Below are 72089 nucleotides of genomic sequence, written 5' to 3' on the forward strand. Positions count from 1 at the left end.
CCCTTTTGCCCGCAGGCGCTGGCCCTGGGAAACGGTTGCCCTTGGCGGTGGCGGTGTCTCCCCTTCACGGTTGGACGGTTGCCTTCTGTCGGGACTTGACTCTTTGGAAACCCGGAGGTCCCCTTCACTAACGGATTCGGCAACTGCACGGCGACTCCTAGCCTTGCCGGGGTCCGAAAAGCCCCTGCCAATGGTGCTGGCTTCTCCTTGTGTACCGGTCCGGTACTGCCGGGCCACCGCCCGTCCACGGTCCTTACGGCAAACTCCGATAGGCCACTCCTGCAGACGGTCACCACCGTCTGCCAACCTTGCTGCTCCGTCTGGGCCACACACCCGGACTCACTTCAGTCTGCTTTCTTGCCACTTCACTACTGCTCACTTTCCCTCCTTCCACTTTAACTGTCAAAACTGAACTGCTCCTTTTCCCTCCTCCAGAATTGTGAACTCCTTGGTGGGTCGAGGCCAACCGCCTGGCTCCACCCCCTGGTGTGGACATCAGCCCCTGGAGGAAGGCAACAAGGGTTTTGTGTCTGACCTTGATGTGCCTGCAGGGAGTGTGGGGTGTGTAGGTGTTGTGCTCTGTGGCCCCTGGCTTGTCCAGGGCGACACACTTATACATGTAATATAGGGGTGCATTATGCATGGAGGTGTATGGGGCTGCTTAATACAATATGAAGTTTTATGGGGTTGCGTTATAATACATATAGGACTATTGGGGTGCATTATAATATATGGAAGACCATGGAGCCTACCTTATACATGGACTATGGGGGTGCATTATAAAACATTGGGGACTATGTGGTGCAGTATAATATATGGAGAACTATGGGGTGAATTATAATATATGAAGAACTATGGGGTGAATTATAATATATGGAGAACTATGGGGTGAATTATAATATATGGAGAACTATGGGGTGAATTATAATACATGGAGAACTATGAGAAATTCATGATAATAATTGAAGGGCTACTTTATACATGGAGGATTATGGGGGTGCATTATAATATATGGAGGACTATGTGGTGCAGTATTATATATTGAGTACTATGGGGTGAATTATAATGCATGGAGAACTGTGGGAAATGCATTATAATACATGGAGGGCTATGCAGCTGCATTCTAATATATGAATGGTTATGTGGGACCCTTTATACTATATGGAAGGCAATGTTGGGGCCATTATTGTATTTGGAGAACTATATACAAGGGGGGACAAAGATACAAGCAGGGGATGGAACGTTTTGTGCTGAGGTAAAAAGGCTCTTTCCCTCAGCACCCAGCTTTCCCATGCTCTGCTATACATCTCTCAGCACCCAGCTTTCACATGCTCTGATATGGGAAAGCTGGGTGCTGAGGGAAAGATGTATAGCAGAGCATGGGGAAGCTGGGTGCCGAGGACAAGATGGATATCAGAACATAGGAAAGCTGGGTTCTGATAGAGGGATTTCAGATCATGGGAAATCTGGGTGCTGTGGGTAAGAGCCAAGTGTCAGCATCATTATCCTGTACCCCGAGTGTCAGTGTCATTATCCCGTACCACAAGTGTTGGTGTATGTGGAGGGGGGGGCCCATCAAACTCTAGTTACGCCACTGAGAACAGGAGAAGGCCTTGGGTATTCTGATTACAAATAAGGTGAGCAGCAGCACTCAACTCAATGTCAAGCGGCAGCTGCAAAAGCAAACACGATTTTAGGGTGTATAAAAAGAGAGATTAGATCCTGTGATCACAACGTATTGTTACCCCTCTATAAATCACCTGTAAGGCTAAATCTAGCATATGGGATACAGTTTTGGGCTCCAGATTTTGGACATTCAGAAGTTAGAGTCAGTTCAAAGGCGGTTATCTAGACTACTGCAAGGAATGGAAGGCCTCTTATATGATGAGAGGTTGAAAAAGTTAGATTTGTTTAGCTAAGAAAAAAGACGTCTCAGAGGAGATCTCCTCCTTTATATGTATAAATACATGTATGGTTAATATAAAGCACTGGCACATATCTTATTCCTTCGAAAGACAATACTAAGGACCAGGGGGGCATTCACTGCGAGTGGAAGAAAAGCGATTATGGCAGCTAAATAGGAAAGGGTTCTTTACAGCTAGACCAGTCAGACTGTGGAATGCCCTCCCGCAAGAGGTAGTAATGGCAGATACTATAAAAGTTTTTGAAAGAGGGCTGGATGATTTTCTCAGTACACAAAACATTATTCGTTATATATGACTAAAGGCCACTTTACACGCAATGACATCGCTAACGAGATGTCGTTGGGGTCACGGAATTCGTGACGCACATCCGGCCTCGTTAGCAACGTTGTTGCGTGTGAAACGCACGAACGACCGCTAACTATCAAAATTACTCACCATATCGTTTATCGTTGACACGTCGTTCTAATCTCAAATATCGTTGCTGTTGCAGGACGCAGGTTGTTCGTCGTTCCTGTGGAAGCACACATCCCTATGTGTGACACCGCAGGAACGAGGAACAACATCGTACCTGCAGCCGCCGGCAATGAGGAAGAAAGGAGGTGGGCGGGATGTTCCAGCCGCTCATCTCCGCCCCTCCGCTTCTATTGGGCGGCCGCTTAGTGACGCCGCTGTGACGCCGAACTAACCTCCCCCTTAGAAAGGAGGCGGTTCGCTGGACAGAGCAACGTCGCTAGGCAGGTAAGTATGTGTGACGAGGACTAATGATGTTGTGCACCACCTCCAGCGATTTGCCCGTGACGCACAACCGACGGGGGCGGGTGCTTTCAGCAGCGACATCACTAGCGATGTCGCTGTGTGTAAAGTGGCCTTTAGTGACAAAATGTATAATTGGTGGAAGAAGGTTGAACTAGATGGACCTAGGTCTTTTTTCAACCTATGTAACTATATAACTATGTAACTATTATCAAAATCTGGGAGATGGACAAGCCTACACCTGAGCTAATCATTACTATTCATGGCCAGCGGAAAATGAAGCCACACACACACACACCATGACTACTACACAGCCCAACAGAAATATACACACACCGGCACACAAAAACCACCAAGCACACACCGCCGCGCGCACACGCGCACACACACACACACACACACACAACCCCGCTCATGTCAAACGCGCCCCCTACACAAACACAACCACCCACACATGGGCGCGCACACACACACACAGCCACACACAAACGCCTCTGCACACACACATCGCCCCACAGTCACATGCCCCCCCACACACACTGTGGCACACATACAAATACACACACCGCACAAAACACACACACCCACAACACACACACATCACCCCACCCATCATCCCACATACCAGGATGGGGGCCATACAAGGGGCCATACAAGGATGGAAACTATACGCGGATGGGACACAGACCAGGATGCTGCATACACAAAGATCCTACCTATACCACGATGGGGGCACATGTCAGGATGGTGGCTACAACACGATGATGGCACATACCAGCATGGGGCCACAATACAGCACCAGCCCACATACCAGGCCAACCCACACCTCCCAATGCCACAGCCTGCAACTCATCGCCAGCCACAGTGGAAAAGCGTAGCGGACGCTGCAAAGGAGCGAGCAGCCAGCGGACAGGTACAAGGGACACCTTAGGAAACATTCTGGATGGTGCCTATACCGGGAGGCTGCCTACACCAGATTGCGAGCACAGACCAGGATGGGGGCACATGTCAGGATGCTGGCTGCACCACAATCGGGGCACATACCAGCATGGGGCCACATCAAAGCATCATCCCACATACCAGGATGAGGGTCATACAAGGATGGAGACTATACCAGGATGGGACATAGACCAGTAAGCTGCATACACAAGGATCTTGCCTATTCCACGATGGGGGGACAGTTGTACAAAAGTGATGATTTAGTGGATGTAGACAATGAGGACGAACAAGAGCACTATCCAGTTGAATTTTTAAATAGTCTAACGCCATCAGGAATGCCATCACACAGACTTCAATTGAAAGTTGGAACAATCATCATGTTGCTGCGCAATCTCAATACAAAAAAGGGTCTCTGTAAGGGAACTCGCGTTATTGTTACTGGAATGCATTCCCACGTAATTCAAGCCAGAGTGATCTTTGGATCTGCACAAGGAGACGAAGTCTTCATTCCAAGCATTGATTTATGTCCTTCCGACACCCGTCTTCCATTTCGGCTTCGCTGACTACAGTTTCCCCTCAAACCAGCATTTGCCATGACAATCAACAAGCCACAAGGTCAAACTCTTCACCGTATTGGCATTTACAGTAATATGAAAAAGTTTGGGCACCCCTATTAATGTTAACCTTTTTTCTTTCTAACAATTTGGGTTTTTGCAACAGCTATTTCAGTTTCATATATCTAATAACTGATGGACTCAGTAATATTTCTGGATTTAAATGAGGTTTATTGTACTAACAGAAAATGTGCAATCCGCATTTAAACAAAATTTTACCGGTGCAAAAGTATGGGCACCCTTATCAATTTCTTGATTTGAACACTCCTAACTACTTTTTACTGACTTACTAAAGCACTAAATTGATTTTGTAACCTCATTGAGCTTTGAACTTCATAAGCAGGTGTATCCAATCATGAGAAAAGGTATTTAAGGTGGCCACTTGCAAGTTGTTCTCCTATTTGAATCTCCTATGAAGAGTGGCATCATGGGCTCCTCAAAACAACTCTCAAATGATCTGAAAACAAAGAGTATTCAACATAGTTATTCAGGGGAAGGATACAAAAAGTTGTCTCAGAGATTTAAACTGTCAGTTTCCACCGTGAGGAACATAGTAAGGAAATGGAAGAACACAGGTACAGTTCTTGTTAAGCCCAGAAGTGGCAGGCCAAGAAAAATATCAGAAAGGCAGAGAAGAAGAATGGTGAGAACAGTCAAGGACAATCCAGACCACCTCCAAAGACCTGCAGCATCATCTTGCAGCAGATGGTGTCAATGTGCATCGGTCAACAATACAGTGCACTTTGCACAAGGAGAAGCTGTATGGCAGAGTGATGCGAAAGAAGCCGTTTCTGCAAGCACGCCATAAACAGAGTCGCCTGAGGTATGCAAAAGCACATTTGGACAAGCCAGTTACATTTTAGAAGAAGGTCCTGTGGACTGATGAAACAAAGATTGAGTTGTTTGGTCATACAAAAAGGTGTTATGCATGGAGGCAAAAAAACACGGCATTCCAAGAAAAGCACTTGCTACCCACAGTAAAATTTGATGGAGGTTCCATCATGCTTTGGGGCTGTGTGGCCAATGTCGGCACCGGGAATCTTGTTAAAGTTGAGGGTCGCATGGATTCAACTCAGTATCAGCAGATTCTTGACAATAATGTGCAAGAATCAGTGACGAAGTTGAAATTACGCAGGGGATGGATATTTCAGCAAGACGATGATCCAAAACACCGCTCCAAATCTACTCAGGCATTCATGCAGAGGAACAATTACAATGTTCTGGAATGGCCATCCCAGTCCCTAGACCTGAATATCATTGAATATCTGCGGGATGATTTGAAGCGTGCTGTCCATGCTCGGCGACCATCAAACTTAACTGAACTGGAATTGTTTTGTAAACAGGAATGGTCAAATATACCTTCATCCAGGATCCAGGAACTCATTAAAAGCTACAGGAAGCGACTAGAGGCTGTTATGTTTGCAAAAGGAGGATCTACAAAATATTAATGTCACTTTTACGTTGAGGTGCCCATACTTTTGCACCGGTCAAATTTTGTTTAACCCCTTAGTGACGGAGCTAATTTTCACCTTAATGACCAGACCAAATTTTGCACTTCTGACCAGTGTCACTTCATGAGGTTATAACTCTAAAACGCTTCAACGGATCCTGGTGATTTTGAGATTGTTTTTTCGTTACATATTGGACTTCATGTTAATACCAAATTTAGGACAATATTTTTTGCGTTTATTTATGAAAAAAATTGAATTTTGGCAAAAATTTTGAAAATTTAGCAATTTTTAACTTTTGAATTTTTATACCGTTAAACCAGAGATTTCTGTGACACAAAATAGTTAATGAATAACATTTACCACATGTCTACTTTACATCAGCACAATTTTGGAAACAACATTTTTTTTTGTTAGGAAGTTAGAAGAGTTCAAAGTTTATCAGCGATTTCTCATTTTTACATCAAAATTTACAAAACCATTTTTTAGGGACCACATCACATTTGAAGTGACTTCAATAGGCCTAGATGACAGAAAATACCCAAAAGTGACACCATTCTAAAAACTGCACCCCCCAAAGTACTCAAAACCACATTCAAGAAGTTTATTAACCCTTCAGGTGCTTCACATGAACAAAAGCAATGTGGAATGAAAAAAAGCAAAAATTAAATTTTACCTAAAAATGTTGCTCTAACCCAAATTTATTCACTTTTAGAAGAAATAACTCAACAAAATGGACCACAAAACGTGTTCCCCACTTTCTTATGAGCGCGCCGATACCCCACATGTGGTCAGAAACCTCTGTTTGGACAAATGGGAGGGCTCGGAACAGAAGGAGCAATATTTGAATTTTGGAAAGCAAATTTGGCTGAAATAGATTGCGGGCACCATGTTGCATTTACAGGTCCGCTAAGGTACCTAAACAGAAGAAAACCCTCACAAGTGACGCCATTTTGGAAACTAGACCCCTCAAGGCTTCTATCTAGGGGTATAGTGAGCATTTTAGATCCACAGGTACTTCACAGATTTTGTTAACGTTACGTTGTCATATTGAAAATTTTAATAATTTTCTCAAAAATGTTGCTTTAGCATCAATTTTCTCACTTTTTCAAGAGGTAATTCCAAAAATTTGACCTCAAGGTTTGTTAACCACTTTTTTATGAGCGCGGTGGTACCCCACATGTGGTCTGAAACCTTTGTTTGGACAAATGGGAGGGCTTGGAACGAAAGGAGCAATATTTGAATTTTGGAAAGGAAATTTGGCTGAAAAAGATTGCAGGCACCATGTCGCATTTGGAGGTCCCCTAAGGTACCTAAACAGCAGAAACCCCGCACAAGTGACCCCATTTTGGAAACTAGGCCCCTCAAGGAATTTATCTAGATGTTTGGTGAGTACCCTGAACCCCCAAGTGCGTCACAGAATTTTATAACGTTGAGCCATGAAAATAAAAAAATAAAATTTTACCACAAAATTGTTATTTCAACCAGGTAGCTTTTTTTTTCACAAGGGTAACAGGAAAAAAATCACCATGAAATTTATTGTGCAATTTCTCCTGAGTTTGGCGATACCTTATATGTGGTGGAAATCAACTGTTTGGGCGCATGACAGGGCTCGGAAGGGAAGGAGTGCCATTTGACTGCAAAATTGTCTGGAATCAATAGCGGAAGCTATGTTGCATTAGGAGAGCCCCTGAGGTGTCTATACAGTAAAGCTCTTAAACATGTGGCCACATTTTGGAAAATAGACCCCTGAAGGAATTTATCTAGATGTTTGGTGAGTACCCTGAACCCTCAGGTGCTTCACAGAAGTTTATAATGTTGAGCTGTGAAAATAAAAAAATACATTTTTACCACAAAATTGTTACTTCAACCAGGTAGCTTTTTTTTTTTTACAAGTGTAAAAGGAAAAAATTCAGCATAAAATTTATTGTGAAATTTCTCCTGAGTATGCTGATACCTTATATGTGATGAAAATCAACTGTTTGGGCGCATGACAGGGCTCGGAAGGGAAGGAGCGCCATTTGACTGCACAATTGGCTGGAATCATTAGCGGACGCTATGTTGCATTTGGAAAGCCCCTAAGGTGCCTAAACAGTGGAGGTTTCCCACAAGTGACCCCATTCTGGAAAGAAGACACCTCAAGGCTTTTATCTAGGTGTATAGTGAGCAGTTTGAATCCAAGAGTACTTCACAGAATTTGATAAGCTTAGGTTGCCATATTGAAAATTTTATTTTTTTTCACAAAAATGTTGCTTTAGCATCATATTTCTTACTTTTTCAAGAGGGAACAACAAACCGTGGACCCCACAGGTTGTTATCCAATGTCTTATGAGCACAGGGATACCCCACATGTGGCCAAAAACCTCTGTTTGGATAAATGGGAGGGCTTGGAATGGAAGGAGCACCATTTGAATTCTGGAAAAGTTGAAATAAATTGCGGGCACCATGTCACATTAGCAGGGCCCCTTGGGTACCTATACAGCAGAAACCCCCCACAAGTGACCCCATTTTGGAAACTGGATTTTATTCAGGAGTATAGTAAGCATTTTGAATCCACAGGTACTTCACAAAAATGTTGCTGTAGCAACAAATTTCTCACTTTTAGGCTATGTGTCCATGATCCAGCGACACGGCGTCTAGTACACAGTGTCCTCAATATGTAAATTTGCAAGAAGGTGAAAAATCATTTATTTTAAACAGGTGATCAAGCAACATCCAACGACGTTTCGACCCACCAGGGTCTTAGTCAAGTTGCTAGGTAAAGAGATACAAAACATATGATCAAAATACAGCAAAAATTATATACAATAACTAATATATACATTTTAAAGAGATATATACAGGATATATACAAACTATGTACAGATCAAGACAATTGGTCATAAGGTACTGTCATGTTTAATTTGTTGTATAGGCTATAGTAGCTAGGTGGCATTTTAAATATAGTGTATGCAAAAAAGGTTTTTTTGCAAGAAAACAATGTAAACAAAAAAATAGCAACCTCAGTATTAATAAAACAGACAAAATTCCTGTTGGTAAAAAGGGGGGGTTATTACATGCTGGTATAGAACAATTGAGGAAAAAATAAAAAATAAAAAGAAACGTATACAATTGTATAGTACACCGGCTAAGATACGGTACCTGTATAATAGGTGACTGAAGGGTGAGGGATGATGGGCACTGAAGCATAGAAGTATATGGAAAAGGTGCCTGGTGGGAATAGAACATAGTAACTAACGGACATAGTACACAGAATGCAATACATGTAACCATGGAAATAATAGAAATAATAAAAAAGGAAGTTACCTTGGGGATATATATGTTTGTTATGCAAGCGCAGCAGCGCTGTTGCTATTAGAATCTTGTGCCCCAAGGCATAATGGAGGAGGGGGAGTATATATCTAAGATAGATAAGGATGTCAGCCAATCAGAGATCAGGAATGTGGGGGCTTGGTATAGAACATGTGATATCACGTCATAGATGAGGACGTGGCAGTGAGAGCCTGGAGTGAATGGCTCATGCGCAGTAAAGCAGCGTTAGACATTCTGTCAGTGTGTAGGAGATACATAAGCAGTATCTGCGCAAGCGTAGTAAATGTACGTAGACCGGGCCGAAAAGTTGCGTAAATATACGTAAATTGCGTAGCGTGTATCACGCACGCGCAGTGAGAGAAAAAAAACGCTCGGCTGGTGTAACAGTGTAAAGCGCTGACATGTAGAGAGGCTGGGTGAAGCCAAGAAGCGTGGGTAGTCTTACGTAATAGACGTAAGTGTCTAGAGCATGCGTAGTGAAGGGAAAAGAGAACTGGGAACAAAAGGAGAAATGTATAAGCGTAAATAGGAGCGTGGAGCTGATGTATATGAGCTGGGCATCATGAAGTGCAGGGAACTACATATAGGTGAAGGGGCTATGAGTATAGTAGGATAATGTATATAATATAAATAGGATGAATATAAAAAAGGGATAATTATGAGTGAAAGAAAAGGTAATAAAGGCAACGACCAGTAAGAGAATTGGGAGATAGGAAATAAAGAATAAAAAACTGAAAGAAAGTGAATAGAAATAAAATGAGAACAAAAATAAAATAAAAATTATTTTTATATAAAAATAAAAATAAAGAATGAAAAATGAATAGGGAAAGAAAAGGAAAGAGATGAAAAAAGAAGACAGAAGAATAAAAAATGAGATTGAAAAAATAAAATAAAAAATAAAAAATAAAAATTAAAAAATAAAAATAAAAATAAATAAAAATAATAACAAAAAATAAAAAATAATGAAAATAAAATAGAAAATAAGTGGAGAAAGAAAATAGAATACAATAGGAATTATAAATAAGAAAAAATAAAATAAATAATAAAGGTTAAGAAACGAAAAGGTATGTCCAAGGAGAGTTAGGAATAATGGGAAAAGAAGGAAAAGTGTCTATGAATAATGGTTATGTTGGCAAAAAGAAAGAGAATATGTAAACAATAACCAGAAAATATCATTTATAGTAAAACAGGGGAAGAAGGAGAAGAGAAAACATGAGTACTAAAAACGGTGGTGGGGAGAGGGGGGTGAGGGGGGGAAAGAAGGAAGGGGTAAAGAGTAGAAAAGGAGGGGGTGAGAATAGCCGGTGTACTTACCAGAGGATACCAAGTCAGCGGTTCTGGGGAAGAGAAAACAAGGTCATAATATAATCAGAGACAACAAGAAAATGCTACCATGGGTTCAAAATGTTAAATCAAGTTCACGGTTCATGCCTTTAGGGTGTAGTGTTTGTAAAGTGAAGATCCAAAAGGACTCGCGGTCTTTGAGAATCCTAATATGATTACCACCTCTACGCGGTCTGGGAACCTGTTCGATCACTTGGAATCGTAACTGAGAAACCGTATGAGGGGCTGAACAAAAATGGTGTGGGATGGGAAGCCAGGTTTTCTTACACCTGATGGTGGATTTGTGTGAGGCTATCCTGTCTCTCACATGTTGGGAAGTCTCACCAACATAAAGAAGACCACAGGGGCATTTGATCAAGTAAACTACGAAATTGGAATCGCAAGTGAAAAAACCTTTTATAGGGAAACTCTTGCCAGACTGAGGATGTAAGACCACCGGGGATTTAATGACGTTAGAACAGGCTGCACAGCCAAGGCAGGGAAAAGTCCCTGTTTTTTGTGTATTCAAGAATTGTTGAATAGGCTGTCTGGTTAAACTGCCAATATCGGCTCGAACGAGATTATCCCTAATATTACGTGATCTCTTAGTGCAAATAAGAGCTGGTGCTTTAAATGCGTCAATCTGGGGGTAAGCAATAGAAAGTAGTGACCAGTGTCTACGAATACAGGCGTAGATTTTAGGCATGATGGGATGATATGTATGCACGAATGGTATGCGTTCAGTATTGGTATTATTGTAGTTACGTGTAGGTGTGGTTCTCTGTCTCTCTTGTCTTAACAAGGAGGGAGGGTAATCCCGATCTTGGAATTTTTTTGACATATCATCGAGTCTAGTAGAAAGTGTGGCGGTATCTGAGACTATCCTAGCCACTCTTTGAAACTGAGAGCGAGGTAAACTATCCTTAGTGGCTCGTGGGTGGCAACTGGAATATAAAAGTAATGAGTTGGTATCAGTAGGTTTGGTATATAAGTCTGTAATGAGAAGTCCTGTGTCATCCTTTATTATTTGAGTATCCAGAAATGAAATTTGCTGGGTACTGGATTGAACCGTGAATTGAAGTTCAGCCCTAACTGAGTTAAGTTGAGTAACGAATAGATCAAGGCATTCAGGAGAGCCGTGCCAGATGAAAAAAATATCGTCTATATATCTTAGCCAATTAGTGGCGAATTGGTCGAAAAGAATGTTAGAGTAGACGTGGTCATGTTCGAAACGATCCATGTAACAGTTGGCATACGCTGGCGCCATATTAGAGCCCATGGCTGTGCCCCGTATTTGGAGGTAATATTGATCACCAAACAAAAAGAAGTTTTCATGGAGAACTAGTCGCAGGATATCCAAGCACAGTGAAACTGAGTTACTAGATAAATCAGAATCCACAAGCAGAGTCTTTACCGCCTCTATACCTTTGGAATGTTCTATTGATGTGTAGAGGCTTTGCACATCAAGAGTCACTAGTAGACTGTGGGGAGGAATTGATTTCAAATTATGAATAATTCTGAGGAAATGACTTGTGTCAAGTATAAAAGAACGTAATTTTCTTGTTAGTGGTGTCAAAATTTTTTCTAGAAAAATGGACAGGGGGGATAGGATCGAGTTAGTAGACGCTACAATAGGGCGACCAGGGGGAGAAGATAGAGATTTGTGTATTTTTGGTAAAGCATAGATGACAGGAGTGATAGGATGTGTATTGGTCAAGAAGTCCACGGTTTTTTGGTCTATGGTATTCAATTGTAAATAGTGACTTAAGCAAAGTTGTATTTTGTTCCGTATAGAGGATGTAGGATCATTGGGAATAGATCGGTATGTGTCACTATCACTTAGCTGTCTGCGAATCTCAGCTAAATAGGCATGTCGATCTAAAATAACTGTAGCTCCACCCTTATCGGCGGGCTTGATAATTATATTTTTATTGTTTTTTAGTGAATCAATAGCCAGCTTCTCATTGTTAGAGAGATTATGTCTAATAGGCAAATGTCCTGAATGTTGTGCCCGGATAATGTCCCTGATGTCTCTGTCTAACAAATCAATGTAAGTTTCGGTAGCATGGTAAGTAGAAGGTGGTTTATACGTACTAGGTTTTCTCAGGCCGTAGTGTGATATGGATAAATCAGGTGACGTACTGCATACGGCAGGTAGTTGAGAAATAGACATAACATTAGAAATACCAAAATGCGTTTTGAGTCGTAGATTACGGTAAAAACGTTGCAAATCTTTTTCCAGTTGGAATGTATCCCAACGAGGAGTTGGGCAAAATGATAAGCCTTTTTGTAGGACATTGAGTTCAGTTGGTGATAAGTTATATGAGGAAATATTGACTACCAGGTTTGATTTCTTACCTGGGTCTGGGAGCGCGTGTTCATACGTGGACCGGGACCGGTAGGCGGACCGCCTTGTGGGTAGCCTCGTCCTCTCTTTTGAGATAAAAAACGAGGTGGTAGCCGGGGTCCAGAAGAATTGTCGCTGTCGGAGCCGGAGGTTCCGTAGGATCTTGGTCCAGGGGGTCTGCGCCATGTGGTGGATCCGGAGGGCTCGCTCCATCTGTATACTCTGTTAGTTAAATAATCTTCAGTATCCCTCTGAAATTTTTGTTTTTTGCGGTCCTGGAGTACCTGGCGGTGTTCCTCAAGGATAGATTCCGTTCTGGATTTAAGGCTGTCCCAATCAGATGGAGACAATGTTGATGTTAATTGTGTCTCGATGGCAGTGATTTTTTCTTGTGACTCTATAATAGCCCCTTGGAGGTATTCAATGTTCAACAGAATAAGATCAAGGGAGCACTTGTTAAGGATCTGCTGGAATCGATCACAGAACTCCTTTTTGTCTGAAAAAATGGTAGGTCTTAAATGGCTTCTAAGGCCCCGAGGAATTTTGTTCTGCCTATAATACTCAGCCAACGTTGCACAGTGGAGATCATAGGACAGTAGGCGTTTTCTTTCCTTCTCGTAGTCACGACTCCGTATTTCACTGGTGGGTGTGGAAAGAAACTCACCAGACGAAGTTACACGTGAAATGATCTGTGTGGCTTCTGTAGCATTATAAGCAAAGGTTGAAGTCATCATTTAGGAGTGGTGCAGGTAGACCAAACAAAGACTATGATGATATAACAATGGTCTGCACTCAATTTCAAGAAGATGGCGGTGCACGTGAAAAGAGGGCGATGCCCTAAAGTCATATAATAATAGATTCACTGCACTCAATATGTAAATTTGCAAGAAGGTGAAAAATCATTTATTTTAAACAGGTGATCAAGCAACATCCAACGACGTTTCGACCCACCAGGGTCTTAGTCAAGTTGCTAGGTAAAGAGATACAAAACATATGATCAAAATACAGCAAAAATTATATACAATAACTAATATATACATTTTAAAGAGATATATACAGGATATATACAAACTATGTACAGATCAAGACAATTGGTCATAAGGTACTGTCATGTTTAATTTGTTGTATAGGCTATAGTAGCTAGGTGGCATTTTAAATATAGTGTATGCAAAAAAGGTTTTTTTGCAAGAAAACAATGTAAACAAAAAAATAGCAACCTCAGTATTAATAAAACAGACAAAATAGACAGACTAGCACAGGGGGAAGAGGGCCCTGCCCTTGCGGGCTTACATCCTAAAGGATTTTGGGGAGGAGACAGTAGGTGGGGTGTAGGTGGGGCGGCAGCTCCGCACGGTGGTGGGGCGGCAGCTCCGCACGGTGGTGGGGCGGCAGCTCCGCACGGTGGTGGGGCGGCAGCTCCGCACGGTGGTGGGGCGGCAGCTCCGCACGGTGGTGGGGCGGCAGCTCCGCACGGTGGTGGGGCGGCAGCTCCGCACGGTGGTGGGGCGGCAGCTCCGCACGGTGGTGGGGCGGCAGCTCCGCACGGTGGTGAAGCAGTGAGGTCATTGAAGGTTATAGGCATTTCTGAACAGATGAGTCTTTAGGTTCCGTTTGAAGCTTGCGAGTGTAGTAGATAGTCTGACGTGGTGAGGCAGTGAGTTCCAGGAGACTGGGGATGCTCGGGAGAAGTCTTGGAGTCGGTTGCATGAGGAGCGAATGAGAGAGGAGGATAGAAGGAGATCTTGGGAGGACCGGAGGTTACGTTTTGGAGTGTAGCGAGAGATTAGTTCAGAGATATATGGAGGAGACAGATTATGGATAGCTTTGTAGGTCAGTGTTAGTAATTTGAATTGGATACGGTGGAAGATTGGGAGCCAGTGGAGGGACTTGCAGAGAGGAGACGCGGGGTGGTATTGAGGAGAGAGGTGGATCAGTCGGGCAGCAGAGTTAAGGATGGACTGGAGAGGGGCAAGTGTGTTAGCAGGGAGACCACAGAGGAGGATGTTGCAGTAGTCGATGCGGGAGATTATGAGGGCGTGCACTAGAATTTTTGTAGATTGGGGATTGAGAAAAGGGCGGATTCTGGAGATATTTTTGAGTTGAAAACGGCAGGAGGTGGTGAGGGATTGGATGTGCGGTATGAAGGACAGGGCAGAGTCAAAGGTCACTCCGAGGCACCGAACTTTGGGTGCTGGGGAGAGCGTGATGTTATTAATTGTAATGGATAGATCAGGTGGAGAGTGCAGGGGAGATGGAGGAAAGATGATCAGTTCAGTTTTGGCCATATTGAGCTTTAGGAAGCGAGAGGAAAAGAAGGAAGATATAGCAGATAGGCACTCTGGGATTCTGGACAGCAGAGATGTGACATCTGGACCAGAGAGGTAGATCTGAGTGTCATCAGCATATAGGTGGTACTGGAAGCCATGGGACTTTATGAGTTGTCCCAGGCCAAATGTATAGATAGAAAAAAGTAAGGGTCCCAGGACAGAGCCTTGAGGGACACCAACAGAGAGAGAACGGGATGAAGAGGTTGTGTGGGAATGGGAGACACTAAAAGTGCGGTTGGAGAGGTATGAAGAGATCCAAGAGAGAGCGAGGTCTCTGACACCAAGGGAAGAGAGGATCTGTAGTAGCAGGGAGTGGTCAACAGTGTCAAAGGCTGAGGATAGGTCTAGAAGTAGGAGTACAGAGAAGTGGTTGTTAGCTTTGGCGGTAAGTAAGTCATTTGTGATTTTAGTCAGGGCAGTTTCAGTGGAATGATGTGGACGGAAGCCGGACTGTAGGTTGTCAAAGAGAGAGTTAGAGGAGAGGTGGGAGGAAAGTTCAGCATGGACATGCTGTTCCAGGAGTTTTGAGGCAAGTGGGAGTAGCGATATGGGTCGGTAGCTGGTAGTAGAGGTTGGGTCGAGGGAAGGTTTCTTTAGGATAGGTGTGACTGTTGCATGCTTAAAGGCAGAAGGGAAGGTACCAGTTGTTAGAGATAGGTTGAAGAGATGGGATAAGGCGGGAATAAGGATAGTGGTGAGGTTGGGGAGGAGGTGGGATGGGATGGGGTCAAGTGCGCATGTAGTGAGGTGCGCTTTTGAGAGAAGATGTGCAAGCTCTCCTTCGGTGATAGTGGGGAGGAAGTTTATGGGGGAGGGGCAGTGGTCTGTTATATAAAGGGGTTGTGGTGGTTCAGCAGAAAAGACTTGTCTGGTTTGGTCGATCTTTTCTTTGAAATATGTGGCAAATTCTTCTGCGGAGATGAGGGAGGTTGGAGGGGGCAGCGGTGGGCGAAGGAGGGAGGTAAAAGTGTTAAATAGCTGTTTGGGGTTATGTGTTAAAGAGGATATGAGGTTTTTGAAGTAATTCTGTTTAGCCGAGGTAAGGGCCAAGCGAAATGTGTGAATTGCATTTTTGAATGTGGTGAAGTCTTCCTGGGAGTGCGTTTTCTTCCAGCGCCGCTCTGCGGCTCTAGACACTTGCCGTAGTTTTTTAGTGAGGCTGTTGTGCCAGGGTTGTCTATTGATTCGTCTTGCTCTGCCGTTCACAAGAGGAGCGACTGAATCAATAGCTGATATATATATATATGTTTGTTATGCAAGCGCAGCAGCGCTGTTGCTATTAGAATCTTGTGCCCCAAGGCATAATGGAGGAGGGGGAGTATATATCTAAGATAGATAAGGATGTCAGCCAATCAGAGATCAGGAATGTGGGGGCTTGGTATAGAACATGTGATATCACGTCATAGATGAGGACGTGGCAGTGAGAGCCTGGAGTGAATGGCTCATGCGCAGTAAAGCAGCGTTAGACATTCTGTCAGTGTGTAGGAGATACATAAGCAGTATCTGCGCAAGCGTAGTAAATGTACGTAGACCGGGCCGAAAAGTTGCGTAAATATACGTAAATTGCGTAGCGTGTATCACGCACGCGCAGTGAGAGAAAAAAACCGCTCGGCTGGTGTAACAGTGTAAAGCGCTGACATGTAGAGAGGCTGGGTGAAGCCAAGAAGCGTGGGTAGTCTTACGTAATAGACGTAAGTGTCTAGAGCATGCGTAGTGAAGGGAAAAGAGAACTGGGAACAAAAGGAGAAATGTATAAGCGTAAATAGGAGCGTGGAGCTGATGTATATGAGCTGGGCATCATGAAGTGCAGGGAACTACATATAGGTGAAGGGGCTATGAGTATAGTAGGATAATGTATATAATATAAATAGGATGAATATAAAAAAGGGATAATTATGAGTGAAAGAAAAGGTAATAAAGGCAACGACCAGTAAGAGAATTGGGAGATAGGAAATAAAGAATAAAAAACTGAAAGAAAGTGAATAGAAATAAAATGAGAACAAAAATAAAATAAAAATTATTTTTATATAAAAATAAAAATAAAGAATGAAAAATGAATAGGGAAAGAAAAGGAAAGAGATGAAAAAAGAAGACAGAAGAATAAAAAATGAGATTGAAAAAATAAAAAAATAAAATAAAAAATAAAAAATAAAAATTAAAAAATAAAAATAAAAATAAATAAAAATAATAACAAAAAATAAAAAATAATGAAAATAAAATAGAAAATAAGTGGAGAAAGAAAATAGAATACAATAGGAATTATAAATAAGAAAAAATAAAATAAATAATAAAGGTTAAGAAACGAAAAGGTATGTCCAAGGAGAGTTAGGAATAATGGGAAAAGAAGGAAAAGTGTCTATGAATAATGGTTATGTTGGCAAAAAGAAAGAGAATATGTAAACAATAACCAGAAAATATCATTTATAGTAAAACAGGGGAAGAAGGAGAAGAGAAAACATGAGTACTAAAAACGGTGGTGGGGAGAGGGGGGTGAGGGGGGGAAAGAAGGAACGGGTAAAGAGTAGAAAAGGAGGGGGTGAGAATAGCCGGTGTACTTACCAGAGGATACCAAGTCAGCGGTTCTGGGGAAGAGAAAACAAGGTCATAATATAATCAGAGACAACAAGAAAATGCTACCATGGGTTCAAAATGTTAAATCAAGTTCACGGTTCATGCCTTTAGGGTGTAGTGTTTGTAAAGTGAAGATCCAAAAGGACTCGCGGTCTTTGAGAATCCTAATATGATTACCACCTCTACGCGGTCTGGGAACCTGTTCGATCACTTGGAATCGTAACTGAGAAACCGTATGAGGGGCTGAACAAAAATGGTGTGGGATGGGAAGCCAGGTTTTCTTACACCTGATGGTGGATTTGTGTGAGGCTATCCTGTCTCTCACATGTTGGGAAGTCTCACCAACATAAAGAAGACCACAGGGGCATTTGATCAAGTAAACTACGAAATTGGAATCGCAAGTGAAAAAACCTTTTATAGGGAAACTCTTGCCAGACTGAGGATGTAAGACCACCGGGGATTTAATGACGTTAGAACAGGCTGCACAGCCAAGGCAGGGAAAAGTCCCTGTTTTTTGTGTATTCAAGAATTGTTGAATAGGCTGTCTGGTTAAACTGCCAATATCGGCTCGAACGAGATTATCCCTAATATTACGTGATCTCTTAGTGCAAATAAGAGCTGGTGCTTTAAATGCGTCAATCTGGGGGTAAGCAATAGAAAGTAGTGACCAGTGTCTACGAATACAGGCGTAGATTTTAGGCATGATGGGATGATATGTATGCACGAATGGTATGCGTTCAGTATTGGTATTATTGTAGTTACGTGTAGGTGTGGTTCTCTGTCTCTCTTGTCTTAACAAGGAGGGAGGGTAATCCCGATCTTGGAATTTTTTTGACATATCATCGAGTCTAGTAGAAAGTGTGGCGGTATCTGAGACTATCCTAGCCACTCTTTGAAACTGAGAGCGAGGTAAACTATCCTTAGTGGCTCGTGGGTGGCAACTGGAATATAAAAGTAATGAGTTGGTATCAGTAGGTTTGGTATATAAGTCTGTAATGAGAAGTCCTGTGTCATCCTTTATTATTTGAGTATCCAGAAATGAAATTTGCTGGGTACTGGATTGAACCGTGAATTGAAGTTCAGCCCTAACTGAGTTAAGTTGAGTAACGAATAGATCAAGGCAACCTTTTTTGCATACACTATATTTAAAATGCCACCTAGCTACTATAGCCTATACAACAAATTAAACATGACAGTACCTTATGACCAATTGTCTTGATCTGTACATAGTTTGTATATATCCTGTATATATCTCTTTAAAATGTATATATTAGTTATTGTATATAATTTTTGCTGTATTTTGATCATATGTTTTGTATCTCTTTACCTAGCAACTTGACTAAGACCCTGGTGGGTCGAAACGTCGTTGGATGTTGCTTGATCACCTGTTTAAAATAAATGATTTTTCACCTTCTTGCAAATTTACATATTGAGTGCAGTGAATCTATTATTATATGACTTTAGGGCATCGCCCTCTTTTCACGTGCACCGCCATCTTCTTGAAATTGAGTGCAGACCATTGTTATATCATCATAGTCTTTGTTTGGTCTACCTGCACCACTCCTAAATGATGACTTCAACCTTTGCTTATAATGCTACAGAAGCCACACGGATCATTTCACGTGTAACTTCGTCTGGTGAGTTTCTTTCCACACCCACCAGTGAAATACGGAGTCGTGACTACGAGAAGGAAAGAAAACGCCTACTGTCCTATGATCTCCACTGTGCAACGTTGGCTGAGTATTATAGGCAGAACAAAATTCCTCGGGGCCTTAGAAGCCATTTAAGACCTACCATTTTTTCAGACAAAAAGGAGTTCTGTGATCGATTCCAGCAGATCCTTAACAAGTGCTCCCTTGATCTTATTCTGTTGAACATTGAATACCTCCAAGGGGCTATTATAGAGTCACAAGAAAAAATCACTGCCATCGAGACACAATTAACATCAACATTGTCTCCATCTGATTGGGACAGCCTTAAATCCAGAACGGAATCTATCCTTGAGGAACACCGCCAGGTACTCCAGGACCGCAAAAAACAAAAATTTCAGAGGGATACTGAAGATTATTTAACTAACAGAGTATACAGATGGAGCGAGCCCTCCGGATCCACCACATGGCGCAGACCCCCTGGACCAAGATCCTACGGAACCTCCGGCTCCGACAGCGACAATTCTTCTGGACCCCGGCTACCACCTCGTTTTTTATCTCAAAAGAGAGGACGAGGCTACCCACAAGGCGGTCCGCCTACCGGTCCCGGTCCACGTATGAACACGCGCTCCCAGACCCAGGTAAGAAATCAAACCTGGTAGTCAATATTTCCTCATATAACTTATCACCAACTGAACTCAATGTCCTACAAAAAGGCTTATCATTTTGCCCAACTCCTCGTTGGGATACATTCCAACTGGAAAAAGATTTGCAACGTTTTTACCGTAATCTACGACTCAAAACGCATTTTGGTATTTCTAATGTTATGTCTATTTCTCAACTACCTGCCGTATGCAGTACGTCACCTGATTTATCCATATCACACTACGGCCTGAGAAAACCTAGTACGTATAAACCACCTTCTACTTACCATGCTACCGAAACTTACATTGATTTGTTAGACAGAGACATCAGGGACATTATCCGGGCACAACATTCAGGACATTTGCCTATTAGACATAATCTCTCTAACAATGAGAAGCTGGCTATTGATTCACTAAAAAACAATAAAAATATAATTATCAAGCCCGCCGATAAGGGTGGAGCTACAGTTATTTTAGATCGACATGCCTATTTAGCTGAGATTCGCAGACAGCTAAGTGATAGTGACACATACCGATCTATTCCCAATGATCCTACATCCTCTATACGGAACAAAATACAACTTTGCTTAAGTCACTATTTACAATTGAATACCATAGACCAAAAAACCGTGGACTTCTTGACCAATACACATCCTATCACTCCTGTCATCTATGCTTTACCAAAAATACACAAATCTCTATCTTCTCCCCCTGGTCGCCCTATTGTAGCGTCTACTAACTCGATCCTATCCCCCCTGTCCATTTTTCTAGAAAAAATTTTGACACCACTAACAAGAAAATTACGTTCTTTTATACTTGACACAAGTCATTTCCTCAGAATTATTCATAATTTGAAATCAATTCCTCCCCACAGTCTACTAGTGACTCTTGATGTGCAAAGCCTCTACACATCAATAGAACATTCCAAAGGTATAGAGGCGGTAAAGACTCTGCTTGTGGATTCTGATTTATCTAGTAACTCAGTTTCACTGTGCTTGGATATCCTGCGACTAGTTCTCCATGAAAACTTCTTTTTGTTTGGTGATCAATATTACCTCCAAATACGGGGCACAGCCATGGGCTCTAATATGGCGCCAGCGTATGCCAACTGTTACATGGATCGTTTCGAACATGACCACGTCTACTCTAACATTCTTTTCGACCAATTCGCCACTAATTGGCTAAGATATATAGACGATATTTTTTTCATCTGGCACGGCTCTCCTGAATGCCTTGATCTATTCGTTACTCAACTTAACTCAGTTAGGGCTGAACTTCAATTCACGGTTCAATCCAGTACCCAGCAAATTTCATTTCTGGATACTCAAATAATAAAGGATGACACAGGACTTCTCATTACAGACTTATATACCAAACCTACTGATACCAACTCATTACTTTTATATTCCAGTTGCCACCCACGAGCCACTAAGGATAGTTTACCTCGCTCTCAGTTTCAAAGAGTGGCTAGGATAGTCTCAGATACCGCCACACTTTCTACTAGACTCGATGATATGTCAAAAAAATTCCAAGATCGGGATTACCCTCCCTCCTTGTTAAGACAAGAGAGACAGAGAACCACACCTACACGTAACTACAATAATACCAATACTGAACGCATACCATTCGTGCATACATATCATCCCATCATGCCTAAAATCTACGCCTGTATTCGTAGACACTGGTCACTACTTTCTATTGCTTACCCCCAGATTGACGCATTTAAAGCACCAGCTCTTATTTGCACTAAGAGATCACGTAATATTAGGGATAATCTCGTTCGAGCCGATATTGGCAGTTTAACCAGACAGCCTATTCAACAATTCTTGAATACACAAAAAACAGGGACTTTTCCCTGCCTTGGCTGTGCAGCCTGTTCTAACGTCATTAAATCCCCGGTGGTCTTACATCCTCAGTCTGGCAAGAGTTTCCCTATAAAAGGTTTTTTCACTTGCGATTCCAATTTCGTAGTTTACTTGATCAAATGCCCCTGTGGTCTTCTTTATGTTGGTGAGACTTCCCAACATGTGAGAGACAGGATAGCCTCACACAAATCCACCATCAGGTGTAAGAAAACCTGGCTTCCCATCCCACACCATTTTTGTTCAGCCCCTCATACGGTTTCTCAGTTACGATTCCAAGTGATCGAACAGGTTCCCAGACCGCGTAGAGGTGGTAATCATATTAGGATTCTCAAAGACCGCGAGTCCTTTTGGATCTTCACTTTACAAACACTACACCCTAAAGGCATGAACCGTGAACTTGATTTAACATTTTGAACCCATGGTAGCATTTTCTTGTTGTCTCTGATTATATTATGACCTTGTTTTCTCTTCCCCAGAACCGCTGACTTGGTATCCTCTGGTAAGTACACCGGCTATTCTCACCCCCTCCTTTTCTACTCTTTACCCCTTCCTTCTTTCCCCCCCTCACCCCCCTCTCCCCACCACCGTTTTTAGTACTCATGTTTTCTCTTCTCCTTCTTCCCCTGTTTTACTATAAATGATATTTTCTGGTTATTGTTTACATATTCTCTTTCTTTTTGCCAACATAACCATTATTCATAGACACTTTTCCTTCTTTTCCCATTATTCCTAACTCTCCTTGGACATACCTTTTCGTTTCTTAACCTTTATTATTTATTTTATTTTTTCTTATTTATAATTCCTATTGTATTCTATTTTCTTTCTCCACTTATTTTCTATTTTATTTTCATTATTTTTTATTTTTTGTTATTATTTTTATTTATTTTTATTTTTATTTTTTAATTTTTATTTTTTATTTTTTATTTTATTTTTTCAATCTCATTTTTTATTCTTCTGTCTTCTTTTTTCATCTCTTTCCTTTTCTTTCCCTATTCATTTTTCATTCTTTATTTTTATTTTTATATAAAAATAATTTTTATTTTATTTTTGTTCTCATTTTATTTCTATTCACTTTCTTTCAGTTTTTTATTCTTTATTTCCTATCTCCCAATTCTCTTACTGGTCGTTGCCTTTATTACCTTTTCTTTCACTCATAATTATCCCTTTTTTATATTCATCCTATTTATATTATATACATTATCCTACTATACTCATAGCCCCTTCACCTATATGTAGTTCCCTGCACTTCATGATGCCCAGCTCATATACATCAGCTCCACGCTCCTATTTACGCTTATACATTTCTCCTTTTGTTCCCAGTTCTCTTTTCCCTTCACTACGCATGCTCTAGACACTTACGTCTATTACGTAAGACTACCCACGCTTCTTGGCTTCACCCAGCCTCTCTACATGTCAGCGCTTTACACTGTTACACCAGCCGAGCGGTTTTTTTCTCTCACTGCGCGTGCGTGATACACGCTACGCAATTTACGTATATTTACGCAACTTTTCGGCCCGGTCTACGTACATTTACTACGCTTGCGCAGATACTGCTTATGTATCTCCTACACACTGACAGAATGTCTAACGCTGCTTTACTGCGCATGAGCCATTCACTCCAGGCTCTCACTGCCACGTCCTCATCTATGACGTGATATCACATGTTCTATACCAAGCCCCCACATTCCTGATCTCTGATTGGCTGACATCCTTATCTATCTTAGATATATACTCCCCCTCCTCCATTATGCCTTGGGGCACAAGATTCTAATAGCAACAGCGCTGCTGCGCTTGCATAACAAACATATATATCCCCAAGGTAACTTCCTTTTTTATTATTTCTATTATTTCCATGGTTACATGTATTGCATTCTGTGTACTATGTCCGTTAGTTACTATGTTCTATTCCCACCAGGCACCTTTTCCATATACTTCTATGCTTCAGTGCACATCATCCCTCACCCTTCAGTCACCTATTATACAGGTACCGTATCTTAGCCGGTGTACTATACAATTGTATACGTTTCTTTTTATTTTTTATTTTTTCCTCAATTGTTCTATACCAGCATGTAATAACCCCCCCTTTTTACCAACAGGAATTTTGTCTGTTTTATTAATACTGAGGTTGCTATTTTTTTGTTTACATTGTTTTCTTGCAAAAAAACCTTTTTTGCATACACTATATTTAAAATGCCACCTAGCTACTATAGCCTATACAACAAATTAAACATGACAGTACCTTATGACCAATTGTCTTGATCTGTACATAGTTTGTATATATCCTGTATATATCTCTTTAAAATGTATATATTAGTTATTGTATATAATTTTTGCTGTATTTTGATCATATGCTTTGTATCTCTTTACCTAGCAACTTGACTAAGACCCTGGTGGGTCGAAACGTCGTTGGATGTTGCTTGATCACCTGTTTAAAATAAATGATTTTTCACCTTCTTGCAAATTTACATATTGAGTGCAGTGAATCTATTATTATATGACTTTAGGGCATCGCCCTCTTTTCACGTGCACCGCCATCTTCTTGAAATTGAGTGCAGACCATTGTTATATCATCATAGTACACAGTGTCAGCCTTCCTGCAGAGATGTGAGTGTTGTCCACGGGAGAACGCAGCTGCCCATGTCCACGATTTGGGTTCAGGCTGCTGTGGAGCTCTATGCTACCTGCAGACAACACTCTTGTCTCCGCAGCATAAATTGACATGCTGAGGCTCGGGAAGCTGCACCACAGGTCGGTTTATGCTGCGGAGAAAAGAAGCACATTGGGCATAGGATTTCTAAAAATCCTTCCACTGTGCTTCTACTGCACAATGCAGCGCTATGGATGCAGGGAAAACACTCTGTGCCCAAAACGCTGCAAACCCTGATTGTGGGCACACAGCGTAAAATGCTACAATGGATGAATGGATAGATGTCAAACATATATAACGTCCCACCCCCCTGCATATTCTAAGCTGGCGCCCTTTAGTGCCTTTCATGTGGCACTAAAGGGTGCCTAGCCTTGTATTTAGCCCCCCAAAAAATTAATAATTAAAATAAACGACGTGGGGTCCCCCCTATTTTTGATAGCCAGCTAGGGTAAAGCAGACAGCTGTAGCCTGCAAACCACAGCTGACAGCTTTACCTTGGCTGGTGATCAATTTGGAGGGCTCCCCAGGCGTTTTTTTTAAAAAAAAACAAAAAAAACAAACGTGGGGTCCCCCCCAAATTAGATCACCAGCCAAGGTGAAGCGGACAGCTGGGGTCTGGTATTCTCAGGGTGGGAAGAGCCATGGTTATTGGACTCTTCCCAGCCTAAAAATAGCAGGCCGCAGCCGCCCCAGAAGTGGCGCATCCATTAGATGCGCCAATCCTGGCGCTTCGCCCCAGCTCATCCCGCGCCCTGGTGCGGTGGCAGACGGGGTAATATATGGGGTTGATACCAGCTGTAATGTCACCTGGCATCAAGCCCTGGGGTTAGTGATGTCACGGTATCTAAACAGATACCCGACATCACTAACCCAGTCAGTAATAGAAAAAAATAAAGACAAAAAAAAAATTTATTTGAAAAAAAAACTCCCCGAAACATTCCTTTTTCACCAATTTATTGAAAATAAATTTCGGTCGCTGTAATCCATTTTGGAGGTCCCTTGGCGACTCTGGACCTTCTAGAATATGGGGGGCATGTTCAGGGAACGTATCCCCCATTTTCTGGAAGAGCAAGCTCTCCATGAGCAGTGTGGGTGCAGTAATCTGAGAATACTGCACTCACACTGCCCCGGTCCAACCTAGGGCAGAGTGACCTGCAGTAACCTCATTCCAGAATATGAGGGGTACGCTCACAGAACGTACCCCCCATTTTCTGGAACAGCAGTCTCTCCATGTGAGAAGTGTGGCTGCAGATTACTGCACTCACTCTCCCCCGGTCCACAGTGGAGCAGCCTGTGCAGCAGCGACGTCAGCGTCCCTGCTTGCAGGGATCCAGCTGACAGCCGCTGTCTGCGCATGCGCCGCCAGCTTTCCAAAGGGAGTGATCGCGGGGACGGAGCAGCAACAGCCGCCAGGTAACGTAAGACCGGGGGCTGGGGCTGGGGCTGGGGCTGGGGGGGAGTGACGGGGGGTGACGGCGGGACCTGGGGACACCTTTCTGCCGCATGTGACGTGTCACATGCGGCAGAAAGAGCAGGATGAATGCGGCCGCGCGCTGTGCGCCGACATCCTGCATGCTCCGGAGGGGGGAAGGGGGAGCGCTCTGGAGAACCGGAGGGGGCTCCGGGGACTAGAGATCTCCGGTGCACCGGAGGAGGGGTCAGGGGGAGGACATTTCCCTCCGATCTGAAATGTTTGATCATTTCAGATCAGAGGGAAATGAATGCAGAGCCGCCGGCGGCGGCAGTTTTCGGCGCGCGTCGGCGCCATTTTGGATGTCCGGGGGGGGGTTGATTTCTCCGGTACCGGGGGCTTTGGGGGCACTAAAGGATTATATTTCTTTCTCATCGGACATGTTTGATCATGTCCGATGAGAAAGAAATCAGTATTATTTGCCATTTTTTTTTTTTTTATGTGTACGTCGGTATACGGTGTATACCGGCGATCCCATTATCGGGGTCCAAAAAAAAAACCCCCGAGATTTTTCGTCACTGGGGGGCGCTACAAGTTTTTTCCGGCCTGACGTCTCAAGACGTCGGAACAGAATAAGTACCCTGTTTTTCCGACGTCTTGAGACGTTAGGCCGTCGCTATGGGGTTAAATGCGGATTGCACATTTTCTGTTAGTACAATAAACCTCATTTCAATCCAGAAATATTACTGAGTCCATGAGTTATTAGATATATGAAACTGAAATAGTTGTTGCAAAAACCCAAATTGTTGTAAAGAAAAATGGTTAACATTAATAGGGGTGCCCAAACTTTTTCATATGACTGTATATATGACGACCTCAGTTTTGCAATTAATTAATTTGTTATGGTTATATTCTTTCCCTGTGACATGGCTCTTAAAGGTTTTGCTTTTAGTGATGAAGGGACAAGCAATGCAATTTCCACATTTAAAGCATCCCTTTAAGTTAGATTTCAACCAGGTCTCATTAGTTGGTGCTTTGAAGTTTCTGTGGACTAATCGGTCCTTTAAGGAACGACCTCTCCTATAGGTAATGCTTAGTTGGTCAGTGAGGTCACTCTTCAAATCCTCATCCATATGCAGGATTCCCTGGTGTATGGTAAGGGTAAAGTATCACTGCTGCAGTTGGGAGTATCCGGTGGCGATGGTGTGGGCAACCAGGTGTTTAACCCCTCCACGGGTAGGGAGCATGCCCCGGGACTCGGTTATGGTGTTGGGGAGGTAAGGGTTAATTGGGGAGGTAAGGGTTAATTGCATACTCACTCAGTCCAATAACGCTGACGCTGACAACCGTGGTAAACCAAAGTTCTTGATGCCACTGCAGCAGGGAGGGAGCACGCCTGGATCCCGTGCCCGTTGGTGTTGCTTGTTAGCCCGTGACCTTAACCTTGGCACCTCTTTCTGTAGTTGTTCCCTTTAAGCTTGAAACTAAACGGGTCCCGCTCACCCGTATGGCTAATGGAGTGAGCTTGTGTGACGGGGTATGCGGCAGAGCAGTAAGGGGCACCAGGCCAAGGAACAATCCAAAGGGCTTGATTGGAACCACAAAGATAGAGCACCAAACATAAATATACATCCTTAAAGTCTGCAAGGAGTCCACAACAAAACAAATGATCCAGGGGCGTCTCCCGGTATTCCAACACCAGGGAAAAATATTTTAATGGTCCTTATATGAGTTCCTTGAGTCCAACAGGGTGAACAACAAAACACAATCCCACGTGGCCACTGATCTCTAATCTGTAACAGTCCATACACAGGCTCTAGGATCCAGCCTCAGCTATAGATCCTAGTCCTTCTCCAGCCGAGATCCAAATAACTGAACTAACATGGGTCTCATTGTTCTTCTCTCCTGGGATCAGCCCCTAAGGTGGGCACACCTCCCCCTGGACATTTGATACATGAATGGACTTTGAATGTCCTGGCTCTGTTCTGTTTACCAAGTTGTGGTTGGAGAAGTCCCATGCTTAGAAGAACAAACAATCCCCCACCAGTTGTACATACAGGACAGTCAAGGAGACACAGACTATTACACCATGAGCACAGGCGGGGGAGGGACACGCTGTTACAGCTTGCTCTCAGGGTTCAGGCTTGGGATTTTCTGGACTAGGCAGTGGGAAAGTACTATCCCCCTCGTTGCGCTAGTACCCCGATTTTGAAGCAGGTGGAGAACGGATCTTGAAGGCTCCGTCCTCGTCGGGTGAATTACCAGGACACCTGAGCTACTTCCTGGCCTGGGGACCACATACCCTGTCGTGCCCTGGCCCCTGCCCAGTGATGGCACAAGGGGCCGGCTGTCGACCTCGACAGTCCGTGCCCCTTGTCACGATCCTCTGTGACCAAAGTCCAGCTCCTACCAGGCCCAGACCAACGTCTGCCACCTAGTATACGAGGAGCCCAGCTCCTGACCTCTCCTCTCGAGAGTCACCACTCAACTAACTTGTGACCTCTCCTCTTGAGAGTCACTCCTTAACTGACTGTCTCCTAACACTTCTGACCTCCCCTAAACCAACCCCCCAAGTGTCCAGCCCTATTCCCTTCAGGCTGTCCACTGGTATGTCTGGTGGGTGTGGTGCAGAGTGTTCCTAGGGTTTTGATTAGTTTGTACTTCGCAACACCAAAGGTCAGGGACCCGTAACCAAGGAAGAGATGAATATCATGCAGAAGGGCAGATTGCACAATACTCTGTGACGACCTGATAGGCCAGGGCGACACACACACTGCAAAAGGGACCCTTACCCAAGGTATTAGAGTTAGGTTCGTCTAAATCTGTTAGCAGTTCAACCCCCTCTACTAATTCTATTGGAATACCCAGTTCACTACATTTGCGTTTGTATTGTATCGCAAAATGCTTATGCTGTCTCAATTTACTTATGAATAAGTTGAGATCTTTAATAGAGCCAAAAAGGTCATAATTAGAACTAGGTACAAATGACAACCCTCTCAAATATTCTATCTAATATTGATATTTCAGATATACTGAGTACTCTCTGACAAATTTACAATGTGTGAATGAATGAACGTGTGTCTGATAAATCCTGGTGGAGGAAACGCGTCTGGAGGCTTTTGAAGAATTCATTAGGGCAATCTATCAGATAAGGGTCAGTTTGGGACTGCCCTTGTAAGGGCAGGAGCTAATGGGGAATTAGGGTCCAGCTTAGTCCACTACAGGGTAAGAGCTCTATGCCTAAGTTATGGACGGACACCTGATTCCTTGACATTCATGACCCTTTCAACACGAGACCTGGATTTCTGGGTGAGACCAATCCTTTTCTCTTGTACAGTCAGGGCCAGAAATATTTGGACAGTGACACAAGTTTTGTTATTTTAGCTGTTTACAAAAACATGTTCAGAAATACAATTATATATATATATAATATGGGCTGAAAGTGCACACTCCCAGCTACAATATGAGAGTTTTCACATCCAAATCGGAGAAAGGGTTTAGGAATCATAGCTCTGTAATGCATAGCCTCCTCTTTTTCAAGAGACCAAAAGTAATTGGACAAGTGACTCTAAGGGCTGCAATTAACTCTGAAGGCGTCTCCCTCGTTAACCTGTAATCAATGAAGTAGTTAAAAGGTCTGGGGTTGATTACAGGTGTGTGGTTTTGCATTTGGAAGCTGTTGCTGTGACCAGACAACATGCGGTCTAAGGAACTCTCAATTGAGGTGAAGCAGAACATCCTGAGGCTGAAAAAAAAGAAAAAATCCATCAGAGAGATGGCAGACATGCTTGGAGTAGCAAAATCAACAGTCGGGTACATTCTGAGAAAAAAGGAATTGACTGGTGAGCTTGGGAACTCAAAAAGGCCTGGGAGTCCACGGATGACAACAGTGGTGGATGATCGCCGCATACTTTCTTTGGTGAAGAAGAACCCGTTCACAACATCAACTGAAGTCCAGAACACTCTCAGTGAAGTAGGTGTATCTGTCTCTAAGTCAACAGTAAAGAGAAGACTCCATGAAAGTAAATACAAAGGGTTCACATCTAGATGCAAACCATTCATCAATTCCAAAAATAGACAGGCCAGAGTTAAATTTGCTGAAAAACACCTCATGAAGCCAGCTCAGTTCTGGAAAAGTATTCTATGGACAGATGAGACAAAGATCAACCTGTACCAGACTGATGGGAAGAAAAAAGTTTGGAGAAGAAAGGGAACGGCACGTGATCCAAGGCACACCACATCCTCTGTAAAACATGGTGGAGGCAACGTGATGGCATGGGCATGCATGGCTTTCAATAGCACTGGGTCACTTGTGTTTATTGATGACATAACAGCAGACAAGAGTAGCCGGATGAATTCTGAAGTGTACCGGGATATACTTTCAGCCCAGATTCAGCCAAATGCCGCAAAGTTGATCGGACGGCGCTTCATAGTACAGATGGACAATGACGCCAAGCATACAGCCAAAGCTACCCAGGAGTTCATGAGTGCAAAAAAGTGGAACATTCTGCAATGGCCAAGTCAATCACCAGATCTTAACCCAATTGAGCATGCATTTCACTTGCTCAAATCCAGACTTAAGACGGAAAGACCCACAAACAAGCAAGACCTGAAGGCTGCGGCTGTAAAGGCCGGGCAAAGCATTAAGAAGGAGGAAACCCAGCGTTTGGTGATGTCATGGGTTCCAGACTTAAGGAAGTGATTGCCTCCAAAGGATTCGCAACAAAATATTGAAAATAAAAATATTTTTTTTGGGTTTGGTTTATTTGTCCAATTACGTTTGACCTCCTAAAATGTGGAGTGTTTGTAAAGAAATGTGTACAATTCCTACAATTTCTATCAGATATTTTTGTTCAAACCTTCAAATTAAACGTCACAATCTGCACTTGAATTCTGTTGTAGAGGTTTCATTTCAAATCCAATGTGGTGGCATGCAGAGCCCAACTCGCGAAAATTGTGTCACTGTCCAAATATTTCTGGACCTAACTGTATATCACCACTGTGATTATTTAACCACATGAATGCCGAGAGATCTTTTATTTATGGCTAAAACTAATCCGTTCTGTATCACCACTGTGATCAGGTACAACTATTGATTAGTAAGTCACCATTGTGACTGTATAATAATATTTCTCCAGGGCTAGTTAAGATTTAATAGCCCTATGTGAGAAAACATTTTTTTATAATTCTTGTAGGGTTGTGGCAGCAACTATTAAGCATTCTTTTATTATCTGAGTGTTTGGATAGCTGTAAAATGAACCTTTGCTGGCGATAAATGGATGTTTCTAACCAGCTTTTTGGTTTTCTATATGAACTATCAGTTTGTGATATATTGTATCAATATATGTAACCTTTAGAGTTTTCTACCCTTTGTATTACACTGGAATTTTTTTTGCTGCTATAGCCCCCCGTAGATCAGTGGATTAGTACCAATTGAAATCATGCCTAATATTTAGACTCTAGTTGTGGTCTTTATTTAATCATTGCAACCTGATTGGTTGATTAATGTTGATATTGTGGTTATCACAACTCTGAAATCTAGTAGCATACAGTTAGGTCCAGAAATATTTGGACAGTGACACAATTTTCGCGAGTTGGGCTCTGCATGCCACCACATTGGATTTGAAATGAAACCTTGTCTCATCTGTCCATAGAATACTTTTCCAGAACTGAGCTGGCTTCATGAGGTGTTTTTCAGCAAATTTAACTCTGGCCTGTCTATTTTTGGAATTGATGAATGGTTTGCATCTAGATGTGAACCCTTTGTATTTACTTTCATGGAGTCTTCTCTTTACTGTTGACTTAGAGACAGATACACCTACTTCACTGAGAGTGTTCTGGACTTCAGTTGATGTTGTGAACGGGTTCTTCTTCACCAAAGAAAGTATGCGGCGATCATCCACCACTGTTGTCATCCGTGGACGCCCAGGCCTTTTTAAGTTCCCAAGCTCACCAGTCAATTCCTTTTTTCTCAGAATGTACCCGACTGTTGATTTTGCTACTCCAAGCATGTCTGCTATCTCTCTGATGGATTTTTTCTTTTTTTTCAGCCTCAGGATGTTCTGCTTCACCTCAATTGAGAGTTCCTTAGACCGCATGTTGTCTGGTCACAGCAACAGCTTCCAAATGCAAAACCACACACCTGTAATCAACCCCAGACCTTTTAACTACTTCATTGATTACAGGTTAACGAGGGAGACACCTTCAGAGTTAATTGCAGCCCTTAGAGTCCCTTGTCCAATTACTTTTGGTCCCTTTAAAAAGAGGAGGCTATGCATTACAGAGCTATGATTCCTAAACCCTTTCTCCGATTTGGATGTGAAAACTCTCCTATTGCAGCTGGGAGTGTGCACTTTCAGCCCATATTATATATATAATTGTATTTCTGAACATGTTTTTGTAAACAGCTAAAATAACAAAACTTGTGTCACTGTCCGAATATTTCTGGACCTAACTGTATATGACAAACCAGTGCTTGATATACAGATGTCTTATTGGTCCTTTTGGACAAGAAGGTTCTTTTTCCTTTTTCTTTTGCACTTAGTGTTAATTGCACCAATTTCTGCACATCTAATGTCATTTTAACTAACAGAATAAAAGTTATGTATTAATTTAATCCATAGCAATATGAGTCCAAGGTCTCCTGGGTACAAGCAATGGTGACAACAACCCACTAGAATGTGAGCAACAAGGCTTGGATCTTGAGCAAATCTCACAAGATTGCACAAAACCCCTAACATCCTTAGATAAAGAAGGCCACCAAAAAGACCTGCTCACCAAATCCCTAGTACCAAAAATCCCCCGATGACCAGCCAAGACCGAGCAATGAAAATCGGACATAACTCTGCTCCTCCACTGATCAGGAACATACAATTTTCCTAAGGACAATCAGTCTGGAACTTTTCAAGTTCTAACCTTAAATCTGGTGAAATAGCAGAGAGAACCACACCATCATTCAAGATGGCAGATGGCTCACTGACATCGAGTGAATCAGCCAAACAACTTCTAGAGAGGGCATCAGCTTTAACATTCTTGGTACCCGGAAGAAAAGAGACCACAAAATCAAAGCGAGTAAAAAATAAGGCCCATCTAGCCTGCCTAGGATTCAGTCTCTTGGCTGATTCAAGATAAGTCAGATTTTTATGATCTGTGAGCACCACAACTTTATGTCTCGCATATTCCAACCAATGTCTCCATTCTTCAAAAGCTCACTTCATAGCCAATAATTCCCGATTACCCGCATCATAGTTTTTGTTCAGATGTAAAGAATTTCCGAGAAAAGAAAGCACAAGGTTTCATTTTAGAAGTTACAGGATCTTTTTGAGACAAACAGCTCCTGCTCCAATCTCTGAAGCATCAACCTCCACTTGAAATGGAAGAGAAGTATCAGGTTGGCTTAGGACTGGAGCAGAGGTGAACCTTTCCTTAAGCTCTTGAAAGGCCTTAATAGCTTCCGGAGTCCAATTCTCAACATCCGCCTCCTTCTTACTCAAATCAGTCAAAGGCTTGTTAATACTAGAGAAATTTTCTATAAATCTTCGATAGAACTTAGCAAAGCCCAAAAATTTCTGAAGGGACTTCAAAGATGTGGACTGAACCCAGTCATGAATAGCCAGAACCTTGACCAGATCCATGCCAATAGAAGACGGGGACAAAATAAACCCCAAAAATGAAATATTTTGTACACCAAAGAGAAATTTAGACCCCTTAACATACAATGCATTTTCCCTGAGTACCTGAAAAACAGTACGAACGTGTTTAACATGAGACTCCCAATCATTAGAGAAAATCAAAATATCATCTAAATATACAACCAGAAATTTACCAATAAACTCCCGCAAAATATCATTCATGAATGACTGGAAGACGAAGAGGGCATTAGTGAGCCCAAAAGGCATCACTAAGTACTCAAAATGCCCCTCAGGGGTGTTAAAAGCTATCTTCCATTCATCACATCCCTTAATTCGAATAAGATTATACGCCCCCCCTAAGGGGCGAACATGATGGTCTAATTTGACCTTTCTCCAATGACTCCTTAATATAATTCCTCATAGCATCATGTTCAGGCACTGACAAATTGAAAATCCTTCCATTAGGAACTTTGGATCCTGGTAATAATTCGATAGAACAATCACATTCCATATGGGGAGGTAAAAAAATCAGATTTAGTCTCATTAAACACATCAATGAAATCAGACAAAAATTCAGGTACTTCATCTACTTTAGAAGAAATAGACAAAACAGAGAGGTTATTATGCATACATTGACAACCCTACCTAACAACAGACAAAGATCTCCAATCTAGGACCAGATTCTGGGTTTGCAACCAAGGGAATCCCAACATCAAATCATCGTGTAAGTTATGCAATACCAAAAATTTCCATTCTCCTGATGACCTGGTTCAACCCTCATACTGTAGTTACCTGAATCCTAAACTGGGGCTTATTCTTAGGAAGAGGAGTAGCATCAATCCCCCTTAAAGGTATAGGAGTTTGAAGAAGTGCCAAAGGAAAGCCCCACCTCTTAGCAAATCCAAAATCCATCAAGTTCAAAGCGGCCCCTGTATCAAGAAAGGCCATAGCAGAAAACGAGGATAGAGAACAAATTAAAGAAACTGACAACTGGAATTTAGTTTGCACGGTACCCATCTTACATGAATGAGCAGATCTCCTCTCTTGCTTAGAGCAAACAGCAATACTATGAGAAGCGTCTCCACAATAAAAACAAAGCTTATTTCTCCTTCTAAAAACCTTTCACTCAACATTAGACAGGACCTTATCACACTGCATAGGTTCACAAAACTTTTCCTTAACCAATACATCAGCTTGTAAAGTTTTACGCTCCCGCAAACGTCTATCAATCTGGATGGCCAACGTCATAGACTCATTGAGACCAGTAGGAATAGGAAATACCACCATTACATCTTTCACTGTATCCACCAGACCCTTCCTAAAGAGTACCACAACATCATCATCATTCCACCTAGTGAGGACAGGCCACTTTCTAAACTTCTGACAAAATAATTCAGCTGAATCCTGACCCTGGGGCAAAGCCAACAAGGCCCTCTCCGCTTGCTCAACATATTAGGCTAGTCATACAACAATTCCAGGGCCTGAAAAAAAGAATCCACATTATCAAGAGCAGGATCTCCAGGAACCAAAGAAAAGGCCCAATCCTGAGGGTCACCATGCAACAAGGAGATAACATTCTTGACCTGCTGGACCAACATAGGTCTTAATGCAAAAAATAATTTACAATTGTTTTTAAAATTCAAAAATGTAGCTCTATTCCTCGAATAGTTCAGGAATAGGGATTTTAAGTTCTAATATAGGACTCTGAGTAAGATAAACAGATATTCCCTGAATCTCAGCAGCAAGATTACTAACACGATCAGCTAACTGATCAATATCCATGATAACAGAAGATCTCCTACATGAACCAGAGAAAAAGAGGAATAATAAACAGAATAAAAAATAAAATCCCTTCTTTTGAGTACCTATTTTTTGTGTGGCCGGTGATACTGTTATTGGTCAGGAGACCGCAAAAGATCTTGCAAAAATCCCATAAAAAATAGGAGAAGATAATGCACAAGAATAGTTGGAAACTTAGCTGGCTGCAATCCACTGACTACACAAACACAGCTAGAAGTAGCGGTGGAGCATTCCTAAGAAAGCTAGACGCCTCATCACTGCCTAACAACTAACTAACCTCAAAGATGGAATGAGGAAACCTGACTTGCCTCAGAGCAGCCCCAAAGGAAAGTCAAAAGCCCCCAACACATAACGACGGTGATGTAAGAAAAAACAACACACAGAATGTAGATATAGAATTAAGCAAAGTAAGGCCCTGCTAGCTAGATACAAAAGTATAGGATAGATTGCTGGTTGCAGCCAGTAAAAACCCTGAACAATACCAACACCTGATAATCAAAAATTGCCTTAAAAGATCACACAATCTTTTCTTCCACTATATCAGGAACTATTGTGCAAATACATTTAATTAGAAATGCAAATATAATAGAAAAGATCTTAACTGCAAAACACATGAGATACAAAAAATACAAAACACCTGATCAAACAGGGAGCAAAAATTCCCTTTCTTGCTGGGAATAAACAGTCCTCCAAAAATAGTGCAGGAAGAGCACTTATTCACTTGGAAGAAACAAAAAGGGAATATTCTCAAACAGATTTAGAAAAAGACATAGATTAGCAGAAACGCCCTTCAGTGCAAATGCAGCCTCTAACCAAGCCCAGACTAAGAGAGCAAAATACTTATCAGGCATAGCTGCAGACTCAGGATGACATGGAAACAAAACCGAAGCAAAGGATTAAAAAAACGCTGTGGAAATCATTGCTGGAATATCCAAAAAGGCGCTTAAAAAAGGCAAAACAAAACCTACAGGGAAAGGACAAATTCAGGACATCTTAACATGGAGCAGAAACAATTATCACCGGCAAAGGTTAGACAAAGACTGCCTTCCTATATCCTCCCAGGTTGGACTCCATAGGCTTCCTGAAACAGTAATCATCTCCAACACCTGTCTGAGCGACAGATGCATAATTAGACTCACTACCAGAACTAGCCACCAGAAACACTCCTGGGAACAGCACCATCTCTGATGATATTCACAACACTGGCTGTAACGCAGAGATGCAGACTCGCCCACACTGCTCACTGTGCGCGGCCTGTGCTGAAGAGGAGGGAGTGGCCCGGCAACTTCTTCTTCCAGCCAGAGAGCTGTGAGCAATGCTGGGTGGAGAACAGCCAATCAGGAGAGGGGAAGGAGCTTATCCAGTATAGCGAGGGAGAAAAAAAATGAAAAGTAAAACAGTACTGGAGTGGATGAGGGGTAGAGACCACAGAAAGGAGTGAAGAGCAAACAGAGCGCAGAAAAAACAGTAAGAAGCAGAGAATAGAAGGAATAGAAAGAAAAATCAGAGTACAGGAGGAGCAGCCAGGAGGACTCACAGGAAGTGCAGCAGAGAGGTCGGAGCCACTAATGATCTCTCACAGCACAGGAGCAGGTGAGTATTATAATGTAAAAATGTCTGCAAGAAACACTACAGAAATCCTTCTGTACTGTGCCATCACTGTGTGTGTGTTGCCCCTGTGCTGTGCCATCACTGTGTATGTGTTACCCCTGTGCTGTGCCATCACTGTGTGTGTGTTGCCCCTGTGCTGTGCCATCACTGTGTACATATTCCCCCTCTGCTGTGCCATCACTGTGTGTGTTGCCCCTGTGCTGTGCCATCACTGTGCGTGTTGTCCCTGTGCTGCGCCATCACTGTGTGTGTTGCCCCTGTGCTGTGCCATCACTGTGTGTTGCCCCTGTGCTGTGCTATCACTGTGTGTGTGTGTGTGTTGCCCCTGTGCTGTGCCATCCCTGTATGTGTTTCCCCTGTTCTGTGCCATCACTCTGTGTGTGTGTGTGTGTGTTGCCCCTGTTCTGTGCCATCACTGTGTGTGTGTGTGTGTGTGTGTGTGTGTGTGTGTGTGTATGTGTGTGTGTGAGGTTTTCAGACTTTTTGCCTTGTTTTGTCATTTTGCTTTAATGTTTTTTTTGGGGTTTTTTCCATTGGTCATCTTGGTTCGTGTTCTGTTGCCTTCACCTTGCCCTCAGTCAATATGGATTCCTCAGCTTTTATGTTCCTGCCCTGTTCCCTGCCAATTACCTGCTTGCAGCGGAGTGCGAGGTGGGTGGAGCCGAGCGGGGCCATGTGTGCGGGCGGCGGAGTGCGAGGTGGGTAGAGCCCTGCAGTGACAGCTCTATCAGGAGTGCAGCGATCACCACAGGTAATGTACCTTGCTAAACCTCCTGACAGCAGCACTTGTCATGCCCTGCAGTGACCTGGGCTGACCTATTGATGTTAGTGACTCGCCCGCCCCAGGGCCTTAGGTGACTCGGTGTTGGGCCGGACTAGTCCGGGGTAGTCAGCGGTGGCGGGGCCCGATTCCGTGACCCTGGCGGAGTCAATACAAATGTGGCAGATGGGGGGAATGATGATGAGAGTTTTAGTTTAATTAAATTCGTGACGCCACCTGTGGTAATTTGTGGCTATGGAGCCGCAGCTGCTGGACAGGACCTCCGGGGTTGATGTTATGGCAGCTGAGGTGTTTCTTGCTCTCCACAGGTAGAGCGGGTACCCCGGGGCAACCTTTGGTGCTTGGTAAAGTCTATGGTGTTTGTTAACGAGGTGCAGGATAAACCAGACGACACAGGGCTTCCAGTTAAGATGTTTACTCACTGTTCAGTCTCAGTGCTGCAGCTGACTGGTTACCCGCAGTATGTCAGGATCCGCTGTTGTGGGCCTCCGCCGATCCCGGATAGGTCAAGGGTCAGTACCAGGTGCACCCCTCTATGTGTCCTTTCTCTGGCTGTCTCCCAGCGCTCAACTGTTTTTGGATTGTCTTGCACCTCCACCACAAGGCCTGTACAAAGGTGGCTGACCTCAGTCGTATCTTGCCCCCTTCACCGGGGATCTATGGCGGGTTGTGGCCCTGGGTGCCTGCAACGATCTCCCAGGCCTTCGGTTTTACTTTAAGAAAATGTCTTTCTTCCCTCAGTCTAGGGACCATCCCTGATTTTGCAGCCAGATCCCTCCACCCGATCTTCTCAGTGGAACAGGTCACGGGACAATTGCCCTTCCATGGCCCTGGAATCCCTTCTTTTGGTGTCACCTGGGCCTAGCAAGACCCCAGGATCTCCACCAGGAATTTCTTTCTGTCTCAGTCTTTTCTGTCTGCTGTCCTTTCCTGACAGCCCACCTCATCACTCCTCTACTCTTTTTAACACTCTCCTTGAACTTCCTGATTCCTCTTCCCACTCTTTCTGACTCCTCCCACACTCCCCCTGGCTAGGTCCCACCCACACCATTGGAATCAGTGGATGGGACTTATGGCCCCATGAGCTAATTATCTATGGGGGGTTACTGCCACTATCCCTGACCCGGTGTATGCCTAGCAATTGGTGTGTGCAAGTTTTGTCTGTGAACCAGTAGATGACCCCATTCTTACCCGGGATGGGATACCACACCTCTGGCTGAGGTGCAATATCTCTGTGGCGACGGAAGCCTCAGGGGCGCCACATTAGCTCAGGTCACTGCATTGCTCTCCCAGCCAATATGGAACATTCTGTTCTTCATTGACTGGGATATTGACTATGGTACGGATCGTCATGGGAACCCCTGGGATTACACCAGACCTGGATTTGTTTTTCTTTCTAATAAATTGGTGAAAGAGGGAATGTTTTGGGGAGTGGTTTTTTTCAAATAAAAATTTGTGTTTGTCGTCTTTTTTTTTATTACTGACTGGGTTGGTGATGTCGGGTATCTGATAGACGCCTGACATCACGAACCCCAGGGCTTGATGCCAGGTGACATTACACATCTTGTATTAACCCCATATATTACCCCATTTGCCAATGCACCAGGGCAACGGGATGAGCTGGAGCGAAGCACCAGGATTGGCGCATCTAATGGATGTGCCACTTCTGGGGCAGTTGCAGCCTGCTATTTTTAGGCTGGGGAGAGTCCAATAACCATCTCCCTAGTCTGAGAATATCAGACCCCAGCTGTCCGCTTTACCTTGGCTGGTGATCCATTTTTGGGTGGACCCCCACGTGTTGTGTTTTTTTTTTTTTTTTTTTTAAATTATTTATTTAATTTAAAATAACAGCGTGGGGTGCCCTCAGTTTTGGATTACCAGCCAAGGTGAAGCTGCCAGCTGTGGTCTGCAGTCTGCAGCCGTCTGCTTTACCCTAGCTGGCTATCAAAAATAGGGGGAACCCCCCATCATTTTTTTTTTTTTTTAATGTATTTATTTTTTTGGCTAAATACAAGGCTAAGCACTAGAGATGAGCGAACCGGTCCCGGTTCGGCTCGAGGCGGTTCGCCGAACGGAGGTCCCGTTCGAGTTCAGTTCGTCGAACGTTCGACGAACCGAACTCGAACTGCATAGGAAACAATGGCAGGCAATCACAAACACATAAAAACACCTAGAAAACACCCTCAAAGGTGTCCAAAAGGTGACAAACAACTCACAAAACAAACACATGGGAAAGTGACAAGGACAAATTCTCATGTGAAAACAAAACAGCGTTACGAGGAAAAAGAGGACGAGACACAGATATAGGCATGGCATGCCCTTCTAAAATCATGTAAAACACCGCAAGGTGACTCCAAGCGGAGTCTCCCTTTTTTCCAAAAATTGGGCCACACAGACACCCCTTCAGTGGCAGCACTTGTGCCCCAGTTGTACACTTCACAGCTAGATTTGCATCAAGCACATTCAAAAATACGCTATTCTTAACCGTCCCCAGGATGACACCGGGGTAGGTAGCAAAGTCTTTCCTGATCCCAGCTCTGTTCATCTTGGCTTCTTTTAAAAACACATCAAGCAAGGATTACTCCAAGCGGACCCTCCCTTTTTTCCAAAAATTGGGCCCCACACACACCCACCCATTCAGTGGCAGCACTTGTGCCCTAGTTGTACACTTCCCAGCTAGATTTGCATCAAGCACATTCAAAAATACGCCATTCTTATCCGTCCCCAGGATGACACCGGGGTAGGTAGCAAAGTCTTTCCTGATCCCAGCTCTGTTCATCTTGGCTTCTTTTAAAAACACATCAAGCAAGGGTTACTCCAAGCGGAGCCTCCCTTTTTTCCAAAAATTGGGCCCCACACACACCCACCCATTCAGTGGCAGCACTTGTGCCCTAGTTGTACACTTCACAGCTAGATTTGCATCAAGCACATTCAAAAATACGCCATTCTTATCCGTCCCCAGGATGACACCGGGGTAGGTAGCAAAGTCTTTCCTGATCCCAGCTCTGTTCATCTTGGCTTCTTTTAAAAACACATCAAGCAAGGGTTACTCCAAGCGGAGCCTCCCTTTTTTCCAAAAATTGGGCCCCACACACACCCACCCATTCAGTGGCAGCACTTGTGCCCTAGTTGTACACTTCACAGCTAGATTTGCATCAAGCACATTCAAAAATACGCCATTCTTATCCGTCCCCAGGATGGCACCGGGGTAGGTAGCAAAGTCTTTCCTGATCTCAGCTCTGTTCATCTTGGCTTCTTTTAAAAACACATCAAGCAAGGGTTACTCCAAGCGGAGCCTCCCTTTTTTCCAAAAATTGGGCCACACACACACCCACCCATTCAGTGGCAGCACTTGTGCCCCAGTTGTACACTTCACAGCTAGATTTGCATCAAGCACATTCAAAAATACGCCATTCTTATCCGTCCCCAGGATGGCACCGGGGTAGGTAGCAAAGTCTTTCCTGATCCCAGCTCTGTTCATCTTGGCTTCTTTTAAAAACACATCAAGCAAGGGTTACTCCAAGCGGAGCCTCCCTTTTTTCCAAAAATTGGGCCCCACACACACCCACCCATTCAGTGGCAGCACTTGTGCCCTAGTTGTACACTTCACAGCTAGATTTGCATCAAGCACATTCAAAAATACGCCATTCTTATCCGTCCCCAGGATGACACCGGGGTAGGTAGCAAAGTCTTTCCTGATCCCAGCTCTGTTCATCTTGGCTTCTTTTAAAAACACATCAAGCAAGGGTTACTCCAAGCGGAGCCTCCCTTTTTTCCAAAAATTGGGCCCCACACACACCCACCCATTCAGTGGCAGCACTTGTGCCCTAGTTGTACACTTCACAGCTAGATTTGCGTCAAGCACATTCAAAAATACGCCATTCTTATCCGTCCCCAGGATGACACCGGGGTAGGTAGCAAAGTCTTTCCTGATCCCAGCTCTGTTCATCTTGGCTTTTTTTAAAAACACATCAAGCAAGGGTTACTCCAAGCGGAGCCTCCCTTTTTTCCAAAAATTGGGCCCCACACACACCCACCTTCAGTGGCAGCACTTGTGCCCTAGTTGTACACTTCACAGCTAGATTTGCATCAAGCTCATTTAAAAATACGCCATTCTTATCCGTCCCCAGGATGACACCGGGGTAGGTAGCAAAGTCTTTCCTGATCCCAGCTCTGTTCATCTTGGCTTCTTTTAAAAACACATCAAGCAAGGGTTACTCCAAGCGGAGCCTCCCTTTTTTCCAAAAATTGGGCCACACACACACCCACCCATTCAGTGGCAGCACTTGTGCCCTAGTTGTACACTTCACAGCTAGATTTGCATCAAGCACATTCAAAAATACGCCATTCTTATCCGTCCCCAGGATGACACCGGGGTAGGTAGCAAAGTCTTTCCTGATCCCAGCTCTGTTCATCTTGGCTTCTTTTAAAAACACATCAAGCAAGGGTTACTCCAAGCGGAGCCTCCCTTTTTTCCAAAAAGTGGGCCCCACACACACCCACCCATTCAGTGGCAGCACTTGTGCCCTAGTTGTACACTTCACAGCTAGATTTGCATCAAGCACATTCAAAAATACGCCATTCTTATCCGTCCCCAGGATGACACCGGGGTAGGTAGCAAAGTCTTTCCTGATCCCAGCTCTGTTCATCTTGGCTTCTTTTAAAAACACATCAAGCAAGGGTTACTCCAAGCGGAGCCTCCCTTTTTTCCAAAAATTGGGCCACACACACACCCACCCATTCAGTGGCAGCACTTGTGCCCTAGTTGTACACTTCACAGCTAGATTTGCATCAAGCACATTCAAAAATACGCCATTCTTATCCGTCCCCAGGATGACACCGGGGTAGGTAGCAAAGTCTTTCCTGATCCCAGCTCTGTTCATCTTGGCTTCTTTTAAAAACACATCAAGCAAGGGTTACTCCAAGCGGAGCCTCCCTTTTTTCCAAAAATTGGGCCACACACACACCCACCCATTCAGTGGCAGCACTTGTGCCCCAGTTGTACACTTCACAGCTAGATTTGCATCAAGCACATTCAAAAATACGCCATTCTTATCCGTCCCCAGGATGACACCGGGGTAGGTAGCAAAGTCTTTCCTGATCCCAGCTCTGTTCATCTTGGCTTCTTTTAAAAACACATCAAGCAAGGGTTACTCCAAGCGGAGCCTCCCTTTTTTCCAAAAATTGGGCCACACACACACCCACCCATTCAGTGGCAGCACTTGTGCCCCAGTTGTACACTTCACAGCTAGATTTGCATCAAGCACATTCAAAAATACGCCATTCTTATCCGTCCCCAGGATGACACCGGGGTAGGTAGCAAAGTCTTTCCTGATCCCAGCTCTGTTCATCTTGGCTTCTTTTAAAAACACATCAAGCAAGGGTTACTCCAAGCGGAGCCTCCCTTTTTTCCAAAAATTGGGCCACACACACACCCACCCATTCAGTGGCAGCACTTGTGCCCCAGTTGTACACTTCACAGCTAGATTTGCATCAAGCACATTCAAAAATACGCCATTCTTATCCGTCCCCAGGATGACACCGGGGTAGGTAGCAAAGTCTTTCCTGATCCCAGCTCTGTTCATCTTGGCTTCTTTTAAAAACACATCAAGCAAGGGTTACTCCAAGCGGAGCCTCCCTTTTTTCCAAAAATTGGGCCACACACACACCCACCCATTCAGTGGCAGCAGTTGTGCCCTAGTTGCAAACAGGATGTTTTGATTTGCATCAAGCGCATTCCAAATCCACAAGCATTTACTCTCCCCAGGATGACACAGGGGTAGTAAATTCCTTCTGGATCCATTACTTGTTCATTTTGATGAACGTCAGTCTGTCCACATTGTCACTGGACAGACGCGTGCGCTTATCTGTCAGCACACACCCAGCAGCACTGAAGACACGTTCAGAGACAACGCTGGCAGCTGGACACGACAAAATCTCCAAGGCGTAAGTGGAGAGCTCTGGTCATTTTTCAAGATTTGAAGCCCAAAATGAGCAAGGCTCCGTTTGCAAAGTCATGGCATCAATGTGCATTTGGAGATACTCCTGTATCATCCTCTCCAGCCGTTGACTATGTGTCAGACTTGTTGTCTCTGGTGGCCTTGCAAAAGAGGGTCTAAAAAAATTATGAAAAGATTCCATAAAATTGCTGTTACCAGCACCAGATACGGTCCTACTGGTACGGGTAGACTGTTGAAGATGACGAGACCGTCCCATGTTTGGCAAGTTACAACTGGGAGAATCACTCCCTGCACCTGCATGGTTGTTTGGTGGAAAAGCCGAGCTAAGATCGAGTAACAGCTTCTGCTGATACTCCTGCATACGTGCGTCCCTTTCTATGGCTGGAATTATGTCACAAAATTTGGACTTGTACCGGGGATCTAACAGTGTGGCAAGCCAGTAGTCATCATCACTTCTAATTTTGACAATACGAGGGTCATGTTGGAGGTAGTGCAACAAGAAGGCACTCATGTGTCTTGCGCAGCCATGCGGACCAAGTCCACGCTGTGTTTGTGGCATAGACGTGTTAACCGTTCTTTCTTCCTCTGACATCTCCCCCCAACCTCTTTCAACTGAAATTTGACCAAGGTCTCCCTCATCTGCTGAGTCTTCCATGTCCATGGACAGTTCGTCCTTCATTTCTTCATGTCCTCCTGCACCTTCCTCAACATCTCGCCTGCTACCATGCGCCCTTGTTGATCCCTGTCCCCCATGGTCCCATGCCTGGCGCCTTGGTGATGATGAACGTCTGGACCTTGGTGATGTTGTTGTGTCTTGCGCATGTAAATCCTCCTGTAGTTCATCCCCTTCCTGTTGTCCCACCCCCTGACTCCGAATAGTGTTCAGCGTCTGCTCCAGCATGTAAATGACTGGAATCGTCATGCTGATAATGGCATTGTCAGCGCTAAACATATTCGTCGCCATGTCGAAACTGTGCAGAAGGGTGCATAGGTCCTTGATCTGAGACCACTCCATCAGGGTGATCTGCCCCACCTCTGCATCTCGTTGGCCCAGGCTATACGTCATGACGTATTGCACCAGGGCTCGGCGGTGCTGCCACAGTCGCTGTAACATGTGGAGAGTTGAATTCCAGCGTGTCGCCACATCGCATTTCAGGCGATGAACCGGAGGCCGAAAAACTTCTGGAGCGATGCAAGTCGCTCAGCTGCGGCGCTTGAATGGCGGAAGTGAGCAGACAGTTTTCGTGCCCTGTTCAGAAGGCCATCTAGGCCGGGATAGTGTGTTAAAAATTGCTGCACGACAAGGTTCAACACGTAAGCCATACAAGGTACGTGTGTCACCTTCCCAGGCGAAGGGCCGCACCCAGGTTTGCAGCATTGTCGCACACGGCCTTACCAGGCTGCAGGTTGAGTGGAGGCAACCATTTATTAAACTCGGACCGCAGAGCTGACCACAACTCCTCAGCTGTGTGACTCTTATTACCAAGACTTGTCAAGCTAAAGACCGCCTGATGCCGTTGCGCTCTGCTGCCAGCATAGTAATGAGGGGTGCGTGATTCCTTCTGCGCAGTGAGAACGCTGGTGGCCTGACCAGGCAGGCTTGGGGCGGAGGTGGAGGACCCAGATGAGGTGGAGGATGCAGAAGCAGTGGCGGAACTTGGACAGACAGAGGATTGACACACAAGTCGTGGGGACGGCAAGACTTGTGCAGCAGACCCTTCACCATCTATCACCATAGTTACCCAGTGCCCAGTCAGCGACATGTAACGTCCCTGTCCATGCTTACTGGTCCAAGTGTCGGTGGTGAAATGCACCCGTTCACACACAGAGTTTCTCAAGGAAGCGGTGATGTTGTGTGCGACATGCTGGTGTAGCGCGGGCACACCTTTCTTAGAGAAGTAGTGGCGACTAGGCATCTGGTACTGGGGCACAGCGACAGACATAAGGTCTCTAAAATCCTGTGTGTCCACTAGGCGGAAAGGCAGCATTTCGGTAGCCAACAGCTTACAGAGGGATAGAGTCAACCTCTTAGCTTTCTCATGGGTCGCAGGAAGTGGCCTTTTATTTGACCACATCTGAGGGACAGAGATCTGGCTGCTGTGTGTAGACGGTGTTGAGTAGGGTGTCCCTGGAAAAATGCAGGTTTGTGAGGAAAGTGCAGGCGGAGACCTGATGTTGCCTTCATCCAACGTTGGTGCTATCGATGTCTGAGAGAGCTGTACACACTCACTTGTTTCCCCTTCCAAACCAACTGACGACCTACCAAGCAAACTGCCTGTTGCGGTTACAGTGGTGGAAGTTGTGGGTGGAAAAACAGGTGTGACAGCTGTCCCCACAGTCCTAGAAGATGACGAGCGCGCGGATGCCATGGAAGGGGCAGGCAGTGGATGGTTCGCTCCGCTAGGCCGCATTGCAGCACGGTGAGCTTCCCACCGGGCCATATGATATTTATTCATGTGACGATTCATGGAAGAAGTTGTCAAACTGCTGAGGTTTTGCCCTCTACTAACATAATCACGACAAATTTTACACATCACATAATTTGGGCGATCTTTTTCTATGTCAAAAAAGGACCAGGCTAGGCAAGGCTTAGAGGCCATGCGACCTGTTGATCCACCCCGAATAATGCTCAGAGGCAGAGTGGTGGCTGAGGATGCAGTTGTAGACGTGCTACCAGTACTCCGACTGTGTCCAGGAAGGCGCAAGGTAACTTCGTCATCAGTTGCATCCTCCTCCACCACCTCTGTTGACCTCCTCGAGTGCCTGACTATGGGTTGACAGTAGGTGGGATCTAGAACTTCATTATCAATTGTTGTGTTTGCACTCCCCTCCCCCTCAGACCGAGCCTCTTCTTGTCCTGACCGAATATTTAAGTTGTCATCCCAATCGGGTATCTGAGTCTCATCTTCATCAGTATGTTCCTCATTGTCTATAACCACAGGTGTTACAGTTTGTGACAAAGGGTCAACATTATGCTCAGAAACTTGGTCCTCACGGCCTGAATCAGAGTCACAAAGGTTCTGGGCATCACTGCAGACCATTTCCTGTTCTGTACTCACTGTAGCTTGGGAGCAGACCTCTGATTCCCAGGCTATAGTGTGACTGAACAGCTCTGCAGACTCAGCCATCTCAGTTCCACCATACTGTGCAGGGCTGATGGAGACTTTAGAGCTGGGAGAAATCAAGTTTGATTGGGATGACAACTCAGAGGACTGGTGTTTTTTGGATGCGGTACTTGAAGTGGCTGAGAGGGCACTTGTTGGACCACTTGAGATCCATTCAAGCATTTTCCTTTTTTGGCCATCATCTACCTTTGTTCCTGTTGTTCGTGTCCGTAAAAAAGGGAGCACATCGGATTGTCCACGGTAAGTAGTAGACATCTTACTTTTGCTGGTAGATGGTCTATCTTCAGCAGATGATAATGGAGCTTTGCCACCTTCCCCACGGACAAAACCTTTTTTGCCTTTTCCACCACGCCTTTTCCCCTTTCCACCAGCATCTGTCATTTTGCCACTCATGTTGATTGCGACAAGATTGTGCACTGAAAATGTGGTAGTAAAAATTGAGAGGTGGTGTAGATTGCCGTGGTGGTCTAGCTTTATTAACAGCAGAATAATAAAGAATAAATATCCCTGACAATGCAACTACAGCCCTTAAACTGGCAGCAAAAATGCTAGTATAATGGCTTAGTTATAATGAGTTGGAGTGTGCAATGCAGGCAGAGGTGCTGCAAATGTCTTTGCACTAGTGGGACTATAGCAAAGTCCAATAGCCACGTTTAGGATGCCACTAGGTACACTGAGTGTTTGCTAGTATAATGGCTTAGTTATAATGAGTTGGAGTGTGCAATGCAGGTAGAGGTGCTGCAAATGTCTTTGCACTAGTGTGACTGGACAACAGTTCAATAGCCACGTTTAGGATGCCACTAGGTACACTGAGTGTTTGCTAGTATAATGGCTTAGTTATAATGAGTTGGAGTGTGCAATGCAGGCAGAGGTGCTGCAAATGTCTTTGCACTAGTGGGACTATAGCAAAGTCCAATAGCCACGTTTAGGATGCCACTAGGTACACTGAGTGTTTGCTAGTATAATGGCTTAGTTATAATGAGTTGGAGTGTGCAATGCAGGTAGAGGTGCTGCAAATGTCTTTGCACTAGTGTGACTAGACAACAGTCCAATAGCCACGTTTAGGATGCCACTAGGTACACTGAGTGTTTGCTAGTATAATGGCTTAGTTATAATGAGTTGGAGTGTGCAATGCAGGCAGAGGTGCTGCAAATGTCTTTGCACTAGTGGGACTATAGCAAAGTCCAATAGCCACGTTTAGGATGCCACTAGGTACACTGAGTGTTTGCTAGTATAATGGCTTAGTTATAATGAGTTGGAGTGTGCAATGCAGGCAGAGGTGCTGCAAATGTCTTTGCACTAGTGTGACTAGACAACAGTCCAATAGCCACGTTTAGGATGCCACTAGGTACACTGAGTGTTTGCTAGTATAATGGCTTAGTTATAATGAGTTGGAGTGTGCAGAGGACAGGAGGGTACAGTGCCAGGATTGTGGGGCTCTGGGTAGGGGAATGGAAGCCTGCCTTTCTATTCCCTCCTAATAGGGAAATGCAGGGAGGAAATCCCTGACCTTGGCTACACAAACGCTGTCGCTGTTTGCAGGACCTGTCACCTTAACTCTGACCCTGCCCGTACGAGCCCTTAAAAGGACTGATGGAAAGTGCTATCCCTATACTGTCCAGCGCTGTGTATGGAGCGCATACAGCAGTATCGGCGATATGACTCAGAACGGAGCTGCGCCAGTGATGTCTGACACCAAGGACGCAGAAGAGATAATGGCGTCCTGGAGGAAAATGTCCGTTTTTATAATGCAGGGACATGTGACATGGACATCCTATCACACATGCCGTTGCTTCTCTGGCTAAAAGTCCACTTAGCTGTGTGTGTGTCTGGGATTGGCTGACATGCTGGACCGCCCCACAAGACGCGCGCGCTTAGGGAAGGAAGACAAGAAAAAAAAAAAAAAAAAATGGCGATCGCCATTATACAAACAGCAGTGATCTGAAGGCGCTGTTCACGCACACTATACACTGAAATGTCATAATAGTGTGAGTCACAGAGTGACTTACACTATTACAGCGGAAAGCCAGCTAGGAATTAGCTGTTTTTTTGCTGCTAGAACCGTTCTCGAACGTTTCTAGAACTATCGAGCTTTTGCAAAAAGCTCGAGTTCTAGTTCGATCTAGAACAGGCCCCAAAATCACTCGAGCCTAGAACTGGAGAACCACGAACCTCGAACCGCGCTCAACTCTACTAAGCACCCCTCAGTGCTACATGAAAGGTACCAAAGGGTGGAAAATTACAAAATGCAGGAGAGTGGGACATTGTGTCTTTCTACCATTTATAATCACAGAAAAGACTGATAAGAACTGTACAAGCACAGGAAAATCACCAGAGCGCTCTACGCCGTGAAAAGCAGTAGAAAATGGCACTGGAGTGAACATGTGACCGCCTCATGTAGGTTGAAGCTATGGATCCTGGGTATATTTATGTATTTTCCCTCCTTCAGTTTTTTTGCAGTACGAAAAAAAAATGGAAGGCACACGGGTGACAATCGGATGACATACGGACTGTACACGGAACAGAAACAGATGCCATACGGATGCACCCGTGAAAAAAAATGGACCGTTTTTTGCGGACCACAAAAACTGATCGGTCAAGTGAATGTAGCCTTATTCTGATCTGCCATTTATAAACCGCAGGCAGAAATAAGTGAATAGCGCCCCACAGCATCAAAAAATCTCCGGGATTTCAGGGGGTAGCTGAGACCCTAGAGATCATGATTCCGGCCAGTTTTTCCTTTCCCCGCTCACGTGATCACCGGTATACACCGTATACCGATGATCAGGTCACAGTAAATGACAGCGCCGGTAAAAAATTATTTATCTCCCATCTGGCATGAACAAACATCTCAGATGGGAGGTAAATCTCCCCGGTCCCCCGATGTCGCTAAAGTGCCCCCCCTGACCCCCTCCTGGAAATCCAAGATGGCCACGCGCACAGCAGCGTGCCGGCCGCATTCACCCTACTCCTCTGATTTCTGTCGCATGTGCCATGACACATGCGACAGAAAACTCCTCCCAAGGCCATGCCAGGTCACCCCCTATAACTCCACCGGTGTTCCCTGGTGTCCCACGGTACCTGTGCAGCGTTGATCCCCCGCTGCCCCCTCCTTCACAATAGATGCTGCCGCATGCACAGAGCAGCTGTCAGCTCAGCTTCCTGTGTTCAGTCACAGTGAGTGGCGGTAACCATGCATCTGTAAGCTACTGCAATGCCCTGCTCATGAGGTAAGGAACATAGTTGATCGGGAGAGCTATATTACATTTCCAAATGGAGGTATTTGATTTTATAGTTGCCCTGCTGAACGACTACCAAACATGAGAGTCCGTTATATGCCACAAGAAAACATGTCTAAATAGTGAGCTCCGTTGTTTAGTATTCATTCAGCTGGATAACTGGACTTAAAGGGGTATTCCATTTCCAAGATCCTATCCCCAATATATAGTAAGTGGAATAGCAATAATATCAGCAAATACCAATATTTGAAAATGTAGAATAGTTCTCCTGATTAGGCATGCCCTTACCTCATGAGGAGGGCATTGCAGTGTTGGTAGCAACAGTTACCACATGGACTCTGCTGCTGTGGACCCGGGGAGAGTGGGTGCAGATTCATTGCACCCACACTCCTCACATTGAGGGTCTGCACTCCTAGAAAATGGGGGATACGTTCCCTGAGCGTGTCCCCCATATCCTAGATGGTCCAGAGTTGTCGTGGGACCCCCTTATTTTTTTTCTTACAATAAATTGGTGAAAGAGGGAATGTTTTGGGGAGTGTTTTTTCAAATTTTTTTTTGTCTATTTTTTTTGTTAGTACTGACAGTTTGTGATGTTGGGTATCTGATAGACGCCATGACAGCACAAACTGCTGGGCTTGATGTCAGGTGACCTTACAGCTAGTATCAACCCATTGCACCAGGGCACGGGATGAGCTGGGGCGAAGCACTAGGATTGGCGCATCTAGTGGATGCGCCACTTTTGGGGCGCCTGCGGCCTGCTATTTTAAGGCTGTGAAGGACCAATAACTATGGACATTCCCACCCTGAGAATACCAGACCACAGCTGTCCACTTTACCTTGGCTGGTGATCCAATTTGGGAAGGCCCTTACTTTTTTTTTTGTAATTATTATTTATAAAATAATTATAAAAAGAGCCTAGGGTGACCTCCACATTGGATCACCAACCACAGTAAAGCTGCCAGCTGTGGTTTTCAGGCTACAGCCGTCTGCTTTACCCTAGCTAAGTAAAGTAAGGTAAGATAAACCTGGCTCACTCAGTAAGTGGGTGCACGGAGAAAAATGAATTGTCAAATATAGAACAAAGCTCCGGCACACTCCAAAAAATAGAGAAGAAAGTCGTATTTATGAAGTATTTTTTATTTAACTTGTGTATAGAAAGAGTCCAACGTTTCAACCTTAATTTAGGTCTTTGTCAAGGACATTCTGATGAACAATAATAACAGAAAAAAAGGGAAAAACATTATTTTAAACAGTGTACATAAGAAATATGTTCACACAATTATAATTACATACATGATATGTTCACCAAAGAATATTTAGCATGCGATCCATGCATCCAGGAAGGTATTTACATGTACCATGATCAGGGGTCACAAATTAAATATTTTAATGTGAGAACTGAGATATCATAGTGTTTCAAATCTCAATACATCAATCTGTATTTCAAACAGGGGAAACACAGAAAAAGACACACAACATCGGAAGAGACACACAACATAGAAAAAAAGAAAGGTACTGCAATACAACCCACCTAAAACACAGTCAATGATTGAGGTTTTTGCTAGGCAATGGTTGTTGCATCAAATAAAGGCAGCTTATGAGGTGGTATACCTGAGACACATAAACTGAAGTAAGAATACAAACAAAAATAGTTCAACATAAACAGGACATGAGAAATCAGTCTAGGTCCACAGGGGAGTACGGGGACCAGGAGGGAACCCAGAAGCTCCCAGGACACAGGATCAATATCTACCTTGCAATATTGTATATCGGAAATAAGGACATAATGGTCCAAGGAAGTGATAAATTGGCTCTTTATATCTAGGCAAAAAAATTGCATAATTGCATCATTAGTATTAGTAAATATAAATATAATGATCAAAACTTCCTATATAATTTCCAGTACCTTATGTCAAGAATTAGGATGAATATCCAGACAAGGGAAAATAAGTGAGAGCGCTGTATGAGCGTGTTAAACCACTCCCCAGGCTCTTCAAGAGTCTATAGAGATAGATTAAATAATTCATGTTATGGAGATTGCGTACAAAGGAGTGCAACATTAGTGAGGTGACAGGTGAACTTACTTAGATTAGATCTGAATGAAATGAAGGTGCTCTGGCTGCAGAGAAATCGTATAAGGTAATGCAAGAGTGCAACTACATGTTCAACCTGGGGATCATAATAAGACAAACAAATGACTCCAATGGGAAATACAACATTAGCATTACTTGGGCAAAATGCTATAGGAGATTATAGGTGCTGATACCAAAATCTACTAGTCAACTAGACTGTACATATAGGCAATATGATTATAGGGAAAAATTACATGAAATATAAAGGGACATTTATTCCCAGGAGCCTCTAAGGATCCATAAGGGCATGTACACAGCATCAGTTAATCGCATATTGCAGTAAAAGCCGTTGCTTTACCCTAGCTGGCTGTCAAAAATGGGGGGGACCCCACATCATATTTTTTTTTTTAAACTATTTTTTTTAATTAAAAAAAATTAATGGGCTTCCCTGTATTTTGATTGCCAGCCAAGGTAACGCCAGGTAGATGGGGGTGGCATCCTGTAGCTGTCTGCTTTATCTGCACTGGGAATCAAAAATACTGCGGAGCACTGCGTCATTTTTTTTAATGATTTATTTTTACAGTACTGTGATGTCAGGCAATCAAAATACAGGGAAGCCCATTTTTTTTTAGTTATTTTAAATAAATAATTAAAAAAAAAATATATATGGGCTCCCGCTGCATTTATTGTATTGCTAGCTAAGGCCGGCTTTGCACACTACGACATCGCAGGTGCGATGTCGGTGGGGTCAAATCGAAAGTGACGCACATCCGGCGACACTTGCGATGTCGTAGTGTGTAAAACCTTTTTGATACGACGAACGAGCGCAAAAGCATCGTTATCGTATCATCGGTGTAGTCTCCAACATTTCCATAATGCCGGTGCAGCGACAGGTACGATGTTGTTCCTCGTTCCTGCGGCAGCACACATCGCTGTGTGTAAAGCCGCAGGAGCGAGGAACATCACCTTACCTGTTTCCCGGCTGCTATGAGAAGGAAGGAGGTGGGCGGGATGTTTACATTCTGCTCATCTCCGCCCCTCCATTGCTATTGGCCGCCTGCCGTGTGACGTCGCTGTGATGCTGCACGGCCCGCCCCCTTAGGAAGGAGGCGGGTCGCCGGCCAGAGCGACGTCGCAGGACAGGTGAGTGCATGTGAAGCTGCCGTAGCAATAATGTTCGCTACGGCAGCTATCACACGATATCGCACGTACGACGGGGGCGTGGACTATCGCACTCGACATCGCAGCATCGGCATGCGATGTCGCAATGTGCAAAGTACCCCTAAGAGTAATCCAAGCAACTACTGGCTGCTAACCCCCACTGCTTGGTGTTACCTTCACTGGCTATGGAAAATCCAGGGAAGCATTTTTTTATTTTTTTGCAAAAAAAAAAAAAAATGACGTGAGCTTCACCATATTTTTGTATGCTAGCCAGTTACAGCAGGCAGGTACGGCTGCCCCCAACCCCCAGCTGCCTATTTGTACCCGGCTGGGAACTAAAAATATAGGGAAGTGCTTTTTTTTAATTATTTAATGAATTTCATGAAATAATGAAAAAAAAACCAAAACATGTGCTTCGCTCCATTTTTGTGTCCAGCCGGGTACAACTAGGCAGCTGGGGATTGGAATTCGCAGCACAGGTTAGCCTGAGCTTTCTGGGCGCTTCTGCTGCGAATTGCAGTCCTCAGCCGCCCCAGAAAATGACGCTTTCATAGAAGCGCCATCATCTGGCGCTGTATCCAACTCTTCCAACTGCCCTGGTGACTGTGGCTTGCTGGGTAATTATGAGTTAATACTAGCTTTGTGTTACTAGCTAGTATTAAGTCAGAGATTCTTAATATCAGGCAAGTTTGACCTGGCCATTAAGAATCTCCAATAAAGGGTTAAAAAAACACACCACACAGAAAAAAAATACTTTAATAGAAATTAATACACAGACACACTTAGAGACTCCATGTTTATTACTCCCTGTCAGCCCTCCACGATCCTGCTCTTCTGTCTTCTTTCTCCTTTAATTCATGCAGCTCTGCTACATCAGCAGCGCTGCATGGGGGAAGACTCTGCTTCCCGTGCAGTCTATATCACTCCGTGAGTGAGCAGCAGCTGCGTGCTGTGAGAGGTGACGTCACCGCTGACAGACGCGTTGCTATAGCAACGGTGATCTCCTTTAATAACCGGCTGTGGCAGCCGGTGAATAACAGAACGGGGAAGCAGAACGGGGAGCCGATCATGTGCCAGAGCATATCGCCGGTATACGGGGATGCACAAACGAGCACCGCGTACCGGAGAGATGTACTGACAGGACCTAGCATGACGTCATAGTCATATGACCAGTCTGTAGCCAATGAGATAATAGACACGTGACTGGTCACATGGCTGTTTTGATGTCACGATAGGTCCTATGCTGGTGCTGGTTACCGGGAGGACGCAGCGATTATTGGAAGGAAAAGTGGCGGGAGACAGAGTGCAGGACGCGTCGCGGGTACCTGTAAGTGTTATGGCAATGTTTATTAACTGTATGTGTACATTTATAATTTGTTTTTATGTGTTTGTGTTTGCCTCCCATTGGTTCAATGGGGTTCGAGAGGTTCGTCGAACGGCTCGCCGAACCGAACTTGAACACGGCCTCCGTTTGACGAACCGAACTCGAGCCTCTAGAGGGTGGCTCATCTGTACTCTTTAGCAAATGCAGTGGCATAGCAACTGCTTTTGCAGCCCAGGGCGGTCGTCAAATTTGCCCCCTCCGTTGGCCGTCAATAATCCAGAAACCTTCAAAAAAACGGAAAGCCATCAAAATATTTATTTTTCATGGAACTACAATCAAAGATCTAATTGTAGACTGCTGCTAATAGTCCTAGACTTTCACCTTTTTACACACATACAGCTCTGCTGCATACATACAGACCGACACACACAGCTTTGCTGCATACATACAGACACACACACACACAGCTTACTGCATACATACAGACACACACACACTCACAGCTCTGCTGCATACATGAAGACACACACAGCTCTACTGCATACATACAGACAGACACACATACAGCTCTACTGTATACATACAGACACACACACAGCTCTGTTGCATACATACAGACAGACAAACAGCTCTGCTGCATACATACAGACACACACACAGCTCTGCTACATACATACAGATACACACACAGCTCTGCTACATACATACAGATACACACACAGCTCTGCTACATGCATACAGACACAGCTCTGCTACATGCATACAGACACACACAGCTCTGCTACATACATACAGACACACACAGCTCTGCTACATACATACAGACACACACAGCTCTGCTACATACATACAGACACACACAGCTCTGCTACATACATAGACACACACAGCTCTGCTACATACATACAGATACACACACAGCTCTGCTACATGCATACAGACACACACAGCTCTGCTACATGCATACAGACACACACAGCTCTGCTACATACATAGACACACACAGCTCTACTGCATACATACGGACACACACAGCTCTGCTACATACATACATACAGACAGACCGCTCTGCTGGATACATATAAACAGACACACAGAGCTCTACTGCATACATACATACAGACACACACAACTCTGCTGCATACATACAGACACACAACTCTGCTTCATACAGACAGACAGACACACACAACTCTGCTTCATACAGACAGACACACACAACTCTGCTGCATACAGACAGACAGACACACACAACTCTGCTGCATACAGACAGACAGACACAACTTTGCTGCATACATATAGACACACACAAGGCTCTTGGGGGCCCACACACGTGGCTCTTGGGGGCCCACACACGCAGCACTGGGTGTCCCACAGATGCGGATCCAGGGGCCAGCACATATGGCTCCGGGGGGTTGGGGGGGCCAAGGCATACACCTGGTGGGAAAGCCCATACAGCTCACTGGGGCCCATAATCCGGATGGCTGGGAGGGAACATACAGATCGAGTGGGGGGGAGGGGTGTAGCACATACCGCTCAGTCTAGGAGGAAAAGGGGCCCACACAGCGCCAGAGGGAAGTACTGTGCGGGGGGTCGCTGGCTGGCAATGCGCCTCCTTCATTTGTGGGACTGAGCAGGACGCCACAAGGTATCTCTGCCCACAGATGAAGCACATACCAGGAGGACACAGCAAATGCTGGGGTCTGCGCGCCTTAAAGGGACGGCAGCCACAGTTTCCTGCCGAGGACTGCGGTCCCCGGAACTCTGCCTGAGGGCAGCAGAACTGAACGCGAGTGGGCCCGGCCAGGGGGCAGCAGAACTGATGGAGAATGGGTCCCCCTGGCTGTGCAGGGCCCCGGCATTTGCCCGGGATTGCCGGGTGGTGACGCCGACCCTGCCCAAAATGCCGCTCCCCTGACACGTGCCGCCTGGGCGGACAACCCACTCCGCCCCCCCTTTACTATGCCACTAAGCAAACCTGTATCCCTGTGTTTCACTTGTACCCTTGCACTAGACTCTATACAACCAGTATTTAACACCTTACAATGCGTGTGTTGCCCCTGTTCTGTGCGATCACTGTGTGTATGTGTTGCCCCTGTTCTGTGCCATCACTGTGTGTGTTGCCCATGTTCTGTAAAATTACTGTGTGTTGCCTCTGTTCTGTGCCATCATTGGGTGTGTGTGTGTGTGTGTGTGTGTCTGTTGCCCCTCCTTTGTGCCATCACGGTGTGTGTTTTGCCCCTCTTCTGTGCCATCACTGTGTGTGTTGGCCCTGTTCTGTGCCATCACTGTGTGTGTGTGTTTTGCCCCTGTTCTGTGCCATCATTGTGTGTGTGTGTGTGTTGGCCCTGTCCTGTGCCATCAGTGTGTGTGTGTGTGTGTGTTGCCATCACTGTGTGTGTGTGTGTGTGTGTGTGTTGCCATCACTGTGTGTGTGTGTTGCCCCTGTTCTGTGCCATCACTGTGTGTGTTGCCCCTGTTCTGTGCCATCATTGTGTGTGTTTTGCCCCTCTTCTGTGCCATCACTGTGTGTGTGTGTGTGTGTGTGTATGTAGGCCCTGTTCTGTGCCATCACTGTGTGTGTGTGTGTGTGTGTGTGTGTTGGCCCTGCCCTGTGCCATCAGTGTGTGTGTGTGTGTGTGTGTGTGTGTGTGTTGCCCCTGTTCTGTGACATCCCTCTGTGTGTGTTGCCCCTGTTCTGTGCCATCACTGTGTGTGTTGCCCCTATTCTGTGATATCACTGTGTGTGTGTGTGTGTGTGTTGCCCCTGTTCTTTGACATCACTGTGTGTTTTGACCCTGTTTTCTGCCATTGCTGTGTGTGTGTGCGTAAGTGTTTGTGCATGTGTGTTGCCACTGTTCTGTGCCATCACTGTGTGAGTGTGTGTTTCCCCTGTTTTGTGCCATCACTGTGTGTGTGTTGCCCCTGTTCTGTGGCATCAATGTGTGTGTGTGTGTGTGTATTGACCCTGTTCTGTGAAATCACTGTGTGTTTTGCCCCTGTTCTGTGCCATCACTGTGTGTGTGTTGACCCTGTTCTCTGCCATCACTGTGTGTGTGTTGCCCCTGTTCTGTGCCATCACTGTATGTGTGAGTTGCCACTGTGTTGTGCCATTACTGTGTGTGTGTGTGTGTGTGTTTGTGTGTGTGTGTTGCCCCAGTTCTGTACCATCCTTGTGTGTGTTGCCCCTGTTCTGTGCCATCGGTGTGTGTGTGTGTTGCCCCTGCTCTGCGCCATCACTGTGTGTGTTTGTGTGTGTGTGTTGCCCCCTTCCTGTGCCATCACTGTGTGTGTGTTCCCCCTGTTCTGTGCCATCACTGTGTGTGTGTGTGTGTGTGTTTCTGTGTGTGTGTTTTCCCTGTTCTGTGCCATCACTGTGTGTGTGTTGCCCCTGTTCTGTGCCATCGGTGTGTGTTGCCCCTGCTCTGTGCCATCAGTGTGTGTGTGTGTGTGTCCCCTTTCTGTGCCATAACTGTGTGTGTTGCCCCTCTTCTGTGCCATCATTGTGTGTGTTGCCCCTATTCTGTGCCATCACTGTGTGTGTCTTGCCCCTGTTCTGTAAAATTACTTTCTGCATGTTGCCCCTGTTCTGTGCCATCACTGTGTGTGTTGCCCCTGTTCTGTGCCATCACTGTGTGTGTTGCCCCTGTTCTGTGCCATCACTGTGTGTGTGTGTGTGTGTTGCCCCTATTCTGCGGCATCACTGTGTGTGTGTGTGTGTGTGTGTGAGTTGCCCCTTCTTTGTGCCATCACTGTGTGTGTTGCCCCTGTTCCGTGCCATCACTGTGTGTCTTGCCCCTGTTCTGTGGCATCACTGTGTGTATTGCCGCTGTTCTGTGAAATCACTGTGTACGTGTGTGTGTGTGTGTGTGTTGACCCTGTTCTGTTCAATCACTGTGTGTGTGTGTGTGTGTGCATATGTGTTGCTACTGTTCTGTGCCATCACTGTGTGTGTTTGTTTTGCCCCTGTTGCGTGCCATCACTGTGTGTGTTGCCCCTCTTCTGTGCCATCACTGTGTGTATTGACCCTGTTCTGTGCAATCACTGTGCGTGTTTGTGTGTGTGTGTTGCCCCCTTCCTGTGCCATCTCTGTGTGTGTGTTCCCCCTGCTCTGTGCCATCACTGTGTGTGTGTGTTTCTGTGTGTGTGTTTTCCCTGTTCTGTGCCATCACTGTGTGTGTTGACCCTATTCTGTGCCATCACTGTGTGTGTGTGTGTGTGTGTGTCGCCCCTGTTCTGTGCCATATCTGTGCCATCACTGGGTGTATGTTGCCCTTGTTCTGTGCCATTACTGTGTGTGTGTGTGTGCCATCACTATGTGTGTGTTGCCCCTGTTCTGTGTCATAACTGTGTGTATGTTGCCATTGTTCTGTGCCATCACTGTGTGTGTGTTGTCCCTGTTCTGTGCCATCACTGTGTGTGTGTGTGTGTGTTGCCCCTGTTCTGTGCCATCACTGTATGTGTGAGTTGCCACTGTGTTGTGTCATTACTGTGTGTGTCTGTGTGTGTTGCCCTAGTTCTGTACCATCCTTGTGTGTGTTGCCCCTGTTCTGTGCCATCGGTGTGTGTGTGTGTTGCCCCTGCTCTGCGCCATCACTGTGTGTGTTTATGTGTGTGTGTGTTGCCCCCTTCCTGTGCCTTCACTGTGTGTGTTCCCCCTGTTCTGTGCCATCACTGTGTGTGTGTGTGTGTGTGTGTGTGTTGCCCCTGTTCTGTGCCATCGGTGTGTGTTGCCCCTGCTCTGTGCCATCAGTGTGTGTGTGTGTCTGTGTGTGTGTGTCCCCTTTCTGTGCCATCACTGTGTGTGTTGCCCCTGTTCTGTGCCATCATTGTGTGTGTGTTGCCCCTATTCTTTGCCATCACTGTGTGTGTCTTGCCCATGTTCTGTAAAATTACTGTGTGCATGTTGCCCCTGTTCTGTGCCATCACTGTGTGTGTGTGTGTGTGTGTATTGCCCCTGTTCTGTGCTATCATTGTGTGTGTGTGTGTTGCCCCTATTCTATGGCATCACTGTGTGTGTGTGTGTGTGTGTGTGTATGTGTGTGAGTTGCCCCTTCTTTGTGCCATCAGTGTGTGTGTTGCCCCTGTTCTGTGCCATCACTGTGTGTGTGTTGCCCCTGTTCCGTGCTATCACTGTGTGTGTGTGTGTGTGTGGGTTTGTGTGTGTCTTGCCCCTGTTCTGTGGCATAACTGTGTGTGTGTGTTGTTCCTCTTCTGTGCCATCACTGTGTGTATTGCCGCTGTTCTTTGAAATCACTGTGTGTGTGTGTGTGTGTGTGTGTGTGCTGACCCTGTTCTGTTCAATCACTGTGTGTGTGTGCATATGTGTTGCTACTGTTCTGTGCCATCACTGTGTGTGTGGGTGTGTGTGTTGCCCCTGTTCTGTGCCAACACTGTGTGTGTGTGTGTGTGTGTTTTGCCCCTGTTGCGTGCCATCACTGTGTGTGTTGCCCCTCTTCTGTGCCATCACTGTGTGTATTGACCCTGTTCTGTGCAATCACTGTGTGTGTGTGTGTGTGTGTTTCTGTGTGTGTGTTTTCCCTGTTCTGTGCCATCACTGTGTGTGTGTGTTGCCCCTGTTCTGTGCCATCGGTGTGTGTTGCCCCTGCTCTGTGCCATCAGTGTGTGTGTGTGTGTGTCCCCTTTCTGTGCCATAACTGTGTGTGTTGCCCCTCTTCTGTGCCATCATTGTGTGTGTTGCCCCTATTCTGTGCCATCACTGTGTGTGTCTTGCCCCTGTTCTGTAAAATTACTTTCTGCATGTTGCCCCTGTTCTGTGCCATCACTGTGTGTGTTGCCCCTGTTCTGTGCCATCACTGTGTGTGTTGCCCCTGTTCTGTGCCATCACTGTGTGTGTGTGTTGCCCCTATTCTGCGGCATCACTGTGTGTGTGTGTGTGTGTGTGTGTGTGAGTTGCCCCTTCTTTGTGCCATCACTGTGTGTGTTGCCCCTGTTCCGTGCCATCACTGTGTGTCTTGCCCCTGTTCTGTGGCATCACTGTGTGTATTGCCGCTGTTCTGTGAAATCACTGTGTACGTGTGTGTGTGTGTGTGTGTTGACCCTGTTCTGTTCAATCACTGTGTGTGTGTGTGTGTGTGCATATGTGTTGCTACTGTTCTGTGCCATCACTGTGTGTGTTTGTTTTGCCCCTGTTGCGTGCCATCACTGTGTGTGTTGCCCCTCTTCTGTGCCATCACTGTGTGTATTGACCCTGTTCTGTGCAATCACTGTGCGTGTTTGTGTGTGTGTGTTGCCCCCTTCCTGTGCCATCTCTGTGTGTGTGTTCCCCCTGCTCTGTGCCATCACTGTGTGTGTGTGTTTCTGTGTGTGTGTTTTCCCTGTTCTGTGCCATCACTGTGTGTGTTGACCCTATTCTGTGCCATCACTGTGTGTGTGTGTGTGTGTCGCCCCTGTTCTGTGCCATATCTGTGCCATCACTGGGTGTATGTTGCCCTTGTTCTGTGCCATTACTGTGTGTGTGTGTGTGCCATCACTATGTGTGTGTTGCCCCTGTTCTGTGTCATAACTGTGTGTATGTTGCCATTGTTCTGTGCCATCACTGTGTGTGTGTTGTCCCTGTTCTGTGCCATCACTGTGTGTGTGTGTGTGTGTTGCCCCTGTTCTGTGCCATCACTGTATGTGTGAGTTGCCACTGTGTTGTGTCATTACTGTGTGTGTCTGTGTGTGTTGCCCTAGTTCTGTACCATCCTTGTGTGTGTTGCCCCTGTTCTGTGCCATCGGTGTGTGTGTGTGTTGCCCCTGCTCTGCGCCATCACTGTGTGTGTTTATGTGTGTGTGTGTTGCCCCCTTCCTGTGCCTTCACTGTGTGTGTTCCCCCTGTTCTGTGCCATCACTGTGTGTGTGTGTGTGTGTGTGTGTGTGTGTTGCCCCTGTTCTGTGCCATCGGTGTGTGTTGCCCCTGCTCTGTGCCATCAGTGTGTGTGTGTGTCTGTGTGTGTGTGTCCCCTTTCTGTGCCATCACTGTGTGTGTTGCCCCTGTTCTGTGCCATCATTGTGTGTGTGTTGCCCCTATTCTTTGCCATCACTGTGTGTGTCTTGCCCATGTTCTGTAAAATTACTGTGTGCATGTTGCCCCTGTTCTGTGCCATCACTGTGTGTGTGTGTGTGTGTGTGTATTGCCCCTGTTCTGTGCTATCATTGTGTGTGTGTGTGTTGCCCCTATTCTATGGCATCACTGTGTGTGTGTGTGTGTGTGTGTATGTGTGTGAGTTGCCCCTTCTTTGTGCCATCAGTGTGTGTGTTGCCCCTGTTCTGTGCCATCACTGTGTGTGTGTTGCCCCTGTTCCGTGCTATCACTGTGTGTGTGTGTGTGTGTGTGGGTTTGTGTGTGTCTTGCCCCTGTTCTGTGGCATAACTGTGTGTGTGTGTTGTTCCTCTTCTGTGCCATCACTGTGTGTATTGCCGCTGTTCTTTGAAATCACTGTGTGTGTGTGTGTGTGTGTGTGTGCTGACCCTGTTCTGTTCAATCACTGTGTGTGTGTGCATATGTGTTGCTACTGTTCTGTGCCATCACTGTGTGTGTGGGTGTGTGTGTTGCCCCTGTTCTGTGCCAACACTGTGTGTGTGTGTGTGTGTGTTTTGCCCCTGTTGCGTGCCATCACTGTGTGTGTTGCCCCTCTTCTGTGCCATCACTGTGTGTATTGACCCTGTTCTGTGCAATCACTGTGTGTGTCTGTGTATGGGCGTGTGTGTTGCCTTTATTCTGTGCCATCACTGTATGTGTGTTGCCACTGGGTTGTGCCATCACTCTGTGTTTGTGTGTGTGTTGCCCCTGTTCTATACCATCCTTGTGTGTGTTGCCCCTGTTCTGTGCCATCGGTGTGTGTGTTGCCCCTGCTCTGTGCCATCATTGTGTGTGTGTGTTGTCCCCTTTCAGTGCCATCACTGTGTGGGTGTGTGGGTGTGTTGCCCCTGTTCTGTGCCATCACTGTGTGTGTGTTGCCCCTGTTCTGTGCCATCACTGTGTGTGTGTGTGTGTGTGTGTGTGTGTGCCATCACTGTGCGTGCTGCCCCTTTTTTGTGCCATAATTGTGTGTGTGTGTTGCCCTTGTCCTGTGCCATCACTGTGTGTGTTGCCCCTGTTATTGCCATCACTGTGTGTGTGTGTGTGTGTTGCCCCTTTTCTGTGCCATCACTGTGTGTGTGCGCGTGCGTTGCCCCTGTTTTGTGCCATCACTGTGTGTGTGTGTTGCCCCTGTTCTGTGCCATCACTGTGTGTGTGTGTTGTTCTTGTTCTATGCCATCACTGTGTGTGTGTTTACCCTGTTCGGTGCCATCACTGTGTCTGTGTCTGTGTTTGTGTGTGTGTGTGTGTTGCCTCTGTTCTATGCCATCACTGTATGTGTGTGTGTGTGTGTGTTTCCCCTTTTCTGTGCCATCACTGTGTGTGTCTGTGTGCGCTGCCCCTGTTCTGTGCCATCACTGTGTGTGTGTTGCCCCTGTTCTGTGCCTTCACTGTGTGTGTTGACCCTGTTCTGTGCCATCACTGTGTGTATGTTGCCCTTGTTCTGTGCCATCACAGAGTGTGTACTGCCCCTGTTCTGTGCCATCACTGTGCGTATGCTGACTTTGTTCTTTGCCATCACTGTGTGTGTGTGTGTGTTTGTGTTGCCCTTTTTCTGTGCCATCACTGTGTATGTTTGTGTTGCCAAGATCTGTGCCATCACTGTGTATGTTGCCCTTGTTCTGTGCCATCACTGTGTGTGCATGTGTGTGAGGGGGGTGTACCATCTCTATGTGTGTGCTGCCCCTGTAGTGTACCATCACTGTGTGTTTTGCCCCTGTTTTGTGCCATCACTGTGTGTGTGTTTCCTCTATTCTGTGCCATCACTGTATGTGTGTGTGTGTGTGTGTGTGTATTTGTGTGTGTGTTACCCTTGTTCTGTGCCATCACTGTATGTGTGTGTGTGTGTGCCATCACTATGAGTGTGTTGCCCCTGTTTTGTGCCATCACTGTGTACGTTGCCCTTGTTCTGTGCCATCATTGTGTGTGTGTGTGTGTTGCCCCTGTTCTGTACCATCACTGTGTGTGTTGCCCTTGTTCTGTGCCATCACTGTGTGTGTGTGTGTGTGTGCATAGGTTTATGTGAGTGTTGCCCCTGTTCTGTGCCATCATTGTGTGTATAATGCCCTTGTTCTGTGCCATCACTGTGTGTGTGTTGCACCTGTTCTGTGCCATCACTGTGTGTGTGTTGCACCTTTTCTGTGCCATCACTGTGTGTGTGTGTTACCTCTATTCTGTGCCATCACTGTGTGTGTTTTGCCCCTATTTTGTGCCATCAATGTGTGTGTGCGTGTTTCCCCTGTTCTGTGGCATCACTGCGTGTGTGTGTGTGTTTGTGTTTGTTTATGTTGCCCCAGTTCTGTGCCATCACTGTGTGTGTATGTGCGTTGCCCATTTTTGTGCCATCACTGGGTGTGTGTTGCCCCTGTTCTAAAAAATCACTTTGTGTGTGTGTGTGTGTTGCCCCTGTTCTGTGCCATCACTGTGTGTGTGTTGCCCCTGTTCTGTTCCATCACTGTGTGTGTGTGTGTGTGTGTGTGTGTGTGTGTGTATGTGGGTTGCCCCTGTTCTGTGCCATCACTGTGTGTGTTTTGCCCCTGTTCTGTGCCATCACTGTGTGTGTGTGGGGGGGTTGCCCCTGTTCTGTGCCATCACTGTGTGTGTGTGTGTGTGTGTGTGTGTGGGTTGCCCTTGTTCTGTGCCATCACTGTGTGTGTTTTGCCCCTGTTCTGTGCCATCACTGTGTGTGTGTGTGTGTGTGTGTGTGGATTGCCCCTATTCTGTGCCATCACTGTGTGTGTGTTTCCACTGTTCTGAGCCGTCACTGTGTGTGTGTGTGTTGCCACTGTTCTGTGCCATCACTGTGTGTGTTGCCCCTGTTCTGTGCCATCACTGTGTGTGTGTGTGTGTGTGTGTGTGTGTGTAGGTTGCCCCTGTTCTGTGCCATCACTGTGTGTGTGTGTGTGTGGGTTGCCCCTGTTCTGTGCCATCACTGTGTGTGTGTTTGTGTTGCCCCTGTTCTGTGCCATCACTGTGTATATTTGTGTTGCCCCAGTTCTGTGCCATCTCTGTGTGTTTGTGTCTGTGTGTATTGCCGCTGGTCTGTGCCATCACTGGGTGTGTGTTGCCCCTGTTCTAAGAAATCACTGTGTGTGTGTGTGTGTGTGTTGCCCCTGTTCTGTGCCATCATTGTGGGTGGGTGTTGCCCCTGTTCTGTGCCATCACTGTGTGTGTGTGTGTGTGTGTTTGTATGTGTGTTGGCATTGTTCTGTGCCATCACTGTGTTTTTGTGTGTGTGTTGCCCCTCTTCTGTGCCATCACTGTGTGTATTGCCCCTGTTCTGTGAAATCACTGTGTGTGTGTGTGTGTGTTGCCCCTCTTCTGGGCCATCACTGTGTGTTGCCTTTTTTCTGTGCCATCACTGTGTGTGTGTGTGTGTTGCCCCTGTTCAGTGCCATCACTGTGTGTGTGTTGTTTCTGTTCTATGCCATCACTGTGTGTGTTTCCCCTGTTCGGTGCCATCACTGTGCGTGTGTGTGTGTGTGTGTGTGTGTTGCCCCTGTTCTGTGCCATCACTGTGTGTGTGTGTTGTTCCTGTTCTATGCCATCACTGTGTGTGTGTTGCCCCTGTTCTATGCCATCACTGTATGTGTGTGCGTGCGTGTGTGTGTTTCCCCTTTTCTGTGCCATCACTGTGTGTGTCTGTGTGCGCTGCCCCTGTTCTGTGCCATCACTGTGTGTGTGTTGCCCCTGTTCTGTGCCTTCACTGTGTGTGTTGACCCTGTTCTGTGCCATCACTGTGTGTGTGTGTGTGTTGCCCCAGTTCTTTGCCATATCTATGCCATAACTGGGTGCATGTTGCCCTTGTTCTGTGCCATTACTGTGTGTGTGTGTGTGTGTTGCCCCAGTTCTCTGCCATATCTGGGTGTATGTTGCCCTAGTTCTGTGCCATCACTGTGTGTGTGTTGCCCTTGTTCTGTGCCATCACTGTGTGTGTGTTGCCCCTGTTTTGTGCCTTCACTGTGTGTTGACCCTGTTCTGTGCCATCACTGTGTGTGTGTGTGTGTTTGTTGCCCCTGTTCTGTGCCATCACTGTGCGTATGCTACCTTTGTTCTGTGCCATCACTCTGTGTGTGTGTGTGTGTGTGTGTGTGTTTCCCCTGTTTTGTGCCATCACTGTGTGTGTGTGTGTGTGTGTGTGTGTTGCCCCTGTTCTGTACTATCACTGTGTGTGTGTTGCCCCTGCTCTATGCCATCACTGTATGTGTGTGTGTGTGTGTGTTTCTGTGTGTGTGTGTGTTTGTGTGTGTGTTTCCCCTTTTCTGTGCCATCACTGTTTGTGTGTTTGTGTTTGTTGCCCCAGTTCTGTGCCATCACTGTGTGTGTTTGTGTTAGTTGCTCCAGTTCTGTGCCATTTTGGCGCTCTGGACAAGCCAGGTCATCACAGATACTACAACAACACACCCCACTCCCCGGCTAGGCACACCGAAGTCAAACAAAAATCCTTGTTGCCTCCCTCCAGGGGCTGATGTCCACACCAGGGGGTGGGCCAGGCGGTTGGCCCCGCCCACCGAGGAGTTCACAGTCCTGGAGGCGGGAAAAGGGATCAGATTAGTTTTGCAGTTGAAGTGAGGAGTTGAGTGTAGAACGGAGTAGAGGAGACTGAAGGCGTCCGGGTGTGTGGCCCGGACGGAACAGCAAGGTTGGCAGACGGTGGTGACCGTCTGCAGGAGAGGCCGATTGGAGCTACCCGTAAGGATCGGGGACGGGCGGTGGCCCGACGGTACCGGATTGGGGAGCAAAGAGAAGCCAGCACCATTCGGCAGGGCTTACGGACCCCGACCAGGCTAGGAGTCGCCGTAAAACCGGTCAAATACGTTAGCGGAGGGAACCTCCTGGGTTTCCTAGCAGTCAAGACCCGATTGAAGGCAACAGCTCACACCGTGAAGGGAAACACAGTCACCACCAAGGCTACAGTTCCCAGGGCCAGAGCCTGCGGGCAAAAGGGGCTCCCTCAGCATCCATCCAAGCTGCGGAGCGGGTTACCGGTGGGAAGCCATCAGTACCACAAACAAACCAAAGGTGCAGGAAAAGACAGTCACCATCAACCTACCGGGAGCAGAAACCACCGCAGCCGTTAGTGGGCCCCGTCCATCCAGCCGTGTGTTTTACCAAGGACTTTGCATTCGTCATTGGCTGAGTGAGTACCACCGTGCCATGCGGCACCGCGCTGCACTCGCGACCCTGCACCTCACCAGGCCCCGTAACCCGCCTGCTACAAATCCCTCCCTCACCGGGCCCCGGGACAACCAAACCCCCTACCCATGGAGGGGAAAACAACAACTGCGCTGCTCCCTGTCATCGCTCCCGGGATCCCCGTCCAGAGCAGCGGTGGTGTCACAACCTCACCACAACCGGGGGTGGCGTCACCCATTCCCCTTTTCACTCACGGGCGAGGAGTGCCGCTCGAGTCCCCGGATCCGGCCCGCCGCTCGAGCCACCGAGCAGCAAGTGAAGCAGTAGCAGTGCCAGACCCGAGCAGTGGGTGAGCGCAGCGCCCTCCCCGCCTGCGACACCATCAGTGTGTGTGTGTGTGCGTTTCCCCGGTTCTGTGCCTTCACTGTGTGTGTTGCCCCTGTTCTGTGCCATCACTGTGTGTGTTGACCCTATTCTGTGCAATCACTGTGTGTGTGTGTGTGTTGCCCCTGTTCTGTGCCATATCTGTGCCATCACTGGGTGTATGTTGCCCTTGTTCTGTGCCATTACTGTGTGTGTGTGTGCCATCACGATGTGTGTGTTGCCCCTGTTCTGTGCCATAACTGTGTGTATGTTGCCCTTGTTCTGTGCCATCACTGTGTGTGTTGCCCCTGTTCTGCGACATCACTGTGTGTATTGCCCCTGTTCTGTGCCGTATCTATGTGTGTGTTGCCCTTGTTCTGTGCCATCACTGTGCGTATGTTGCCCTTGTTCTGTGCCATCACTGTGTGTGTGTGTGCCATCACTATGTGTGTGCTGCCCCTGTTTTCTGCCATCATTGTGTGTATGTTGCCCATGTCCTGTGCCATCACTGAGTGTTGCCCCTGTTCTGTGCCATCACTGTTAGTGTGTGTGTGTTGCCCCTGTTCTGTGCCATCACTGTGTGTGTGTGTTGCCCCTATTCTGTGCCATCACTGTGTGTGTTGCCCCTGTTCTGTGCCATCAATGTGCGTATGTTTCCCTTGTTCTGTGCCATCACTGTGTGTGTGTGTGTGTTGCCCCTGTTCTGTGCCATCACTGTGTGTGTACGTGTGTGTGTGTGTGTTGCCCCTGATCTGTGCCATCATTGTGCATATGCTGCCTTTGTTCTGTGCCATCACTGTGTGTGTGTACGTGTGTGTGTGTGTTTCCCCTGTTTTGTGCCATCACTCTGTGTGTGTGTGTGTGTGTGTTGCCCCTGTTCTGTACCATCACTGTGTGTGTTTCCTCTTTTTTGTGCCATCACTGTGTGTGTTTGTGTTGCCCCAGTTCTGTGCCATCACTGTGTGTGTGCTGCCCCTGTTCTGTGCCTTCACTGTGTGTGTTGCCCCTGTTCTGTGCCATCATTGTGTGTGTGTGTGTGTGTTGCCCCTGTTCTATGCCATATCTGTGTGTGTTGCCCCTGTTCTGTGCCATCGCTGTGTGTGTGTGTGTGTGTACGTGTGTGTCTGTGTTGCCCCTGTTCTGTGCCATCACTGTGTGTGTGTGTGTTGCCCCTGTTCTGTGCCATCACTTTGTGTGTGTTGCCCTTGTTCTATGCCATCACTGTGTGTGTTGCCCCTGTTCTGTGCCATCATTGTGTGTGCGTGTGTGTGTGTGTGTGTTGCCCCTGTTCTATGCCATATCTGTGCCATCACTGGGTGTATGTTGCCTTTGTTCTGTGCCATCACTGTGTGTGTGTGCCATCACTGTGTATGTTGCGTTTGTTCTCTGTCATCTCCGTGTGTGATGCCCCTGTTCTCTACCATCACTGTGTGTATTTTGCCCCTGTTTTGTGCCATCACTGTGTGTGTGTGTGTGTTGCCCCTGTTCTGTGCCATCACTGTATATGTGTGTGTGTGTGTGTGTGTTTCCACTGTTCTGTGCCATCACTGTGTGTGTGTGTGTTTGTGTTGCCCTTGTTCTGTGCCATCATTGTGTATGTTTTAGAAAGTAATGGTGCATGTACTAGGGATTTGTGCAATAAGATGACAGAGTTACTTAAAAAACGGACCAGGATATGGCTAAATTGTACGTTTTTGGAGCGATACGTGGAACTGGGTCTAATTCCGAGGGGATTACGAGTACAAGTCTTTCCCTCCTTCCCCATCCAGAATGATGAATTTAAGAGTAGATGGGAGAACGCTGCCTCTGAGTGTTCTAGACAATTTCTCCAACTTCTAATTGGGCTGAATAAAGAGACCCTTACTACTCTGGAAGTTGATATTAACTCATTACAAGCTGATATTGAAAAAAATATGACAACAGTGGCGATTAATAAATTTAATGAAGGTCTCGATTTGGAAATTGAGAAATTAAGCAAAGAGGTTCAAGATACTAAAATACGTAAATTACAAAGAGACCTCGATGACAGACGTCAGAACAAGATGTATAAATGGAGGGGCGGTGGAGATAGATATAAACCCTACCAACGTTCACGTTTTGGGGGATCAAGATCTGGCTCCATCTCGTCCTGTACGTCAGGAGAAGAGAGTGTACCATCTAACAGTGCCATTATACCTGGAAGGGCTAACCAGGGCCAGATGTCCTGGGATAACCGATTGCGCCAACCTAAAAAGAGGGGTGCCGGTAGACCGAAAGACATTGGTTTAGGCGAAGGCCCTCAGGTAATAAATCTCTCTAAACATATCCTATCTGTGGCGCAATTACAGGTCTTAAGTAAGGGTTTAACATTCTCCCCCACTAATACTTTCGATTTGTTCACAGCTCTGAAGGATCTTCACCTTTTTTCCCGGAAGCTGATCCTTCACAAATTACATTCCAAATTACCAACAGATGACACCGATCTTGCCACTGGGCAGAGTGCGACACAGATTTTAGAGGAACTTTCAGAGGAACCATCATCCCGGCTGCCAGGTGAGTTTCCCACCTCCATTGGGCCAAGATCCACGACCTTCCCCCCCTTGTCTCTGTGCCCAGCGGTGGAGATTTTCACCCGCCTTGTTTCTGAGAACTTACGGGGTATCTCCACTCGCCGAACACAGGATAATTTAACTGTAGTTCAGAGAAAAGCCCTGAGAGAACTGGGTAGTATGAGTGATGTTATCTTCAAGGCCGCAGACAAGGGGGGCAATGTCGTGGTTTGGCCAGTTGACCTTTATGAGAGGGAGGCTCACAGGCAGTTGAGGGATAAAGAGACATACAGTAGATTGGATTCCTCTCCTCTGGTGTCGTTTTCTGCCCAATTGTACCTTATCCTCAATGATGCCCTAGACCAAGGCATTATTACCAAGAGGGTCTTTGATGGTTTATTTGTGAAATATCCTAAAATTCCAACCTTTTACTTGTTACCCAAGGTCCACAAGGACCCCATCAACCCACCCGGTCGGCCCATCGTTTCAGGGATGGAGGGGTTATGCAGTCCCATCTGTCAATTCATTGACTATTATTTAAAACCCTTGGTGGAGACCCTTCCATCCTACGTTAGGGACACGACCGAGGTGCTCAATAGACTTGATGGGGTTCATGTGGACCCGGGGACCCTCTTGGTTGTGGCTGATGTAGAGTCTTTATACACATGCATCAGCCATGACGCTGGCCTGAGAGCAGCTCGTTTCTTTCTGAGCATGAGCAATTGGGATGGGCGAATTTGTGAGCTGGTCCTTGAACTTCTTGACTATGTACTCACCCACAATTTCTTCGTCTTTAAGGATAGATTCTATCTGCAGAGGCGGGGGACCGCTATGGGCGCGGCCTGTGCACCTTCGTACGCAAACCTCTTTCTCGGTTTTTGGGAGAGGGGTTTGTTTGTTGACGGAGGTGCATGGGCCGCCCCCTTGGTGTCTATGTGGGTGAGGTACATTGATGATCTACTGATCATCTGGCAGGGTACCATCTCTCAACTCAGGCTTTTCATGGACCAGCTCAATACAAATGATTATAACATCAAATTAACATATAGCTTTAGCGACAGTGGAGTTGAGTTTTTAGATATCAAGATTACTGCAGATGAGTTCGGTGCTTTGCAGACGGATGTGTACAGAAAACCAACGTCTGTAAACGCCCTACTCCATGCCACCTCTGCCCATACCAACTCCACTGTACGTGCCATCCCAGTTGGTCAATATCTCAGGGTGAGACGACTCTGCTCTCAGGACAGCACTTTTAAACATCAGGCAGATGATTTGAGGATAAGGTTTAAAAACAGAGGCTATGGTAATCGCATTTTGAAGCAGGCTTACCAGAGAGCAAGATCGGTGTCTAGGCAGGATTTGTTACACGGGAGGAGAGGTGAAGCCAAGCCTGTGGAAAATGTAAGATTCATCTCTACATTTAATGCCAATTGGCAGGAGATGAGGGATATCTTATCTAAATTTTGGCCGATCCTTCAATCGGACCCCACTTTGAGGTCACATCTACCCCCTGTACCATTGATGACCGCTAGGCGATGTAGAAACCTCAAGGACTACTTGGTCAGAAGCCATTACATACCACCTGTGACCAGTAGTCCTTTTGGCTCTTCTGGACCTATTAAAGGATGTTTTCCTTGTGGCCGCTGTGTCTCCTGCCCGAATGTCTCTCGCTGCTCCTCTTTCCATGCCAGTGATGGAATGAAAACCTTCTCAATAAGAGAACACATTTCCTGTACGACTGTCAATGTCATCTACCACGCAACATGTGAGTGTAATAAAATCTATATCGGTATGACGTCGAGGGAATTAAGAGTAAGGGTAAGGGAGCATGTGAGGGACATTCGGGCGGCAGTCACAGTGACCAATGTGGCAGATTTAAAAACTATCCCGCGCCACTTCAAATTGGTCCATGGATGCAACCCCAGATCCTTTATGGTCAGGGGAATTGATGTGATTCACTGTGGGATAAGAGGGGGGAATGCTAAAAAACTGTTGGCCCAACGTGAACTAAAATGGATCACCATTTTGGACACAGTAACACCGAAGGGCCTAAATGAGGCACTAAATTTTGCCCCTTTTTTGTGAGATCTCATTGTGAGATTCTATATACTGCACCGTTCTTTCCTTCTTTTTAATATTAGGGAGAAAGTTTTTTTTTTTCTTTTAATTTGTTTTTAATTGGTTTCTACTGTCCCCATCTCATATTTCCAGTTTGCTAAATTTATTCCCTTGCCTCTATAGGACCTTTTGATATCAAATATCTACTGTGGTTTACCTATTGGACTTGGACCTAACATCTGTATTGGAAAAGTGTTCCATCATGGCCCTCCTGTGATATGGACATATTGCCACTTTGAGAAGATTTTTTCATAATATCTCCTTCTCTTGTCCTTTCATCCCTTTTAATGTCTTGTGTATACTTGCTTGTTAATGTTATGTTATCCATGCCAACTTAGCAATTTTATGGGATAGCATGGGTACTTATTTATTGCCATTGGC

The 72089-nt window shown here is 45.6% G+C and overlaps 2 long non-coding RNA genes across 2 annotated transcripts; one reads left to right on the forward strand and one right to left on the reverse strand.

The window, feature by feature from the left end:
• Positions 1 to 8175: 8175 nt before the first annotated feature.
• Positions 8176 to 12756, reverse strand: LOC142289919 (uncharacterized). Its single transcript, XR_012750188.1, has 4 exons — positions 12673 to 12756; positions 10306 to 10328; positions 8821 to 8889; positions 8176 to 8433 (listed from the first exon to the last, which is right to left on the reverse strand). It is a non-coding gene; the product is annotated as an uncharacterized LOC142289919 (long non-coding RNA).
• Positions 12757 to 19760: 7004 nt separating this feature from the next.
• Positions 19761 to 24182, forward strand: LOC142289920 (uncharacterized). The gene is made up of 4 exons (XR_012750189.1): positions 19761 to 19849; positions 22194 to 22216; positions 23633 to 23701; positions 24089 to 24182. It is a non-coding gene; the product is annotated as an uncharacterized LOC142289920 (long non-coding RNA).
• Positions 24183 to 72089: the final 47907 nt, after the last annotated feature.

The sequence above is a fragment of the Anomaloglossus baeobatrachus genome, chromosome 2 (genome assembly GCF_048569485.1).
Source record: "Anomaloglossus baeobatrachus isolate aAnoBae1 chromosome 2, aAnoBae1.hap1, whole genome shotgun sequence".
NCBI lineage: Eukaryota > Metazoa > Chordata > Amphibia > Anura > Aromobatidae > Anomaloglossus > Anomaloglossus baeobatrachus.